Source organism: Tyto alba, unplaced genomic scaffold, assembly GCF_018691265.1.
Source record: "Tyto alba isolate M040663 unplaced genomic scaffold, T.alba_DEE_v4.0 Super-Scaffold_40, whole genome shotgun sequence".
In the NCBI taxonomy this organism is placed as follows: Eukaryota; Metazoa; Chordata; class Aves; order Strigiformes; family Tytonidae; genus Tyto; species Tyto alba.
The window spans coordinates 25,124,474-25,195,210 of NW_024881316.1; the positions used below are offsets into that span (position 1 = coordinate 25,124,474).

The window sequence follows — 70,737 nt, forward strand, 5'->3', positions numbered from 1 at the left end:
TCTACAGCAGCCTCAAAATCTATCTCAGTACAACAAATGCTCACAGGGTTTACAGCATCTGTAGCAGGGTTAGATGAAGGGTTATAATACATTACAACGGCACCCAGGCGAGCCCGGCTTACCTGCGCATTCAGACCTGGCCAATGCACAAGCAGCACCCGCCAGCATTTCACCACTGCGCCGTGACGCTTCCCAGGCAGAGCCACGTGCCCTGCAAACTTGTCCTGCAGTCCGAGAGAACAACTCACTGCCCGTGTCCCTCTCTCCTACATGCCCATCCCGTCGGGAAGGCAGGCTCCACTGAACTCCTATCAAGATCAAGTTACATTTATGACCAACTGACACCACTGCATTGGTGGGGATGTACCTCTGCGGTTACATTTTACACTTCATGCTTGCTTGCCCTTGACTGTTTTTTCTTAAGGTTGATGTTGACAAAATGCCAGATCTTAAAGGCAAACAGAGTAAGTTTAATTTAAAGAAAACATTTATTTGAAGTTCTTTTAAGTCACACAGTTTAACAGATATAAGACAACTTTCTCCCCTTCACATTTCAAGCCTTCCCCATAGACCACACACACACTGTCCCATGGACAGTAAGATTTTCCTGCAACAATTCCTTTTGGACAAGCCAGTGTCCAGGCTGATGAAGACTCACATTATAAGCAGACTGATTTATAAAATCTGTTTAAAACAAAACAAAACAAAATAAAACAAACAACAAAACTGTTATCAAATTTTTGTCACAAAGTAAAGTTGTTTAATACTCATAAGCTTGATCTCAAAACAAAACCCCAGCCATTCATAATCAAATAGAACAGACTGCCTTCAAAAAATTCCCCAGAATTTTAAAATGTTCCAAATATATACACATTTATAACTTAAGCGCTCATTAGCTACAACCTTTTATTCATGCAAGAGTTGTGAGAGGAAAAGGTGTTTCTTAGAGTGGCTTTTCCGAAAATGCAGTAAAACTCTTCACTCGTGCAAAGAACAAAGGGGTGTACATTTTGTCAATGTCGAAAGTAGTAACAGCTGTCTCACCAGTCGATCTGCAAAGAGTATTGTAAAAGTTAAATTAGACACACGTTGCTGTTTAAATCCCTCAATAATGCAATCACATTCCACAGTACATTGTGTGTACCAAACAACAGCTGGAACCTAAGCGTCTTTCACACTGCCTTGTTCTGAAAGTATCTGAATGTTGGCCAAATCACACTACACAGAATACACTTCTAATTTTATACCAAAGAAACCACTTTCCCCTTCCATTCTTATTATTAGCTTCAAGACTTGAAACAGTGCAGGATGTCACTCAAGTCACCGTATTAATACTGAAGTAAAGAATCCCCTTCCATTTGTTTCACTTAGAACTCTGAATTCAGATTACAGAGCGACAGCAAAAACTCGTATATTTAACAAAACTTTAAAAAGAAGAAACACAAGTGTTTCTGAACATCAGTGACAAAAAGTATACGTCCTCCTAGCTGTGTTTTATACTGAGAGGTACAGCAGAACCTGAGCAGTACAGAAACTTCATGCTGAAAAGAATGTCTGATATTGCCACTTCTTCATAAATTAGATATGAAAATGTTCATTTTTATAAAAGCAATTTTTCTGTTTATGGAAGGTAGCTATACTCCCAACCACCAGTAGTTTACTTCCTAGTTTTTATACTTACAGCTCAATAGCTGTAAAAACACTATAAAAACACTGAATATAGAGATTAAGACCACTGAAAGACGAGGCCTAAACCTACCCTAAATGCCAACATCAAGCATCTGGACAGCCAACTTGCCAGTAATTTAGAGCGTTGGGTGCAAGAACAGTGGCCATGGCTCTTGCCTGGTCAGTGATCAGAACAGCTGGCCACGTGTCCATATTTTGCATTGCTGGATCATATAGTTTGTAACTGTTACAGTTCTCACATGATGGGTGCAGACATTTCTAGTTTGCACATCCATAGAGGAGAAGAAATATACCTTAATTAATATGTTTTCCACACCCCTTTACTAGCACTACATGAAGTCATTCAACTCTGATTCAGTTCTGAAACCATTCAAACACTCTGCAAAAATCCTTGAAATAACTAAAATACTGCAGTTCTACTACTTAGGAAACTTCCCACACCATTATAAAAAATTACTAAAAATCTCGGGATTTCTTAAAGTTCTTTAAAATATATCAATCCAGGACCAGTTACTGTTTTCAGGACATGTAGTTAAAACATTCTTTACATCTTCTGTACTTAGTACAAATTAATGTCACCTGTGTTTCTATATGTAAGTATCCTTCTTTGATCTTATTCTCTATTTACTTACTTGTAAGTTATGTGACAAGAATGATGGATCCAGACAAGTTTGTTGAAGCTCTGGCGCCCACTGGAGCACAACTGTAGTCCTACATGAAAACTATGATCTGTTTCTTGTGCAGGAACACGGCGGAAATACCTGTATTTGTGGTAGTCAATTGGTTTCTGTACAAAGAGAAAAGAAGTTTCATGACTGACAACACACTGTGCTACTATTTAACCTGAGGCCTACCCAACTGTGAGGACAGACTGTTAAACTCTCATACTTAAAAGCAAGTACTGGTATTCCTTGCAAACACACCAATTTAGATGTTATGGACAAAATTTTCACAGAAAGGAAGACAAGTGTGAAGGACACCACCCAAACTACGCAAACTCACTGTCAGGTAATGTAACACTTCTAACTCTTCCCAAGTTTCTCTTGACAGGCACTTTGTTAATCAGAAAATTTTGCGATGTAAGTAAGTTCACCAAATTATTCAGACTTCAATTAATGAATATTGCTTATTTAGTTTTATCTAAGGCTGTGGAACATAACTGCACACAGTCAAAACTGATCTCAGAAAATGACCTCTTCTTCCTTCCCTTCTGATTGTTAACAGTGTTAAACTACCTAATAGCACCTCACATGGCAACCATGCCTAAGGGGGAGAACCACTGCTCAAATGTGAACCAGATATTTGTCTTAATAAAAAGATTATTACAGATTTGCGAAAAAAAAAAAAAAAAAAGATAAATCACCATGCTTATTTATATTTTTAAACCATTTAAAAAATGAAATTGATTTTTTAATCCCCTGATGTAATGCAAGTCTTCAGATATTAAGCCTTAAGATATACAGTCGTAGAAAAGACTCATTAAAAAGATCCCTTCTTAAATTATTTTTCTTCTATTATACTTTGCTACCTACCTCTTCCTTTTTCTTCATTATTACAGCAAATACTTTGGTTTGATTGTCTGTTTCCTGGGAAAGGCGATAATGGCCAAGCAAGATTGCATCCGTTCTGGAAAGTTAAGAGGGGGATAGTGTCAAGGACATAAGAATGTTCTCTGTCTCAAAAGGCTGATGTAGTTATAATACAAATAGCAGCAATGAAAAGAAGACTGACTGCATATAACAATCAAGGAAACTTTTTAGTTTCCATTTAGTAAAGTACCTGGCTCACTAAGGATAGGAAACAATGAAAACATTTTGAAAGGATGCTTTTAATTCTCCCAGACAGGACAGTAAAGGTAAGTTAGTCAGTTCTATCTAGCCTTCTGCTAAATATTTTCAGACTTCTGGTGAACAGCTCAAACTTGTTCTGAAGTCACAAACAATTTTCTATGTTTTTAGCAAGTTTGTACAAACATCAAAAAGAGATCAAGCAATAATTTAGTCATATCCCACCAAAATCATCACTTTCCTTCAAACAGTCAAGGACGTGTGAGAAGGCAGTCAATAACAAAATAGTATCTGTAAAAGGATTCTAAACCCACCAAGCTAATAGCATGTATTCTTCCATTCACTTCCTTTAAAAGTTTAAAACCACATAACCCACAAAGAAAATCTAATTACAATATCGGGACCTCAGAATGAAAGGTATCTTTGCTTAAAGACCAAAATTTTTTTTAGTTCTCAGAAGAGAACTATAAGCATCTATAACACAATGTAAATAACATTGTATTTTTGCTCATTTTGCTAAGCCAGGATATAGAATCTGAGACAAAAGTATATAGAAATTGCCAGGTAAAAGCAAGAGGAAAACTGTACAGCCAAATATTTTATTTCAATAACCTTGTATTTTTAGTCCGTAAGCGAGGAACTATAGATTGAGGATCTTCAGGAGTTGTTAGCATCATAACTTGACCATCTGGAAAGAATCTCAAATACCTGCAAAAATATAATTACACAATACAATCCTAGAAAACATACCCATTTTCTGTCATGTTTTGTTGTGGGTTTTTGTTTGTTTTGGTTTGTTTTTTTTTTTTTTTTTGTTTGTTTGTTTGTTTGAAGTCACAGGATGCTTCCCAGAAGGATATAGAACTTAATAGGTAACAGGATTTGAAAACACATTTCTTCACACATGACATAACAGAAAAAAGAGATCAGAAATCAAAAGAGAGTTTTGAAAATTAAAAGATCAAGTTATGAAGAGTTATGAAAGAGGGCAGAGCTTCAGAAGTTTTGTCATCTCTAGTCAAAGCAAGAAGGCCACCCTGAAACCAAAACTGACCTCAAGAAAGTCTCTCCATTCCTAGCATCGATTGAGACAAATGCAACAAAATCTTAAATACAGTATCAGTACAGAATGGGCAATGTCATATGGGCTTTTTCAGGCTCTGGGATCGGATCAATTTTTACAGTACTCGGATACTGTGCTGATGTTTGTGAGACTACGGAAATAACCATGAGATTCAATGATTTTTCTTAACAGTTTCCAATCTCAGAAGGGACAGCAGAATGGAACAATAAACGCTGGGAACAGCAAGATGAAGAACAGAAGACAAACAGGCTGAGGAAGCAACTGACAAGGTATTTACAGCAAGCTGGGAAAGCCTAGACTCTTGGATTATTTACAATTGGTTACAAATAAGTTAAAAGACAATTCTTCCATTATCACTTGTTTTTCATTTGCTGAAAACCATTATTATATCAGAAACATAAAGCAGAAGTGATTTAGGGAAAGAAATCTGTGGACAAGTACTACTACTGTTACTGTGTAAGTTTTATCCACATGAAATGGTGTAAGTGAGGATGAAATGTGTTTCTAAGCCCACCTCTCATTATCACAATAAATCCTACTTCCTAAGACCTATTCTCAAAAAAATATACATAGCTTTCCACACTGTAGTAGTTTCATTGAGTTTTACAGTATCATTAATGTTTGTGATATCAAAGGCTGGATTTAAAGAACTTAAGAGAGAAACATTTCACTCACTCATTGTACTACAGTTCTACCTGTAATATTCCACTTGGTGCCATGCTCTATAGAAACCATCAAGAGATTGTTCTCCTTGACGTATGTATTTTGTCTTGCTGATATATACACCTAGAGAAGGAAGATGTAAGTATATGAGCAAAAATTAAGTACATAAAAAGTTTAAGATGAAAAAAACGATAATCTAAAACTTCTGAGTTTACTTTTGTTACTTAAATACATGACGGCTTTTATTTTCATGCCTTGCACCCTTCCCATCTCTTAACAGTTATTCTAGATTCAAAAACCCAAACAAATTCAGATTAGGTCTAACAACGTCATAAACATCAAGCCCACCTGATTGCTTCTGTCATGGTCACGTGCAGTTAAAAAAAACAAAACTATTTCCAAAAGTACACCTTACCATCGAATCGAACGCGAGGCCTTTCCAAAAACATCTCCCTCCAAGAAGCATAGGGAACAAGTTTATTGCAGCTCCTGCCCCATATTTTCAAACAGACTTGATGCCAGATTTCAGGATCTCTAATGAAAATGAGAAAAAAGCAAACCCCATAACTTTCCTGAAAACCTTGTTTAGCTTTTATATATCAAAGCAACGCACTCCATTGTTTAGTTTGGATGCAACTGAAACAAAATTTCTTGAAAAATAGCTCATAATTTAAAATCACTGACTAATTTACTTAATCCTGGAGTGTTTGAAAGCCATTTCCACCTCCTAGTGAAATTCAAGAACACAATGCCATTTTCAGCCAAGTACAGAACAACATTGCAGCAGCCTGGCACTTCCCTCTGTGGCCATGAGGATGACAACACAACAGACATTATTTTGGAGACCTTGCAACTCTGACTTTCAAACAAGACAGAGCAAGTAAGACTTTCACCAACATTTTTTATTACCACGGAGTTATGTATCTAATATACCATTTAGTGGTGCGTTCAGAAGCTGAGCAGCACTGTGAGGAGCTTAACATGAAAGTTGCCATGGGAATAAAAAGCAGGACATAGTCCTACATGTGCGATTTAGCAGCCTAAAAGCAAAAAAAAAAAAAAAAAAAAAAAAAACTCACCTTCACAACCCTGGCAATTTTGCTCTATGGATTTATTATCCACCTCTACGTGCCGTTTACATATGCTTGAACATAAAAAAAGCTCTTTTCTTCCTTAGAGCACAGAGAAGCTTCACTTTAGATAACTTATCTACAGTACCTGGCACAAATGTAAAATCCTCGACAAACAAGAGATAATTGCTCTAATGATCTGAGGTCCAAGTCACTCGAAACCACCCAGCGGAAAATGTACATTAGTACTTCCATAGGCAACACTGCAAAGAGAAGAGAGATCCTTGTTAGATGGTAATTTGTAAATCAATAGGTTATCTGTAATTCCAGGTTTGATCATTACTGAAGTTCTGACTTTCCATAAAAAGCCCTACTTTTGTTCCCTGGTAGCCAGATACCAGGGAACAAAAAAAACCCTATCTTTAAATTAAAAAGTCACTATACATTAGAAACAAGTCACATAAGGAAAGAACAAAAATCAAGAGCTGAAATGCATTATGGTAAGATGATAGGATAAAATATAGCTTTAAACTACAAATATCCACAACTGTGAAGTGTTATAACAAAAATTCCACATATTCATTGCAAATTCACAGTGCCTGCAAAGCAGTATTTTCTTCAAACTGCCTTAGTGTGTATCATTACCTCAAAGCACACTGCTTTTGCATGACAAGCTAAATAAGCTCAGGTCTGGTTTAGTATTGGATAGGAAGTCCTAAGAACAACCTGCCCACTATGAAATTGATATGATATCACTCTATATTTTGTGGTACAGATCCAGCAATTGAAAATGGTATCACACAGAACTGTTGTGTTGAAAGACTTTTTCTAATGTAATACAAGATAAGGACAGAATTCTCATCACAGCACCACAAGATCATATGATACTTCCCCTAACATTAAAAGTTCAGCAAGAAAGTCCTGGGAAATTAAGCCAAAATTCTTTCTAATAATTTTCTGCCTCCCTAAGTTGTTTCAGTTGGGTGTAATCTTGTTTACTTATCTTATACCATCAGGAATTACATTTTATTTATTTTTAACTACTGCTGCTTTCCAGAGCCTATCGCTTGAATTGTATCATCACATTGACTTAAAACTGGATGATTTTACTCAGTATAACTGCTTTGAGATCAAATGGAGAAAACAGCTGAGCAGCACAAAGGTATATTAAACAGTAACTAGCTGTGAATACCATGGTAGAGGCCACAATTTAATAGAATTCTGTTTTTCAATGAAAAAACATGCTGCTTAAAAAAAAAACTGTGTTGCTACACTCCCATAAATCCAGCAAGGCTGGTTTTGCTATTAAATTTGATGAAACTTAAGTTTCACATTTGATAATACAACGTACATACACCTCATTGGGCACCTGTTTCTGTATTCACTGAACACATCTTGTTTCATGAATCTAACTTAACTCTATGTTTTACTGTGGAGAAATCATAAATTTGCTATATTGCCTGTATTTGCAAGCATTAAATTAATGTTCTGGTATAAACAAAAGTTGTGCAGATTACTGCTACAAGGTACAAAACAGTCTGTGGCAACTTATGAGCTCATCAGTATGTGAAGTCTTAGTGCCTTGAAGACTGGGAGATACAAAGGCTTAAAAATCTCTTACTAGTGCTAACATCTTACATTCTGATAGTCACCAGACAGCCAAAGCCTTTGATTATCCATGCTTCTAAGTTTCTAGTAAACTAGGCATTGTTAAGACACTTTGCTTTGGATACTGGGCACACCCAGTAGGAAAAATATTATAGTATCTCTGGTGAAGAATGCTATCTTGCTCCAAAGCTTTACTTGTGTAAAAAAATAAAAAAAACAACCTACTTATGAAAAATTGTTCATATACTCGAGAGAATAAATATATTCAGTGTGTCAGTTACATAACAGAGGTCTGATCGTGTCCTGTACTAAGGGTTGACCAGTATTCTAGATTATCAGTATCAATAAAATGTAAAATAGAACACAGGCAATCAACTCAGCCAAATCCGTTGCTTCACATTGTTTCAGTTTTCCTTGGGCTGCTGAGGTCTGCAACTATTGTACTACTGTGATGACCAAGAGGGATCCTTTCCAGCCTATTAACTTCCGAAGCAGTCATCATGACAGCTTTCATTCTGCTATAAAAGAGTTGGTCAACAAGATACTGTAACACAGGACTGACAGGAAGGCAGAAAATAAAACTAGAAAGAGACTAAGATCGCTGCTTAAAGGAGGTGTCTCCTGCAATCATTTTATAGTAATGTCTACAACATCTTTACTAGCAAAAAAAAGATGCTTTCCCAAGTGTATGTCACAGTTGTTAAAATAAATAACAAAAAAAAACCCCAACCCGTTTTCTTTATGTTTTAATTGAACAGCTTGCTACATCCACTTTATTTTCCTTTTTTTAGATCTCATAAGGAAGTCTCAGAATGACTGTCCTAGAACTGAAGCACTGAAAATCATTAACCTTCAAAAACCTTTCTAGCTATGTTATATAGTCTTGCTGAACCTGAAAACATATTTGTTGTAAAAATCTGATACAGAATCAGATAAAAAGATGAAATGCAAAGCTGCATATTCTTCATGGAACAATTGTCTTTTAGTCACACTTAAGAATTATAATAAATATTTGCAAATCAGAGTGAACAAACAAACAAAAAAAAACCCAACACATTTCACTTTTTCAAACATTAACTAGAAGGAAAACTGGAATACACCTACTTCGCCAAGTCTGTTCCTCAAAGTTGCTACTTTTAATTATGACTCTGATCCTGAAAAAATTCTACTTAGTACTAGTACTACTACATGGAAAAACTTGTGCGACAAAGGCAAAATCACATATGAGAAAAAGATGTGTTTAACTAGTCGATGATCTTTTTTCCTTTACATCTAACTATAAAAGTAAATAAAGATATACTGTGTACATTTCTTTAAATGTGGTTTTAGAATGAAGGAGACAAATGTTTTAATACAGTGAAACACCTCTATAAATTCTTGCCTCTGAGGTCTTACAGTGTATCTTAACTCATACCTGAGATATGGGTCTGGCTGACATCAACCTCAGGCTGACAAAGCTTGACTGAAGATTCCTGAAGAGTTAACTGCTGCTGGAAATCTGACAAGAGATCAGCCATTTTGTCATCCTCCTTGTTATCCTCAACACTAGAAAAGGAGGAATGCCAACACTGTGATATTGGACAAAACATACCAACAGATGTCCTTATCTTGGCATCAATCTGCGGTCTTACCCTCATTCAGTAGTTGTTTCCTGTATGTTTTTAAAGCAATTTCATTTCATCATATGATAAAACAACTACTGCAATCTTATCAAGTTCATTTAGATTTTGCTGAAATGCATCCAAGAGTAACTACTTTTTTTTTTTTCATTTCATTCCAACTCCAGTTTCTTTTTGGATTTGAGAGTTCACTGTGCACTGTTTTTAGTGAAGTCACTGAAGAACTGCTTAACCCCATGAAATGACAAATCTCATCTTTTACTTTGCCTAAAATAAGCTGTATGCAGGAAATAAATTATAATGTGTGTAATTTGTTTTTTCTCACCAAGAATGTATGAAACACCTACAACAGTAATTCAGAAAGCAAAAACACCACAACCAGAATCTCTTGAAAAAAAAACACACCTTTACAAATACTGCTTTTAAGCAACAATTAAGAGTACTAGCTGGTTTTCCCTCAGTGTCATGTAGTGCTGGGGACAGTGCAGCAACATTTACAAAACTGAATGAAAATTCATTGAATCATAGAATCATTCAGGTTGGAGAAGACCTTTAAGATCATGGAGCCCAACCATAAACCTCACTCTGCCAAGTCCACCACTAAACCATGTCCCTAAGTGCCACATACACACGCCTTTTAAATACCTCCCAGGAATGGTGACTCAACCACTCCCTCTGGGCAGCCTGTTCCAGTTCTTGACAACCCTTTCAGTGAAGAAATTTTACCTGATACCCAGTCTAAATCTCCTCTGGAGCAACCTGAGGCCATTTCCTCTTGCCCTTTCTCTTGCTGTTTAGGAAAAGAGATCGACACCCACCTTGCTACAACCTCCTATAAGGTCTCTCCTGAGCCTCCTTTTCTCCAGGCTAAATACCCCTCCGTTCCCTCAGCCGCTCCTCGTAAGACTTCTGCTCTAGACCCTTCACCAGCTTTCTTGTCCTTCTCTGGACACACTCCAGCACCTCAGTATCTGTCTTGCAGTGAGGGGCCCAAAACTGAACACAGTATTCAAGTTGCGGCCTCACCAGTGCCAAGTACAAGGGGGTGATGACTTCCTCCATCCTGCTGGCCATAGTATCCCTGATAGAAGTCTTCCTGGCCACCTGGGCACACTGCTGGATGTTGACTAACACCTTCAGGTCCTTTTCTGCCAGGCAGCTTTCCAGCCACTCTTCCCCAAGCCTGTAGCATTGTGTGGGGTTGTTGTGACCCAAGTGCAGGACCCAGCACTCAGTCTTGTTGAACCTCATAAAATTGGCCTCAGCCCATCGACCCAGCCTGTCCAGATCCCTCTGTAGCATCTTTCTACCCTCAAGCAGACCAACACTCCTGCCCAACTCAGTGTCAGTGAGGCTTAATGAAGGGAGTAGAGAAAATTATGCTAAAATAAGAAAATAATCTTAAGAAAAACAAGATTTTTATGTGACTGTAGTTTATCATCCAATATTTATCCTAGTGAACAAATGCACAGCAAAGATTTCATGCTAGCAATGCATTCAGAAAATAAAGTATCTGACGTAAACAAAGCAGTTTATCTTACTCTCTTTTATATTGGGTCGACTACTGCACTGAAGCTGTACTGCCCTGGGGCAACAAGACTGAGCTAGTAATACCACAAGGACATGGCTGTACTTTCCTTTTATTCTCAGTTTTAAAACTCTTGATTTCTTGTAGTTAGCAGCAGCATCTGTGGCTGCTAGCAGTAAGCAGTGAATTGGCAAGCTCTGTTTCATAAGCTTGTCTTCACTACGCTATAACAGAAGTTTTAGCCCTGACATGAATACTGTCCTCAAATAGAACACCTGAATTCAAGTTAGGCCAATCTTAAGCAACTACACATCAGGTGTGTGGAGGCTAGGGGTATTCTGGTGTTTGTAAAGATGAAAGACTGGACTACTCAGATTATGTAATATATAAATGTATTGCTCTACTTATTGGAAATATTCCCATGTGGCTCTGTCAGTCAGCACAAGAACAGTAGTATATTCCCTTGCTTAGTTATGATGCTTATTCCATGGTACAAAACTTTTACTAATTGATCTTCTTGCCATCTACAATTTTGAAGATGATCCTAAATATGTAACTCATAAATGTGAAAATCGGAAAGCAAAAGTAATAAAGTGACTGATGCTTTCTTCTTAAGCAACAACTTAACTATTTGTAATCCTTCCACTTGAATTTAACTAGCTCCAAATAAGCCCGTTGCCTTCTTTGAACTACAGTATAGAAAAGTCCCCCTTGGACTAATGCAGCTGTAAACTTTCAATGAAGCAGTCTATTCAGATGAAAGTAGACAAGTTTTCCAAATGTTAAGAGACTTAACAACTGGATATCACAGTAGAGCGTTCATATGCCTTAATAACAAAATTTCAGGTTTCAGTACTTATATGCACTTAATCAGTAAATTTTCATACTTACCACCTCTTTCCAACTCCATCACCATCTGGGGACCGTGTGTAGGTGATCTTAAACTCTATGTCAGGTACAAGCTGCATGGCTAGACGATAAAACTTGATGGCTGAAAATAAAGGTTTAATGTTGAAACATGTCTGATGCCTATACCGAGCAAATTTTTTTCAGAGATGGCTTTAGGTAAAAGCACTAAAAAGGCATGAAAGGCCTTTGTGTAGTAAATCTTATTTAGTCTAAACTGATTAGGTTTAAATTCAATACAGGAGAGGCACATTAAGCACCTGTTTTCAAAACTAAAAACTTCATGTCCTCTTTCAGAATAAAGAACTCTCTCGGATGTGTTTCAGCTTTTACAGATTTATCTTAACTACCACAAATTAAAATATGGAGTACAAATTTTACATTAAAACTTTACAAAGTCTTGGTTTCATTTGTTGCCCAGCACTTACAAAGCTATCTCAGTAATCCATAAAGATTTTAGGCATTATATTCACAACTACGAGGAATATGAAAGAGAATTTGGAATATGATGCAGGTACCTTAAATTCCTGGTATAGTACAGACAGCCATTCAGACATACACAACATTACATAGGCGAAAAAGACCAACAAAATATTGTTGCAATTATAACACTTCAACAACAGACACAAAACAAGTAAATTTTACTGTGGCAAAACACTGGAAACTACAGAAGGGACAGAAGCAAGCCAGTCAAAACACTGAGTGTGAGGAACCTAACTGGAGGAAAGCAGCCTTTTCAAAAAGCTGTGTAGCAAGCACAAGACTGGGGCATGAAGGAAAAACCAACAGATTTGGTTTCTTCTAGCATGCGGAGACACACCAAAAATGCTACAAACACTGAGTAGAGAAATAGGCCCAGGAAAATCACCCTGCGGGAACAAACTGTTATTTAAGCTGCAGAACATCTTTCTTCTGAATTAAATTAAAAAGGACCCACAGAGTTAAGTGTATTCATTGTATATACATTGTCTGTTTTAATACCAGTATTAAGCTCAGGTATGTATTTATATGTCTCTTTGTATGCACACTGTGTGATACCAAGATCAGAAGGCAATTCTCCCTCAGTTTGGACCCTTCAACACAAAACCCAAACTAAAACATCGAGTGTGGAGCTCAGAATCTGACACACTAACGAGTCTGGGAAGCCTGAGTTTGGGGCAAGTAAGTGTTCCTATTTCCTGGTGCTCATGTCAGGGCTGGTGACTGACAAGTACTATCCTTTGGCTGGTGAGAATGAGGAATACCAGCAGCCAGCTAAACAGAGATCAGTCCCAACTTTAGCATTTAATCTTGTAGCAAGGCCTGTACTGTACTTAACATGAACAAGCTGCTGCATGTAACTGTCTCACAAATGTCAAGTATCAGCAGATTTCAGAAGCAGGCTGAAATGCCACTTGGATTCTGATGACCTGGGCCAGGTCAGCGGATATAACCGTGGTCTGAAAATAGATGTCCCAGCCTGTGCTCAGTAATATCTGTGTCTGGAGTAGAACCTTGTCTCTAAGATCTCATATAGATGTATGTGCAGAAACAGTTCAGTTTTGCTTCTTTAAAGTCTCAAATCAAATTCAACTGAAAAAGAATGGATTCATACTCACACAATCCAGATACCTAAAACACCTTTGTGCACGCAACTGATAGATGTTACTACTTCTTTGCTGCTATGTTTAACACACGAGGAGTGCACTCAAGCAGATGAAGCTATAGCTTTCATTTTATATACACAATGCTTAAATATACTGCTTGCCTTGCACATTTCTTTAATTTACTTGGAAACTGTTGGTATGAAAGAACCTTCACCATCTACTGCATCATTTCCTAAATGGTAGATTACGTATCAGAATTAGTTCTGATGTCCTTTTTTTACTGCACACTTAATTCTACATCAAACACACAAAATACTTTAGCCTAAAGTAATTTTGCCCTGTAAAAACATGTAATAAATTAGAAACTGAACCAACTAATTTTATTACCTACTGGGGACTCATATTTCTCTCCGCTCATTTGAGATCTGGAACAACAGCCAAAAATCTGTTGCAAGGGAAGGAAAACTCCCGTGGTGGAGAGAAAATTTTTTATTCAGCAGGTGGCTGAGTTCAGGAGCTTCCACAGTACTCTGAGTTTTGCATATCTTAACATATTTTACACCTGCATTTTAACCAAGGTGGCCAAAACTTCTAGTGGAATAGCAGGACAGCACGTACGTTCTGAGTTCCTTTTTTTTTCATGCAAGTAATAGAAAAATGATATCTCCATTATTGACCTACAGGACTTGAAGTTAGGACAGGCTTCTTACTCTACATATTCTGAAAACTAAATATGAGGAAGAAAACTTTGAATTTCCAATTTTACTAGTGCTGGTAGCAAGATGGCAAGCTAAGCATCTTAATTTATTTATGACCAACCTCATAAAATAAGACTACCAGATTTAAATATTCAGCTTCTTTAAGAATTCCTGAAGTATCTTAGCATGCTGTATAAACTAAAAAAACAAACAAACAAACAAACAAACAAAGCCCAACCAACCAACAAAACATTCCATGGGTTCGGTACTTCTGTTCAAAGTGGAATGAAGAAAAGTGGACACATGAAATCTAGTATATTGCCTTAATTAATTACTATGCTTACTTCCTGTTACAGAAGCCATATAAAGAACCATGCTGTATGAAGAAATAATCCAGCACTTCATTAAATTGCTAGATTTCAAAATACTGTCATTTTGTCTGAAAGCCAGAAATTCTTTCCTTGATCTCACTTTAGCTTCACCTCAACATTAGAACTGTGGTATGATGGTTCCCTTAATAGTAAGTTTGTTTGCTTATCTGAATAATCAAGCTCTTGAAGCTCTTAGCCTGCAGTTTAAGTTCACTGGCATCATGTAGTCTTGCACATAAACCAGAGCGTTAGATTCCTCTGCATTAATGGTGTTCATTGTAGACTTCCATATTACCTTCATAAAGGGCCCCATTTTGTTCTTCTTCCACTGCCTTCAGGAAAAGTTCTTTTGCCTGCACAATAAATTACACAGAACACTTCTTAAGTCCTTACAAATAAAAGTGCATTGTCATTTGACTTAGAATTATTTTTCATCTTACCTACTGTACTATATGAAAGTGATGAATAAAATAATTCCATGAGTAGAGTAAAAAGACATATTTATATGCTACAAGCCATAACTGAAATTCCCAATCAACAAACTACCCACGTTCCTACTGCTTGCCCTTTATCTACAGTCTTTCAGAAAGCAGACTGAGAAGGTGACACAAAGCCAAGCATAAAAACTAGAAAAATCAGTGTAGAATTATGGAAAGACACTAGTATGGAGACAACTTGTTAATCACAACTGCTGTTTCTCTAGATTTAATTCAGCATTAGCTTTTAGGATAGTTATACTGCAATATTAACACACACAATAAAAAGCCCGAATTATCCATCTTTTTTCTTGTACCTTTTCCTCTTTTGCTATCTCCTGCTTCACTCTGGCATCTACAGACTTTACTCCAGGTCCTCTTGAAGATGCTCTGCATGGCAGAGGTTCCAACCCACTAGAACTCATACCTGGGGCGAGCTCAAACATCCACTGAGCTCTGAACATCTGAAGCTCTGCCTAAAAAGTCCAATTAATTCTGATTTAGCATCACATATTCAGAGAGTACATCTTCCTAGGATAAATTATAAAGTACAAACACAAAAAAGAATTTCAAAAATTCTGCTTTACACTTCGAAGTCTTCAATGGTCTCAGTGAGTTTAGATAAAGTTAGCAACTGTTTTATAGTAACTATTTTTTAAAAGTGCACAAGTGCTCATTCAACAACATAAGTGCTTTTATCTGGACTGTTCAGCTCAGAAGAAAAACTGATGTTTCAAGAAGAGTTTGTTAGTACTATGATTATAACCTAAGACTCTATAGAAAAGTATTCTCTCTATGCAGAATTACCTTAAGCAAGAAGACCACTAGCTTTTGAAATTAAAATTTAGAAAACATAATTTTTTGTACACAAGCATACTAAGCTTTATAATAATCAAGTCTGTCATTTGTGTATTATATAAAAAAGACCTTACACTACTTTTCCTTTTAAAAAGAAAGGACTGTGCTCTATGAAACGAGACAAGCTATAATTCTTGCCATGCATTTTTTTCAGGATCTTTGAAGTTACACTTTGCACGCCTCTTGTAATCATCACAACTTCTGGGGAGCAACTACACAGAAATCTAGTATTGTAAGAAAGCACACTTTTCTATTAAGACTGCTTTTATCAACTTTCTGCTCCAAAAGAGAGTGACAACTTAAACTGGAAATTGATCCATACAGAAACTGCTGTCCATTTTCTATAGCTCTTCAAAGAAATTCCAAATTTGCCACAAACCTTCTTTTCATCTACTCAGATAACCAAAGACTGAATTTGACGCTTGGGAACACAATGCAAAATTAATCTATTTCACTTTTGGAAAGGCAGACAGATTAAGCATTTGTCAGATCGACAAATGTGTGGTAACTAAATGAGCACAAGTAATGCAGCTTAAATCACAGCAGTATTATGTTTGTAAAAAAATGCTAGCATGAGAGACATACCTGAAGATTTGCTTCACCAGATCTTTCATTGTCATCGGTTCTTACCAAATCAGAATGACAATCTTCTTCAGCTTCTGCCTAGTAGAGAGCAGTCAGATGTGATTATAGAGTCTGCATAAGTCCCTAAGCACATTCACGAAGCACAACTGTCATGGACACACATTCAAAGAAATGTAAGTGTATTCCTCTTTTCCCCATCCTACCCACCTACCCCAGAGATCAATCTTAATTAATGATAAAAATTAATCTTACAATTATTGGATTGTTGCACTTCCCTATTAACCCAGTGAAGTTTGGTTTAGCATTTCAGTCACATCAATCCAACACAGATTAGTTCCATATCCCTTGAAGGCTTACGCGCATCAGTACACTGCCATAATACCTGAATAAATACACTCAGTGTCCAAGTCAAAGCACAGAACCAAAGATTCAGTATTAAACAGTAGTGTGCTTCATACAAGAAATTAAAATTTAATCACTATCTTCTCATCTTAAAGATAACCAGTAGTTTTGATTTGCTTAATATTTACAAAAGCACAAAAGACTCGTGCTTTGCCTAACAATAGATACTTTATGAAAATTATAGGACAATATGGGCAATCTCAAAAACTACATGTGAAACTAAACAAGAAATGTATTGTAAAAGAAATAAAAAGCTAGCATGAGAGCTTGACAGCTGGTTTTATTTACAGTACTACTGTGAGGCAGATTAAACAAATAAGACCTTAAATAAAAACTCTAACTAAACTTAAGAGTGCTCTACATAGGAATTAGACAGTTAGTTTAAGAGCAAAACTTAAAAAAAGACACAAATGAATTCTCATTGTGAAATATACTGAGATTTCTGGAATCTATACTAAAACAAAGGAAAACTAATCCTGAGCATCAGTGACGAACCACTAAAATAACAACAGCAGCAAGATGCCCATCAGGGAAAAAAAACCTTAACAAAGACTAAGCCATTTGTTTACAGTTCTTCCTGCAGCTAAATCATCCCAGTTTTCCTACCATTCTGTGCTGAAATTCACATCTATAGTTCTGCAAGTACATAATGCAAAGTCAGATTATAAAAAGGTAAACCTGGCATTAAGATTACGACAGCTACTTACAGAAGTTTTGTTTCCCAATCCTTCCTATTGTAGATAGTGCTCAAGGACTTCAAGTGACATTCTGTCAGTGAGATTCTTCCAAGTTCTTGTAAAGAAATTTCTATCTCCGGCACAATCAAAGTGCAGAAATCAAAGCATTCTTGTATTCAGAAAATTTATAAAATTTTCATAGCATCTGGAAGTTCATGATCAAACTACAGAACACTGGCAAACCTGTTGGGAAGGCAACGTTTAATCTCTTTGTCTTGATGACAAGCACCTCCCAGAGTTCAGCTGCAGCACTCTGGTTCTCCAGATGACCACAAAGTTACTGGCTCGTCATCCGTAAATGTGTTTTCACTGCTGTCTCAGTCAATTTATGTTTTACAATCGATAATGCAGATAGTGTTGGTTGGTTAAAGCAAACAGATACTGTATCTGTTTCTACCCTCTGATTTTAAGGCTGTACATTTTTAATTTCTTGGTGAAGAAAACAGGTAAACCAAACGCTCCAAAGCGCCAGCAACAATAAATCTGAGCAAGAAATAAATTAGTTAGAACTTTCATGGGTTTTGATTCCAGAATTTGATTGCAGGCAGTTAATGTCCTAGCAGTTACAGTCCTACCATTTTATTTTAGCATCTAGGGATTATGTCTATGCTGGCCAAACAGAGATAGCCCAGGAGCAAGCCAGCACTGAAATGGATGTCTTTAAGTGCATTATTATGGCACTGGGCTGACACAAATAAGGCCTACCTCTGCCTGCACAGAGTTCAAGGCATTTGGCTTGTAGCTCACTTATGTCCAGCCAGCTCTCAGTCTGGGCAGAACAAGCCTGGTTTTATCTGCAAACTGCAGAAACTAGTAATTTATAAACTAAATCAACACCCTATCTTCTTGTGCATAAAGGCACGCCCATTTAACTTGTGAAGTCTGTAAATAAATTAAGAGTTAAAATTATTTAGAAGGCTATGAAGCTGGCTGAAGTTTACCTTCTGCTCAAAAACTCTGTGTTTTGGTAATCTGTTCAAGGGTCTTGATTTTCCTCCCCTCACCTCTGTGCTCTATTTCTCCTTCATTTCTGAGTCACAGTTAGTCATGGTTCTGGACCAACTGCTTCCTAAATGTCATTCAATGCTCTTTAAATCTTAAATATGCTCTCGATTCAAACAAAAAATACACCATACCATACTATGAAGACCTAGTCCACAGCCTAAAAGCTGTCAAAAAACATCATGAAGCTGTTTACAACCAAAGTTTTGAGTTCTGACATTACCTCCTCTATACTGAATGCATGTGTGATCTGAAGTCTCTCATATCAAAGGTTTGTCTTCTGGCAGCAGGGTCAGCGTAAGTGACCATCTCTCTACATTTACCAGTAAAACAATTCATTCACATTGCTACTGTACGGCTAACTCGACTGGAAAATTGATCTCTATTTACAACTTTTCTGCTATTTATTTGATCTGATGAAACCCTACGGTTTTCCTAGAACAAATGACTAAACACAGGTACGGCTGAAGCAAGGATTTTCACTAGCAGACAATTCACCAGACCACACCAGGTTGTAACTTGCATAAACTGGCTCCTTGCCACCACTCTGACAATACTTAAATTGTAGCTATAGTTTCTAAAGTTCACAGAACATTATACTGTAACCACTACTTAGTGGATAAATCTAGCCTGTTCATCTTTATGCCATTGCCCTTCCTCCTGCTACAAGCCAGCTGTCACATGGAACAGTGACTATCCTGCTTGAAACTGAGACATCCGTAGTGTGTACTGATCAGCTCAAATAATCAGCTCATGAGAAAAGTGGTAGCCAGTCAAGTCACCAAAAGGTCAATATGTCAAAGGTAAACATCTGAATTAGACTGCAACCTGTAAAAAGAAGTCAGCAGAATAATCTGATTCTGATTTGTTTGCAAAGCTTTAGAAATCATCTGCCACATGGAAAACTAGTTTATTTGCACAGCTTAGTTTTAGTTGTTTTGCAATCAACAGTCGCACGCTGATTTCCTCAGAGCACAACAATCACTTACTAAACTGTAATGTCAAGTCCTTTAACAGTTCAGATCTTTGTTTCAGCAAAACAATGTCAAGATCAGAAACAGTTCAAAGTTGACTGTCACCAGTTGAACGGGGCTACATGTGAACTGTACAGAACTAAGGGAGAAGCAAGCACGACACAGCAAAACGGTGACTGACAGCTAACATTCTTCTTGGCTTTATAAGAAAATAAGGAAGTCACTCCGTATTTCTGCCAGTGTGGTAGAAGCAACACTGTGTTCAAAAATAACAGTTTTAAACACAGCGGTAAAGCGTTTTAAGAGCTCTTGAATAATATAAATGGGTTAACTTCAAATCACCAAGTTCTCATCATGGATACTTCAATCCATATCGAGGTGCAGTCAGAAAGGCAATACTGAACCAAACAACATTTCTGATACCTTAAATCACAAACTCAAGTAAGTTTACGTTTACGTTACCAAGTGACTTTATGCCATCTGCTTTCTTGAGGAAAGCCAGGGAAAGGTAGGGCACGCTAATCTGTGATGACACAGGGATTTGTCCGGGTGTCTCTAGGGACAGCTACATCGGTCCTGAAGCAAGCAGCCCCACTCGCCAGCCCAAAACCCTCTGCGGAAGACGGTCGATGCCTCCTTGCGGAGCAGCGACCCCGGGGCAGGATGAGGGCCGGGACGGCGGCACACTTCCCGGTGGCACCGCCGGCGGCACGGCGAGGGGGCCGCTCCTCCCGCCCCTCCCAAGCCCCCCGGCGGCGGCGGGGCGGGGACGGGCCGCCCTCCGTCTGCACCTGCCGCGGCTGCCGAGCCCCCCCCCCCCCCCCCCCCCCCGCCACCGCCTCCCCCCGGCCCAGGCCGCGGCGGGGAGCAGGGCCCGGCCGTCCCGCTCACCATGCTGCCGGCGCTCAGGCGGCGCTGTCCCGTCCCGGGGGTCTGGGCCCCCCCCCTCCCCGCTCGGTCCGTGTTTCCTCCCCGCGGAGGGGGGGAAAATTAGCAGAGTTCTCGGTCGGAGAAGCGCACCACGCAGCGGGAGTAACTGCGGGCCCTGCGTACGGCAGCCATCTTCCCGGCGAGTGAGGGGCAGGCGGGCCGGGAGCAGCGGAGACACGCGACCAGACAAACCCGCAAGGTCGGAGCGCCGCCCGACGCACGGGCCGCTCGCAGGCGCGGGCGCTGGCAGCGCGGACTACCCGCCCCAGCGTGCACCGCGGCCCCGCGGCGGCTCTCCCGCTTGCCGCGGTGCGGCGCGCTGCCTGCTGGGAAGCGTAGTCCCCGGCCGACACTCCCGTGGGCTGCGGCCGCGCCGGCTGCGCCCCCCGGGCCCGTCCTGCCCGGCGGCGGAGCGGAGGCTGCCGGGAAGTGTAGTCCCCCACCCCCCCCCGGGCGGCCCGCCCAGCAGATGGCCTCGCCGCCCCGCAGGGTTTGCCGTTGCGTCCGGCCTCCGCTGCCGCGCTTGAAGCCCGGCCCGGCTCTCCGCTGCCGGTTCGGGTGCGGGAGCCGGGGAAAGGCGGCCATGTCCGGGCCCCCGGGACGGCCTCCCGCCCCCTCGGTGCGGCCCCTCGGCCCGGTGTCAGCAGGAGCGGGGCTCGGTGTGGGAGCCGCCATTTCCGCTGCGACCGTGGTCAGACCGGGGCCTCGTTGCAGACAGATTCAAAACCGGGTAACAAAGGAGCGGTTAGTACCGCAGCTGTATAGATAATAATGTAGTTGAGATCATGTGAATCTCGTGGTCCCTTGTACTGTGCCTCCTCAGCTCCGTGAACAGTCATTATATGACTCTCTGTATGTATACTGTCTGTATACCTCATAAAGTAGGACTAAAACCATTTTTTACAACTGTATTACAGTCTGTTTTCCAGAAGAAAACCACGCATATGGGTGACCTGTGAACCCTTACCCATATCTACCGCCCGGAATGTTTTTTAGGAGCGAAAGGAGGTACGTGTCTGTTCTGGAGAAGGGCTGAGGCTCGGGCAGCAGGAGCAGCCCGTGGGGAAGGCGGCTGTGGCCGGAGGGGATGCAGGGGCTGCGGGAACTGGCACCAGTGGTGGGTTTCAAATCCCGATGGCTGTAGGGCCGCTCTGTGGAGCGGGGAGCGTGGAGCGTGGGCGGCGAGGGGGCTGTCTGACGGATGGGGTGCCGCTCCCTGGCTGGGCGGTGGGGGTGGGAGGGCTGGGGGAAGCCTCCGGGTGCCGGCGTGGCGCACTGGTGGGCCCTGTGTGAATAGCTGAGGTAACAGCAGTGCCGCCGAGGTTTTGAGATGTTTATCATGGATACCTCTGGTTATTTTTAATGCTACTGCTTGTTTGGGGTTGGAGTCAAAGCTGCCACGCTTTTCTCCTGCCTGCGTGTGTGTCTCTTCTGGAGGCAATGAAGCCCTGCCTGTAGCAACAGAAAACCAGAGTACTACAGCTGTCACTGGGCTGCGTACTAATAAGTGTTTATGCATGTGAGATAGAATAGGGATGGCTTAAAGCATCAGTCTCTTCTGACTAAGTGTGCGCTGCTCCCTCTGGCTTCACTGAGAGTCATGCATGTCCCGAGGAGGGAATTTAATTCTCTTATTATTCTTTTTTTAAGAAATGTAAATGTTCCAAAGACCAGCCTCCTTAGATATGGGGGGGTTGAGGCATCCAGGGATTTTTGGAGTTCCTTCACACCTCTTTTAACGAATTAATGTCTTGTCAAATAAGTGTATTTCACTGTAGAATTCACTGACATAACATCCCCTGAGGCTTGCAAGCATCAGGAAGTAACTCAGTGCTTTACTTCTAAAACCTAAATGAAGAAGTATAATAATAAGCTAGGATTTGTCGAATCATTATTGCAGTTGGATCTGATGATCAACTGCTTGAGCCCAATTTTTTTGTTCCTCATTTCCCAGTTCCTGCACACCCTGTGTGTCATAACCTGACCCCGCTAGAGCTGGGGAGAGCTTCTGGTGCTCAAGTGAGGAAGGCTCAGTCCCTCTGGGCTGCAGTTAAAACGTCGATATTCTTGCTGGGCATTCACCACTGGGTATTTCTGCATTCCAGTTTTGTTATTTAAACCAGTTTTGTTATTTAAACTCTTCTCAGGGATGCGAGAGAGGCCATTTATTGAGGAGTTTTTATTATTTTTAATTACGTTACAGCCCAGCTCAGCCACAGTCCCTTCTCTGGCAGCAGCGGTGCTGTGCTGCCCGGCTGTCCCCTTGCCTCTTCCCCCTGACAGCCGCCCGCTTTTGGGGGGAAACCCTTAAACCCTGCCCGGAGGACCGGGTCCCCCGCCGGGGGACCGGCCGGCCGGAGGGGAGGGGAGCGGGGCCCCGGCCTAGCGGCCCGCTCGGTCGCTGTCGTGGGGCGTTATCCCCCTGCGGGGAGCCCGCCCGGGGCCGGGGGCGCGGCCCGGGGCCGCAGCTCGTCCGGGGCGGCGGCGGCTGCGCCGAGGGGCCGCGGTGGCGGCCGCCGGGGGCGGCTCGGCCGCAGCGCCGCCATTAGCGGCCTCTGGCGCGGCGGCCGCCGGAGGGAAAAGCCGAAGGCCGTGAGTACCGCTGGGCGCGGTGATGGCCGCCCCGGGAGCCGCTCCCGCCCGCCCACGCCGCGGGGAGCCCTGGGCCGGGGGGTGGGAGCAGTGTTTTAGCGCGACGAGTGAGGGGAGCGGGGTTCCTCGCGTGTGCCGGCGCCGCGGCTGGAACCGCTCACCGCCTGGGCGTGAAGGCCGGGAGGGCGCCGCGACCCCGCGTGTCGTGGCGGGCAGGCGCGCGCGGTGGGTCGCCGCCCCGGGCCCTCCCGATGCTCCTGCCTTGGGTTGCAGGTCGCGGCGCGCCCCCGGAGCCTTTGCTAACGAGCATAAAGAGCAGCTGCTGGGGCAGCATCGATTGAAACCCGCGGCGTTAAACCACGCCTTTCTCTGTGCATCCCACTAGTAACACCTTCAGGTTACTACCAAAGCACAGAACAAATTTTAAAAGGCGCTTGCTGATTGTCTGCTGCTTGCGTTTCTCAGCTTTGGCAGAGAGTGAGCCAGTTTCACTTTCAGTTCTCAGTGCTGCAGCCCTTCGAACGGGAGCAGGTACTTACCTTAAAGCGTACATAAGCAAAATAGTAAGTATGAGTTACACTTAGAGTCAGAAGATAGTCTTGATCCATTACATTAGGCTTGCTTGTAAAGGGGCTTTGCTGGTTGATATCTGGAAAAAAAAATACAAGTGAGGTAGAATCGAAACATGGTGATACAATATGATGAAAATAAGGCCTTTACTTTTTTCTATTTAGAATCAACACATTCTTTTACTCAAAGACAGTTTTTCAGTTTCTGTTTACATCCTCTAATGATGTAAATTTGCCTAGATTGTAGTTCTAGACTAGAATCTAGACTAGATCGGACATGTAGCTCTGCAAACTGCTTGTCAGAGACACGTGCTCTTTTCACTGATTTCAGTGGGGATACTTAGGTGAAACAGTTTGCAGGCTAAGGTTTAGTGTATTCCCACAGTTGAAGGTGAGAGATAGCAGAAGATGATAAGGACAGAACACAAATCTTGCAAAGTAATAGTGAAGTTGTTCTTTAAAATCTGTTTTAAATTCATCAAGAAATTGTACTGTTTTAATTAACCAAAGACTTTATTTTGGTTTTGCTTAGTGGCTTTTTGTACAGGTGTATTTGTGCTCCCATAGGAGCCATGTTAACTTCTGTTCATCCTGATACGTTTTTTAACATGCATTCCATACTGAAATCTGTATTTTCTGACTTATTTCCTTACTAGGTTCTTTGCCTCCCCTTTATGCCTCAAAAATATTTCAGTTAACTTGTCTGTTTTGGTTCAACAGCAGATCTGGAATCACAAAGATAATTTCTTACAAGTTTTGTGAAAATTGATGTCTGTGGAAAGGAGAGGGGCTTAAATTAGTATCCCCAGTAAGGAATAAGCAGTTACGTTTGCCACTTCATCTATTCAAGAGACATCAGACAAGCGATCTAGTTATGAGAGCCATTGCTGATTATAAGTAGCAGTGTCATGTGCTAGCAGTTATGCATCTTATGGTTTGCTGTGGTTATTAAACATGATGCAGAAATGCTCCTCCACTCTGCAGTCACAGTTCCCTGGGAAGGGATATGTGAATGATAAACTAGGGGCAGCATAATGGTCTGTGAATTGTAGGCTATTGCATCTGTTGTGATTACAATTTCAGAACTCTGTCATTAGGGGAATATGTACTAAAAAATCCACAAATCCCATCTGTTTTGAATTTAAGTTATCGTATAAAATTCTTTGTTTGGATACTAATAAATACTACGTTTTTGGACTAGGAGACCATGCAAGGCTTTGTTGTTGTTTGAAATTTTTACCGAGGATCTAGATAAAGGCCTGGGAGCTGAGGCTTCTGAGTTGCCATCCAGTTGTTGACCAGCTGGAGTAACCAAAGCTTTTTAACTTGGGTGCAGAATGTTGCCCTAACATGGCTTTATGCTATGCAGGTGCACAGCCTGAAGAAAAAACAAAACCAAAACCAAAAAGAAACTGGTGCTCCAAAGTGCCATTCTTATGGACAGGCTCCGTGCTCCTTGGCAAGCAGTACAAAAAGTGGGATTAGGTCTTCACTTTAATGTGCTCAGTCATGGTTCTGTGTAGTAGTGTGTGGAGAGAAACAGGTACTGCTAGGGGACAATTCTTCCTGCCTGTTTGAGACAGTACCCAGTGTCTAAGATAGTGTTAGAGATGTGCTGTTTCTTTTTCATACATGGTGTATAAAATCGTCAAAAGGTGTATTAACATCATATTTCCTCATTTTTATTTGTTTCTGCATCCATCTTTGTGGAACTAATAGGCTTAGAAGACTGAAAACCAGAGGACCTTCACAGCATCTTGCATCTACACGATTGTGGCTCTGCACTGATGTCAGTTCAGAGTTCAAGCAACATAATCCCATTACTTTTAAAATCATAATTTGGCTTTGTGAAATAAGGCAAGATGGAGATGTAAGATTTAAGGCTGCTACAAAAAAAAAAAAAAAAAGAATTGTGGAAATGTAGTTTAATGCAGGTTATAGAAGGCAAAAGTCACCAGCTATTTTTTATACCAGAATATTACTGTCCTCTTAGAGCTGGAGAAAAAGAGAATGCAGGGATCAAACCCTCAATGCAGGTTAATTTATGTAGAATAGATCACATTTGTTCTAAACTGAAGTCTAGCAACAGTTAGATTAAATGAGGGAATAATAACTTTTTTGTTTTTTTATCTAGCACCCTGTTGTTTGTGCAGTGTCAGGACAAAAGGTCGGATAGATGAACTGATGTACCTGCTACTTCTAGAGACTGATTCATGCATACTGTAGTGAAATACATTTGATCTTATCTGACATTAATATAGTATTCTTCTTCTGAAGACTGTTTAAGGGAATACACTTGGCTATATCTTTAGCATATCTCTGGCATAGGACCTTACGGAAAGTCAGGAAATTGGTTTAACTGATGGCAGTATGACTTGAGAGATTGTGACTTACATGTCTGATAATTTGACTAGAACAGATTCCATCCTATCTTACTGTAGTGCTTCATTTTTCTGAGAGCAATCTATTTTCTCCAAGCTATGAGACTTTTACCCTCTGCTTTTAGTAATTCTTTCTCCTATTAGGGCTGCCTGCAAGCCTGCTCTAAAGTACCTCTAGCTTTAGCGTAAGAGTGGATTTGGGGAACATACCCAGTTAGGTCCAGATACAGGCTGGCCCTTTCTGGTGAGAGACCAAGACAAGTGTTTATGTATAGCTCACAAGGAATATCTCTGGGAGGAGAGTAGATTCTTCAAACAATCAATCTCAGAAGGGTACAGAAATCAAACAAATTATGTTCTGTGCTTTCAGACCAAAGGCTAAGTCTTGAAAACATGATTCCTGCAACTGTTCACACTGTCCTGAGTGCTCTATATTTATGCTGCCACAGAAAGAACTGGTTACACTCGGAGAAGAAACACAAGAAACACTAAGGACTGAAATGCGCTTGCAGCTAAAGTATCCTCATCATGAATAGGTACACAACAATCAGACAGCTTGGTGATGGGACCTACGGCTCTGTTCTCCTAGGGAGAAGCATTGAATCTGGAGAGCTAATAGCCATTAAAAAGTAAGTATTTTCACTTGTTACTTAACAATGGATGGTCCAGGTTTTTCCATTCTATGGTCTGCGTCACCCAGCCATGCTGGTTTGAGTGCTTCATGTTCTACGCGACATTTGTATTTGGAGTTGTATTGGGGCAGTTCAAGTTCCTTGTATCCTCCAGAGCCCCAGCAGAAGATAAAGAGGGTGAGATATGTAGGCTTATTCTAACAGTGCTCTGCTACTACGTGCACTCAAACGTGTATTATGTCTGTTATTTAGGGTATTCTGCAATGCTGCTTTGGAATCTGCAGCCCCTTCCCTGCTGATTACAAGGCACATACACCTTATGGTCTGATTTCAAGCAAAATATAAATACCGCCATGATAGTTAACACAATGGATCTCTTTGTCCATTATCTATATCTTTATGTGCTATTACATATCGGTCTTTTCAGCTTAAGAGTTTCTGAAAATTCCTTGAGAAATCTGCTTGATTTTCTCTGCCACTTCATCAGTGACCTCAGTTTGTAAATGGCTTCCTAGTCCTAGTTGTGGTGAGAGACAGCTGTAAAGCATTGCAGGCACCTTCCTGAAATACTGACCATGACCCAGGGACATACTTGTCAAAAGAACTTTCAGTACAATGCTGTTTTGTATGAACAGTCAATAGCTGGCTTTAGCAACTTTCTAAATCCTCTGTGCTAAGGGTATTTTTCTTGTATCAAACCTTGTCAGAGGCAGCTTTGATTTTTCATTTTGCAACATGTTAGACACTCAAAAATTTCAGAACAAACCAAAAGATGGTACTTTCTTAGCTTACACATTAATGCCAGTCAGTTATTAAGAATAGAAATGGCTTGATGGCTGACCACAACTGCAAAACCACTGCTTAAACAAAAAAAATAATCCAGACCCCTTCATAAAATGAAGGGCTTGTAGTTTTTAAACTATTATAAGAGTTAATTTCAAACTGGAAACTTAGTACAATAATAAGTAATACTGAATTATTATTAAAGTCTGACAAAGAACTCAGATCTTCAAAGGGTGCCTAACTTCCCTCTGAAATCCAGACTCCAAGCAGTTGGGTATTTTTTGTAGATTTAATCTGTGCTCTTTGTGTGTGTGTATGTGTACATGTGAACCTTCATCCTGTTGGTCCTAAAGCACAGGGTTATGTGTGAAAGAACTGCATCATAACCAAATTGCATATGAACAAATAGGGCCATAGTTACACACAAATACTGTGTTCAGTGTTATATTCTGGCTTGGGAAAAAACATCTGCCATGAAGTTTTATTCTGTTAGAGCAGAGTTGTTTATAAACTTCAAAGGAAAGCAGTTTGCATGATAGATGCAACTTGCAAGGGAGAAACATGGGGAGCAGTAGACACTGGAAAATTAAGAAACGCAATGTAGAGGGGAAGGGTATTGAAATTACAGAGAAATCAAAATATAGGGAAGAGTAGCAAGAGGAATATGATAAAATTGGAGACCCAGTGAAGTGATTTAGTTTGGTCTTCATTAGATTTGTTTCAAAACTTAGTCTGAGTTGTTCATAACTGTCATAACCCTTGTTCTTTTTACAGTTGGACTCTACTCCACCACACTGTATACTGGAAAGAAAAATAGAATGCTCTGACTTGAAGGCTCTGAAATTTTTGCAGCAAGATATATATATAGATACATATATATATAAAAAGAGGAAATCCTGTGTAATAGTAATGCTTCTAAATGCTATTAGAGTTTACCTTGTCTAGAGATGTAAAGTTTTTTGACAAAGGAGATAACACCTTATATTTGGATGGAAGAACTGAATTGTTCAGATATAATGACACTTACGGATCTAAGAGCAGCTGATGTTGACCACGTATTAATCGTTTTTTTCCCCTCTACTATTGTAGAATGAAGAGAAAGTTTTATTCCTGGGAGGAATGCATGAACCTTCGAGAGGTTAAGGTACTTGTTTCATTCAATGGTTGACTTCAGATTAGACGATCCCTGTTGGACTTCGGAGTAACATTAAATTCTTTCCATCCTTTTTATCAAAAACTCCCCCCAACATGAGCTGCGACATATGGCATTACAGTTCTGTTTCCTGGCTCTGCATTTGAATGGGGTGTCTGTAGTCTCACAAAAATTCTTGTTAAGGTTCTGTAGTCATACAAAAAATCATTTGGTTGTAGAGAGCTGCTTCCTCCTCGCTGTGAGTGGTGTCTGAGTGAGAGAGCTTTCCTATCACCAAAACCTGGAATTGATGGGTGTTTGTTTTTCAGAGCTTGAGAACACATGCCTTTTGCACAGCAGTAACCTTTGTACAGGCAGTTGTTTCTGGATAGTTGGTCTGGGGGCAGACATTTAGCATGAAATTCTGACATCAACAAAGCTTTAGGGGTATGTTCTAACGACCTCCCTTAATTTCTAGTCCTTGCTATCACTGTAACAAACATACAGAAAACGTAGGTCACTTTTGAATGAATGTAAAGTACACTGAAAATCTAAAAAGGGAGAAGTAGGACCCCAGTATGCTGATTTTTGTCTGGGATAGAGTTAATTTTCTTCACAGCTACTTGTATGGGTCAATGTTTTAGATTTGTGACCAAAACAGTTTTGATAACCCAGAGTGTTTTAGTTATTGCTGAGCAGTGCTTGCACAGCCTCAAGCCGCCTCTGTTTTTCACACTTCCCTGCCAGTGAGTAGGCTGAGGCTGGGCCAGAGGCTGGGAGGGGACACAGCCAGGACAGCTGACCCCAACTGACCAAAGGGAAGTCCCATATGACATTGTGCTCAGCAATAAAAGCTGGAGAAGAAGGAGGAAGGGGGGGACATTCAGAATTACAGCATTTGTTTTCCCAAGTAACTGTTAGGTGTGATGAATCCCTGCTTTCCTGGAGATGGCTGAACACCTGCCTGGTGATGGGAAGCAGTGAACGAATTCCTTATTTGACTTTGCTTGCCTGTGCAGCTTTTGCTTTAGCTTTAACCTGTTTTTGTCTCAACCCATGAGTTTTCTCACTTTCTGCCCTTCTGATTCTCTCCTGTATCCCACTGGAGGGGGTGAACGAGCTCAGCTGCCCACCAGGGTTAATCCACAATACCAGGGAAGAGTTCCCAGGGTTACATTTAGTCCTGAGTCTAGCCTGACTATTGCCAGTGCAAGTACAAGAAAGAGTGTGAATTCTGCCAGTAGGAAGTTACTCAAGGAGAAAATGAGATTGTTTTGGTGCTTACTGTGATGCCAGATAGCTGGCTTTTGAATGACTGGTGCATTAAATTGATACATATGCTGTATATAGATCTGGTAATACCTGGAGATATCTGGTCTTCATTCTTAGAGCTGTCTGATTATTTAAAATATTTAAGAGTTTTTGAAGCCAAGTCTTCTGCATCAGTGAATAGTTTTTTTTTATTTTTCGTTGGAGTAAGATCCTTGTAAAATCCTGTTTGTGTTTTCTGTTTCTAGTCTTTGAAGAAATTGAACCATGCAAATATAGTAAAGCTGAAAGAAGTTATCAGGGAAAATGATCATCTGTATTTCGTGTTTGAATACATGAAGGAAAATCTCTATCAGTTAATGAAAGAAAGGTATGTAACAGCATCACCCGTTCCTGATATAAATTAATTACTTGCATAATGTACTTTTAACACCCCTGTTACTTTTCAAAGGACTTTGGATCATTTGTTTAGGCTTAGATCACTATGGCTTAAAGCTGTGTGCTGCAGTAGGAGCTGTGGCTGTCACCTCTGAGCATATCCCAGGCAGTTTAGTGGGAGTTTCCAGTGTCTTTTTGCAGATTAGCCTGGCAGATTAGGGCACTCTCTTGAGAGTTAGGAACTGTGGACTTTTAACAGCCTTCACGCTGAGGAGTCATTGAACCTAGAACTTTAGATTTCTAGGTAAGTACTGCAACCAGCAATGCTTTTTCTATTAGGGAGTGGTATCACCAGCTCTTCTGTTATGGCTTCCTCAGATAAATGAATAAATAACAAGTGGTCGAAATGGTAGTCATGAGGGATCAGATTCTGGATTGCTTCTAGGAACTTTTTTTTCCTTGCAATTTGAACTGACAAGTCCAAAGACTGCCTGTTTTATTTGTCAGTATTCTCAATACAATCTAGCTTTTTGATATTTGCTGGAGCATGAGTGAACTCTTATTTTTATCCCTTGGGCCATGATAGCATCCTTCAGAGGATAATTTGGAGCAAAATAGCTCCCTGTTTTGAATTGCTCTCCGAGGAGGCCATTTTCTCTCTATGGACCATAAAATCAGCCTGGGAGATGACAGTAATCTTACTTGATTTAACAAAGTAAGGTTATTGTTATAACAGATCTCTGTGAATACTGCATAAAATACCTTCTTAAGCAAAAAAATACTTATGCATGCACAGGCATAGAACAACTTTAAATTGGGCACATATATATGGATGCTGATTTTTAATTATATGAAATGATGAATTTTGAGAAAATGGTTCAAGTGCATAACATACAAACCAATTATCTTTATGAATTTCTTAGAAATGCTTGATATATCCTACCTCCTTACAAAAACAATAAGGGCAGATGTCCGTAAAAGTGTGCTGCACATCATATTCTCTATGGTTTAGCTAGGCCTTGGACTGATTAGATACTGTATAAATCAAACTTTTAAGAATGTGATTTATTTACTTAAGTCTTAGTCTTACTGGAAGGGATTGTAGAGGCAATATGACTCTCTTTCTGCTGTAATTAAAAGAATAAGCAAGTATGGAAAGCTGACTCCAATAGCTTTTCTGAAATAGGTGTTGGTCAGTTTTTTTGAGAGGAATCAGGTTCAGGAAGTTGAATAAGGCCCAAGCCATCTTCTTCATTCACCGTTCAGCTTTTTTTGAATAAAATTGTCACTGATTTCCACCCCAACTGTGTTTTGGCGTTCTCAGAGGCAGTTGGTGCAGAGCTGTTTGATCAGAATCCTCTCTTGGTAAGGGGGCTATCATTAAAATTCCTGCCATGGCTGATGTTGCCTGAATATTATAAGAAGAGCCTCTTGTTTTCAGTGGTAGCAAATGAGACTGTTTTTTCAGATATCAGAAGAGAAAGAAGTAGCACATCAGTTGTTAAATAATAAGGGAAGGTCAAGAATATGCCTTGTATATGCTCTAGAAGAGAGGCCAGAAGAAACTGTTCATGAAAAGCACTAAATTAATGTGAACCCTTGCTGTCTTGGGGATCGTACCTCATGACTTGTACATGTTAAGGTTTGTTCAGTTTCACCAATTCTCTTTTTCTTTTATTTTTTTCACCTTTTGTAATTCACTGTCCCACATAATCTTAACATGATGCCACATAATCTTAGTATCATGTGATATGGCAGCTCTGCAAATACTGTGTAAAGTTTTTTGAAGAAAAAACCTACATGACAGTGCTTAAAATATATCTAGCAGTTTTATTGTCATTGTTACCTTTTGTCTTTGGTTCATTAGATAGCATAAGCTAATGTGTGAGCTTAATAATATTTGTATCTTCCCTTTTATCCCACAGGAACAGACTGTTCCCTGAGTCGACAGTTAGGAATATTATGTATCAGATCCTGCAAGGGCTTGCGTTTATCCATAAGCATGGTAAGTTATGTTTTAGCAGGAAACATTTTGAATTAGAGCAAGATAGTGTCTATGTAAGATTTTCAAAGAGTACACTAACAACTACATTACTAAAGTTAGTGAAGTGACTATCAAAAGAATGGCACTACGTGAGAGATTCAGATTACTGAAAATATCCATATTTTATAGTTACCTGGTATTTTAGTCTGGAGGTTTCCTCAGTTCCTTTTCTGTAGATTTCTACTTTCTCAAACTGGCAGCTGACCACTTTCTAAAACTCATCTGATGTTAATGGGCCCATTTCTTGGTAGATTTAGAGGTCCCCTGAGATTGAGAATAAAGCAAAAGTTACTCTTCTCTCAAGGTACACACAGATACCTGAATAAAATGCACCTTCCCTGTAAGATACACTTAAAGTAATAAAGTCTGAGTGACAAACAGCTTTCATTGCAAGGGCTTTCAACTAATCTTTACAATAATGATAAAAGCTAAAGCTGGTGTGCCAGCCAGTAGTAACAAGAACCACTTAAATCATAAAAAAAGTTACTTATTTTAATGATAACTTCCTCACCATGTTTTGCTGCCCTCTGCAATTCTGCCTGCTAAATACACTGTGGTGTATGTTGTTGATCAGGTCTCAGGGTTATCAGAAGAGAACTAACGTCAGCGGCCAAAGTCCTAGGACTGAAAGGCTTGCAGGACCCACCATTTCAGTTCATTTGAAGAACACATTTAACTTTGTTTTGCAAAGCATTTTCAAGATAATGGCTTTATTCTTTATTCTGATGGGGCTTGAATACTCGTCTGAAACCAAACTAGAAATTCCAGTCTGTTCCAGTGAGACACAGAATATTTAAAACTAGAAAAATAACAGGATTTATTTCCAAAAATCTAAGCCACCTTTTTAAAAGAAATTGTCAAGTGAATCACAACCTTTCATAATACCTTTAATTGTTATTTAACTTACTATGGCTATAAAGAATGAAGAATTTTGTGTCAAAACTGTCTTGTTCATTGACCTGCTACACACTAGACTGAATCTTCTGCCAAGATGTTGCAAGTCTGTGGTTACAAAGATCTGGAAATTCATGGCAAGCCTGACAGGATGGTCTTGATAGTCTTGTGTCTCACAGTGTAAGACTGGGTGTCCCAAAATTCTTTCTGCAACAGATTTGGAAAAATCACGTTAATGTTTTTTCCCTCTCTTCTATTTCTCTATTCTAGTCCTGTATAGCATAGGAACACTTGCCAAGTAAACCTTTTATGTTCTCTGTCCATCCAAACTCTAAGCATCTTTTTATGTTTGAATACACAATCAATTGCTCTTTTTATAAATTTGCCATGAAATAAATTGCCTCAGAAGCATTCTGTGGGTGCATCGCACATCTGTGCAGCAAAATACGGAAGTGATTGTACTAAATGCTGAAAAGAACTTTGATTGCTCTGTCTGGTACCCTCTATAAAGAGACAGAAGTTCAAGCTGGCACCAAAATACCTACTTAATATCTCTAGGAAGGATGTAATCTGGTTGGTAGAAATTTACAGTACTGTGTCTTCAATGCTGTTACACATTAATCTAACAAACAAAAGTTAATATAATTATACTGGACAATGTAGACACGTTCTATGTGAATGTTTATTCTGTTCTCTGTGAGACCATATTCAAGGACATGGAAAAAAATAAGCGTGTTGGAATGTCTCTGAAAAGGAGGTCATAGAGCTCTAGTAAGGTAGAGGGCCCTCTATACAGAGGGAGCTGTATATAGAAATCAGGGGTCTCGGATGCCTGCAAGAAAGAAGCAGAAGGACGAGTTTTCCAAACTAGAGGTGGAAGTAAATTTCAGAGGCAGTAGTCGGTAATATTAGCCCTCTTCTCTCATTTGTATTGAAAGAACTCTTGCCAAATGCTCATTTGTGATAAAGTTTTGCTGAATGCAGAGAGCACTAGAAAAATATGCTGAGATCCTCTGTCTGACAGGGCAATGGGTAACTGAGTTCTTGCAGATTATTTTGTTCTCAGATTTAAAAAAGACGTTTTAAAGTGCATAAAAATTACCTCATGTTTTAATTTGTATTATGTTTAGAAGAACTTCTGAAGTAACGCCTTTCATGTCTTCGTTGCACAGTTTCCAATACAATTGGTATGAAACTAACACTGAAATGATGTCAATATTTTTATGTTAAAGAAGTGTCACTTGAAAGGGAGCTATCTGACTGAATGCTCTGAATTGTCACAGTCTGACTGAACAACCATTGTACTGACTAGCTCAGTTGATCACGTAAGACTTTGAACTCTGCATTGTGCTATTCAGGCTTCAGCAGTAAGAACTGAGGCAAAACTATCCAGGTGGAAAATAAAGGCTGCAGTTGGAGGTGGCATTGCAATGCACATCAATATTTCATTTGAATTTTAGGGTTCTTTCACAGAGACTTGAAACCTGAAAACCTGCTTTGCATGGGACCAGAACTTGTGAAAATAGCAGACTTTGGCTTAGCCCGAGAAATCCGATCTAGACCTCCTTACACTGATTATGTATCCACAAGATGGTAAGTGCTAGTATTCGCCTACGTTGTGTGAATCAAGCCTTTAAAGAAGTATTAAATTTGTGCTGAATGTGACACCACTTTTGATACCTCCTTTTTATGAAACTTTTATTTAAGCTTGGAATAATTTGAAAAGCTTCAGTTGGTGCAAGATGGCAGCAAGACAGGAAAAAAGGGAGAGGCTGATAAAGCAGGTGGGACTTGATGCGATTGTTGCATGTCAGGAAGACATAAGGGAGCTTACAAGAGCTTATGTACGTTTTCATTCTTCATTCTAGAAAAAAAATGAAGTCTTATGTGTAGGATAGGAGAGGATAGGAGCTTTTTAAGGGATGTTTGCTCTTAACAGCAAAGAATGAAGAACTGAATGGTTTCATGTATGCCTGTTCGAATTGTGTTGATTGGTGGGATTTTTTGTTTTGTTTTGTTTTCTTACAGGTACAGGGCTCCTGAAGTCCTTCTGAGATCTACCAGCTATAGTTCTCCCATAGATATTTGGGCTGTTGGTTGTATAATGGCAGAAGTTTATACACTGAGGCCTCTCTTCCCAGGTGCCAGTGAAATTGATACTATATTCAAAATTTGCCAAGTCTTGGGGACGCCAAAGAAGGTAAAGTGACATTCCACACTGCAGTAATACTAGAGATGTTCTACAATACAGAATGGCACAATAGCAGTAAGCATAAAAATAATCAATTTTCACACTTGCTACTATTGTATGGTGTTGATCTTGGATCTAGTAAGCTAAATGAAAACTTCCTTTCTGTGAAATAAGCATTATGTAATTATGCTATAAAACCTGACATTTAGAAGAGGAGAAATAGACCCCCGAACAGCAAGCAAGGTCATTAGACTGTAATTTAATTAGGCAGAAGTTGCATTTTCTCTTGCTTATTGTGTATAAACTGATGGTTTAAGAGGCTAGAAATTAGAATCATGGTAAGGCTCCTGTCTTCTGATTCCATCTGTGCCTTTGATGTGGTTGGATGTAAAACAAGACTTACCTCTCACCAGAGGTTTGAGGTGAAAATTTCTAGTGCAATCTTTAATATAGTCTAGAGTAAGCTGGATGCAGTCAGTCTGTTACTGATAGGAGGATATATGCTAGTGTACTTTGGCACTATGATATTTTACAGCTGAACTTTCTTTGATTGGAAATCTCATTCTTTCAGAACGACTGGCCTGAAGGTTACCAACTTTCAGCCTCCATGAATTTTCGGTGGCCTCAGTGTATACCTAACAACTTAAAAACCCTCATACCTAATGCTAGCAGTGAAGCGGTGCAGCTCATGAGAGACATGCTGCAATGGGACCCCAAAAAGCGGCCAACGGCTAGTCAGGTTTGGTTTTGTATTCTTTTTCTCACATCTGATAATGACTCTTCCTTGCACTGCAAGCCACCTTGTATAAACAGTCATTTCAGGGGTGCAGTTCTTAGAAGGGAGAAGAACAGAAGCCAAGATCACTTTTCAAAACAAAGGGGGGGGGGGTGATTAAAAGGGAGTAATCAGTCTTTTGCATGCAACATGAGCTGCATGGGGGGTGTGCTCAGTGATCTAGTGTGTGACTGCAGTGTGTGGAGGTACACCTGGATTAACTATGATCCAGTCACTGTGAGTATCAGCAGGGTGAAGGTAGGATGTATGGCTGAAGGCTGTGATGCCATTCTTTCATTGCTGCTGATGTGTGCCACAGAATCACGGAATGGTTGAGGTTGGGAGGGACCTCTGGAGGTCATCTGGTCCAACCCTCCTGCCTTAGGCAACATGTGCCAGTGCTCAGTCACCCTCACAGTAAAAAAGTTTCCTGATGTTTGGAGGAAACCTCCTGTGTTTCAGTCTGTGCCTATTGCCTTTGGCCTTTTCACTGGGCACCACTGAAGAGAGCCTTGCTCCATCTTCTTTACACCTTCCCTTCGGGTATTCACATACTTTGATAAAATCCCCCTGAACATTATCTCTTCCAGGCTGAACAGTCCCAGCTCTCTTGTCTTCCCTCATATGTGAGATGTTCTGGTCCTTTAATCAACTTCATAGCCTTTTGCTGGACTCTCTCCATTATACCCATCTCTCTTCTGCCAGGAGCCCAAAACTGGAGACAGTGCTCCAGGTGTGGCCTCACCAGTGCTGAGCAGAGGGGAAAGATCACCACCCTTGACCTGCTGACAACACTCCTGCTCATACAGCCCAGGATACCATTAACCTTATTTGCAGCAAGGGCATACTGGTAGCTCATGTTCAGCTTGGTGTCTATGAGGTCCTTTTCTGCAAAGCTGATTTCCAGCTGAGTGGCCTTCAGCATGTACTGATGCATGGAGTTGTTCTCCCAAGATGTAGAACTTTTCACTTTTCCTTGTTGAGCTTCATGAAGTTCCTGTCAGCCCGTTTCTTCACCCGGTTGAGGTCCCTCTGGATGGCAGCACAACCTTCTGGTGTGTCAGCCACTCCTTCCAGTTTTGTGTCACCAGCAAACTTGCTGAGGGTGCACTCTGCACCACCATAGATGTCATTAATGGAGATGTTGAACAGTATTTGTCCCAGTATTGACCTCTGAGATGCACCGATACCTGCTGGCCTCCAACCAGACTTTGTTCCACTGATCACCACCCTCTGGGCCTGGCCATTCAGCCAGCGTTCAGTTCCCCTCACTGTCTGGTCATCCAGCCCAGCGTTGCCTGGATAAAGCTATCTTATACAAGGCAGTTTGCAGGGCAGTCTCAGCACTCTTAAGATTAAGAACTCTCAAAGGTAATGAAAAGGAAAAAATACTGACTACAACTTGGTATTAAGAGCCATGAACAAATGTTTTACAGTAAGGTACAAATATGGTGAGGAATCCAAGCTTTTAGAAGCATTTTGCAGTGAGAGGTCTTTGGGAAGGGAAGATGAGTATACCTGAAACAGGAGGATGGGCAGAGATGAATTGCCTTTACTGACAACACTCCTTAATAACTTGTAAGGCAGGAGAAAGATATTTTTACCAATGCGTCTTCCAAAAAAGAGAGAGGCTAATTTTCAAAAGATTTCTTTCACTTGATTCAGTGTTGGAACTAGAGAGTGGAAGGGATGGGATGTCTCTGAGGTCATTCACGTCTTGATGGCTGAATCTGTGATGACAGTTGTGCATGTGTTTGCACGTGCACTTGCACACACACACAGGACGAGACAGCACATAATGAAACATGCTGTATCCCTGGTTAAGTATCTTACTTTTGCAGATTCTTTTCTTTTTGTCCAAGCCCACAGAAGATTTGATAACTTGGTATCTCTTGAAACTTTTCTACCATTGCAGCATTATTCTGAAGTGGGTTGTGCTCACTAGAATCTAGTGTTGAGAGATGGGTCTTCTGTTTCCCACCCCAGAAAGAAGGAAATTAAATAGGGCTAGGGTACGTTAAAAACTTTGGTCTCCTGAGTTGGATCCTAACATCTTCATTATGTTTTAGGCACTTCGATATCCGTACTTCCACGTTGGGCATACCCTGGCTGTTCAGGAACTGGGGAGACAAAAGGAACTGCATAATAAATCGTCTCTGCATATGAAGCCTGTCCCTCCAGCACAACCCCCTCCGAAACCTCACACCCGCATTTCGTCAAGGCCTTTTCAACAAAGCCAGTCTTCTCAGCACTTGGTGTACCCATATAAGACAGACAACTCTGGGGCTGAGCACAGTAACTACTTACAGGAGGACAAGTCTAACCAGGTTCTTCTGCCTGCAATTCACAATAAGGTTCCTCAGCAGGTAAAGGTCCATCTAGCATAAGATACACTTCCTGATATACTGCCTGGTTTTTCCTTAATTGTGTTTCTTTTTCTTGTTCTTTTTCAAGGTTCTTATACTTTATTAAAAGGACAGGAAATGGGAATAAAGAGTAGTTACAACTTTCTGCTAAAAACTGCGAGTTACTGTTGAAATCTAAATGCAATTGCTGTAAAACAAGCAACTTGATTTCTCATTTCAAAGACATTTTATTATTCACTTTATTGTAAAGCACCACTTAAAGGATGGCACTGTGATTTCATACAAATAAAAAGGATGTATGGTGATCAGAATATTAATGGGATTGATGCCAGAGATAAAAGTATTAAGCTAAATAGTACTGAAATGAGGGGTAGTGGGACTATTGCCTATCTGTTTAAGGCATCCAATTTGTGTGACTGGGAATAATAATCCCTTTGGGCTTCTATACTGGCCACAGAAAACAACAGATTCTTCTTTCAGCATAAGAACTTACCATTTCTGTTGGTTATATAAGGAGACTGGATTCGTAAGATAGATGATGAGAGCAGACAGTGTGAATGCTGCTGCAAAGAGATTGATTAGTCTTAAGTAGGGTCTGTACTGGCCCTGTACAGAGTTGCACAAGGTTTAAATGTACTGATGAGCTTAAATGGCTGAAGAGTCACAAATTTGTACCTATGCTGTCCTCCAAGAAAAATGGATTTTTAAATGTCTAGGCACAGGCTTATGGAAACATAAACATGCGTGCAGTTTTGTACTCCCAAGATAGGCCAAGAAATAAAAATGGAGCGGGAGCTAATTGTTTGAGAGGTGTGTAGTGAAATATAAATAGAATTGGAATTGAGACCTTAGAAATGTACTCTTCTGTCAGTGCAAGATACTTTATTACAATGAAATGCAGAAGATAGGTATTAATGTCTACAGGCTACAGGTTGTGTTCTCAGCACATTTAATGAAAGATTAGAATTCTGTTGTTGCAGCTCTGCTACCACTATTACTTTTTGAGACAGGAAAAAAAAAAGTCCTCTTTGTTCCTTTCACCAGGTTTATGGTGTAAATGTGTGGGGTTGTTTCTTTTCAATCTTTATAACAGAAAACATCTGGAACTGAAAATATAAATGGTGAACTTAAACCAAAAACTAGGCGAAGATGGGGACATCTTGCTAGAACAGTGAAGAGTTCTGAAGATTGGGATGACTTGGAAGACCTTGATTTTGTATCTTCTGTCACAAGGATGGACTTGAAAACCAAGAAGAGGCAGAGTGATGAAACTCTTTGTAGGTAAGTTGGTTTCTTTTATGTCCATGTACTATTTAAAGGTCTTATTTCTGTAGGCTTCCCCTCTTTTTTCATAACGTTGCTCTTCAGGATTTCTGTGGATCTAAAAACATATATCCAGGCTGGTGAGGGACATGCAGCTTGTCTCTCTCCTGCTTTGCCTTGGCTGCATGTTGAATGCTGACTTTTGAACTGCAACACGTTTTTTGATGGACAGTGCACCCTTCTCTACAATTGTTAATTTTTCCCTACTGAAAATGATACTTTGCTTAAGTCTTTCCAAGTTAATCTTTGAATACATACTTTATATTTCATATATGAACCATTTTGACATATTTCACATACATAAACTGGTTTGGGTGACTCTAAGCTGCAGTTTCCATGGATCATACACAGTAGAGAAAAACCGCCCGAGCGATTTATACAAACTTTAAAAGCAATATGTAAGGGAACTAGAAGTGCAAATCTGATTTTTCGGGGGCACTTGTATGTTTTCAGGCTGAAAATATTCCCTGTTGTCTGTGTGTTTATGCTGTAGCAAACATAGTATGAGGAGATGATTCCTGGAGATGGGATGGAGATGAGAAGGCCAACTGTGGATAAACATATGCTGTAAGAATTGGACTAAGTGTAGCAATTCTTGGGTTATAGATTTGAAAGCATTTTGGACCTGAAGCCTTCGGATGCTGTAGGCTCTGGCAGCAGTGCACCTTCCCATGTGACCTTTCCACGGCAGGACACTCCCACATTGCGGGTTTCTGCAGCAAAGCAACACTACTTGAGGCATTCTAGGTATCTACCTGGTTAGTAAAAAATACTTATTTCCTTTTCTTCCCGTAATTCCAACAGCAGTGTGAAATAGTCATTGGTTCATTAGGCTTTATCCTTTCAGCCTGTGGAGGGGGGCTACTGCTTAAAGAAAATGGGGAGAGCAAGAGCTTTGCTAATATAGACAGTCATGATAGAAACTGCGTTCTAGCAGCTGAGATAAATCCTGCTTACAATAAGGGGACAGGATTGTTGATGGCACTTCCTCCTGCTGGATACTCTTTTATACTTCAGAGTATGATAGAAAGTGTTAATGTGCCAAGCTATTCCCTCTTCCCCTGAGAGGAATAAGACTGGTCTTCTAGGCTGGAAAAGAAAGTGCCCTATGTTTACCTCAGGTAACTCAGATCAGTAAATCAGACAGAATGAATACTACGAACAACAGAAGCTAACTGATAGTGGGAATATGCTTTGGTGTAGCGTGTTAAGAGGGAAAAGCTTTTGGTTAAGTTTACTGAACTGGGCATCCGCTCAGAGGTTGTGCATCAGATAGAATGAGTGCAAGCCTGTGTAACAGCAGAGATTTCAGTGTGGTCATTTTTCCATTTTTCAATAGGAGTATGCACAAGGCATAGCGTAGTCTCCGCTTCGAACAAAGAGTCTGTTCCGTCTAATCCCTGGCCCAGTTCCAGTTTGCCTGGGAAAGCTTCTGCTTTGGGAGGAAGTATTAACAAGATGAATTCAGGTAAGAAGCTGTGCTTAACACTCAGAAAAGACAGTAGGTGATGTCTCTGTCATTCCAGACAGCTGTATTTTGGGGTCACTCATTTCTAATACATTGTCAACTCCAAAGATATTTGTTACTGTGTCTGTTCTTCCTGTCAAAATCAGTTATGAGCACTGTTCCTTGGAACTGTAGACTACTTTAAACTGAAACACAGTAATTTCTTCTTATGAATCCCCAGAAGTCCAGTTTGAAGTACCACGTGTGTAGCAGGTTGGACAGCTTAGGTCTGTTCGACCTGAAATGCTTCATCTTGCCTTCAGTTTCCCTCATCAGTTTTTTGTAAGTCATATTTTCAGATTTCCAAATTATTTTAGCTCAGCTGGTGCATAAATGACTCACAGAGGAGGAAGCTGGTCTAAATTGAACTAGCCTTACACACCACTCTTGTTATGTGAATAAAGCAAATAACATCTGTCATCTATCATCATGTCTTTTAATTGATACAGTTTAAAATAGTTAAATGATTGTAACTTTAAAAAAATCAGGCAAAAAGCAAATCTCTTTCATTTTCCTTCTTCAGGTTTTGGGGGTATTTCAGGTATTTAATCCCTATTATTTGATCTGAAGTAATTAATTTATAGATTTTTTTTACATTAGATTTTACCAGATATACTTAAACATGTTGATGTTTCTAGATTGTATCTATGTATTTCCTCTCTAAATCTTTCTTGGCTTCAGGTTTTCATGTGATGTTACAATTCTGCAGTGCAGTACTTGTTTTGCATGTGTTGTTATGAAAATGTTTCTTGAGAAAATGTCTGTTGAATCTGGTCCCAAAGAAACATTTTGGGCCTCCAGAAACTCCGTTTTAAAAAATAAAAAATATAAAATTTTGGAAATAATTTAATCAGAAAATTGTTCTTTAAAGGTTCGAGATGGGAGGATGCTGTGAATATCTAAACTACATGAGAATCTTTATATATGTAGCACATGTCTCCTTCCTGGCTCTTCTACAGGTGTTTTGCTTCTTTTGTAGCTGCATAGGATATCATTAGATTTTTCCCTTTTTCCCTTATTACCGTCACTTCCCACAATATGCTTTGCCGCTGTGTTACTGCTTTAGTACGTTATAGGCATATTTGTGATGGATCTGATCTGTGCATGCTAACTCATTTAGTGTCCCTCTGCTCTATGGCTTTAAACTGTCTTATTTATATCTATTTTTGTTTCAATATCTATGGCTTATCCTACAGGTCAGTCAGATCTGTTCTTGCTCATCTTAGGGACAAGTTTTGTGGCTGAGTTTCCAGATTTGGAACATGAATCTGTCCCAATTTATTAAGTTGTTACTGTTAAGTTCTTATTGAAGCCAGTAGGAGCTTTGTGTAGCATCAGAGCCCCAGACTCACTGCATGGAATCAAGAATGAGTGTATTCATAGGATCCAGTTGCTGAAAGTCAAACAGAATAATTCCAACTGAAATACTATGTTTTGAAAGCTTTGAGAAACCTTGAAAAAGCTGAGATGCCGGGGAGAAGAAGAAATTGCCCTTCTAAGAGTATGATTTGTATCTGTTTTCCATTCATCTTTAGTGCAGTCTGATCCCGACAGTCTCCTGAATGCAGGTATATATAGGATCTGTGGATTTCTAGTGTCTTCAGTTAAGTTCTGGTTTTCATCAGCCCGTGACTAGGCTTGATCTTGAATATGACCCATCAGGGCTCACCTTTGTCATCTGTTGATAGTATGGGCGATCCACTGTGGTGAGCTCAAACGTTCCTTGCCATTTCTTTCAGGGCCTCTAGGATCAAACGGTCTAACCAGTGGTTATATCCCTTCGTTTCTGAAGAAGGAAGTAGGCTCTGCTGGGCAGAGGGTTCAGTTAGCACCAGTCGGGGATCCATCTTCTAGTAAGTATAGTACCCAAGTTGTCTTGGTGCCTTGCTCATTGCACTGGTAATGCTGTATATATGCAGCACTGAACTACTTACCTTTGCTTTACTTTATTGGTAAATACTTGACTGACTGGAACTACAGTTTATAACCTTGCAGAACTTCATATGGAGAAGGATTTGGTTTATTTTTGCTTTGTTTATGAAATAACGTGGTTTTATCCACAGCATACTTCAGTGGGTCCTAGAGGTTGGTGTGAGAGCTGGCACAGAATTCACACTTGTCAAATCAGTTATATAAATACTCCTTGTCTGATAAGGTTTTAGGGATTGGATTTACCATTGTTTTACATCAGCAAATTCTATTAAAAAAGGAGGCTTGTTTCCTGAAGAAATAAGGATCTGGACCTGCATCCAGTTTCTGTTTAGTGCAGACAGCTACTCACTGAACCTCTGTCTCATGGCATTTTCTTTTGTCCCTCAGATTATGCTTCTCTGAAGTCAGTAAGACCCCATCTTGGGCAGCCACCGTTCAATTCACCTACAAAAAGCACACCAAGGTTAATGCCTCTCCCACCACCGGCTCAGCCGATCCACGGGCGTGTTGACTGGTCTGCAAAGTACGGCGCTCACCGGTGACATGTGGAAATGCTCTCTGAACCAGTGCGTATTTCCCGTGAAACCATGGCTAACATGAGACAATTTGATACTGTTTTCTATACCTGTAAATTTAAAAGAAACAGATCTTCTATGAATGAGACATTTTGAAGTTGTTTTTTTTTTTTACTTTTATTTGTATTAATTTGAATGCAATCTTGTACCTTTTTGTATAAAATTGTTTTGTTATAAAATTGGGTCCAGTTATTTTCATAAACCTGATACATTTTGTATATATGGCTTAGGAAGTTTGGCATTTTTATATGATAAATTTTTATAATAGACTTTTTAAAAATTTAACTTTCCCTTTATTAGATTCAACTTTTTTATAGAAGTGGGTTAAAAAAACAAAGTGGTGCAATATTGCAGTGGAAGAGAAGTACTGAAAAAGGGGCATTCATTAGACGTTTTCTGAAGTTTATGTGCCAAATGAGGCTGTATAATTTCAGTGATACCACATCTTGATGCCACGCTCCTGTTGACCTACACTCCTCTGCTTTCTACTGACATCAAAGGAGTGAGTGACTGACAGTCTGAACTCTCCTTTGCAGTCACTGAGAGACTGCTGAAAGTCAGTAGGAGGCTTTTTTTTTTTTTTTTAACTTATTTTTGCCTTTAAAAGGTTTTCGTTGGACTGCTGTCCAGCTTTCCAGCTCCATTCTTTTGCTTTTACCAAATCTGGGGAATCGTCTTGTTTGATGAAGGGTGAATACTGTTCTGCAGATCTGTTTTCTGACAGCGCTGTTTGTCCTGCTTCAAAGCTGCTTCTTGGAGTTGTTCACTATGAAATAGAATGTGGACCTACCTCTGTTAAATTTATTTAAATGTTCTAATGATTTCTAGGGAGAAGAATCAAATTCTGTTTCTTTTTTTGTTGTTGGGAAAATAAGATCTGAAGACATCTTTAGGACAGTATTAACAATTACAAAGCTGGTTTCAGAGAAACAAAGTATTAATGATATGCCAGCAGAGTTTAAGGAAACAATATCTATGCAGCTGACTTAATTTTCACAGCTGTTTTAAATCACTTTTGGAAAAAAAAAAATCCAGAAGAAATGACTCCGTTTGAGCTTATTTCAGTTCTTCTTCGCTTCAATACATCTTCACTTACAATGTGAAGAATATGTCAGCTCCTGTAAATTAGGCCCCCAGTCTCTACTGGGAAAAATGGGACTTTACCTGGTCTTGTTAAAAAAAACATTCTAAAATTTTGGTTGATTTCACAGAAACAGATACAACTCTTTGAAAAGCAGTTTAACTCAGTTTATAAGAGAAAATAGTTATCAGGTAATAGAGAAGAGAAAATAGCCCCACAGTGTGGTTTAATTCTGCACTGGAAAGGAGTGGCCAGAGTCCAGCCACCAGCAAAAGATTCATTTAGATCCCAGTCAGCATTCGGCTGTTCCTGCACACAGAAGGAAGATAAAACAGTCCAGTGCTGTGGGAGAACATCTCTGGTAGTTGCGTTTTGGAACAGCACCAGCAAAGCTGAAGTGTGCTGTGAAGATGCATCTTCCTGCAGAAGTGTACAGAAATGCTCGCCTTTCTGAGCTCAGTTTATGAACAGATCGGGCAAGTAGTGTATTTATGACACTTAAATCCAGTCTGGAGGGATCAGAGCAGGTATGGCTCTTGGCATCTGGCTGTTTCGAAGGAGCTGCGTGGCTAGCGTGTCGCTGAGATCCTCTGTGGGATGTGCTGGTACTCCAGAAGGCGCACCCGTTAGAGACTGGAGACTGGTAACGCATGCTGGCCTTCCCAGTATGTCCCGTGGAGAACGTGTGGGACTCTGAGGAGAGACTGTACCCTAGAGTAGGCTGCTGGCTCAGTGCTGCAGGGGGAACCGTGAGGAGCACTGGTCACTCTTTGCTTTTATGGACTCAGTCCACAGTGAAACAGTACAAGACAAAAAGGGAGCCAAAGGGTCTATGCATTAAAAAAAAAGTATGCATGTAAGACTTACACCTGCCAAGGAGATGCTATGTGTCCAGCTACTCTTATGTGTTCATAGCAATTACTAACTCCAAACCTTACTTAACTGCTTCCAAAGCAGCGATGCCAGTGCACAGCAGTAAACTAAAGCGGCCATTTGATTTCTGAAGCACACACTGATGGTGTCTTTGGGTAAGTGGAAAGGGAAGTGTGTATATTTGTGTTAGAACTGGAAAGATAGTTGTTTCTCTTGGTGGAAATAAATATCTGTATTTATGTCTAGATATCATTTAATTTATTTTATCACTGAGTAATCGGTCTCGAGGGAACACCCTGAACCTAAGTAGACAATTTGACTGGTCTGTTCCATATGCTTAATTCCTACTAGTGGAAGCAGGAGACAAACAAGTCACAAGACGAGGCTGCTGGGGCTTGGATTCATCCTACCTAATCTCAGGCACATAAGCACGAGCTCCTTTGCTGCAAGCTGACTCTAAACCAGTGGTGAGTGAGAATCATCTCAAGAGAAATTTGGCTCACCTGAGAACTTAGTAGCCCTCTGGAGACACCTGGGTCCCTCCACTAAGGATGGGGACTACTTGACATGTTCAGTAGAGGATGAATCTGAACCTGGCCTGCAATCTCAGAGCCTTTATCAGCCCTGCAGTAGTTTTCTTGACTATAGCTTTCAGGATTTGGTCAGTCTAGCAAAAAGATTAGAGAAGGAAGTAGTATCTTTTTTGACGTATCTCCTCCTTCCCCAGATTTAAATCTTCTATTTTGGAAAAAAAGCTAATAATCTTGATACTCAGAATCACTTCTGCTAAATTTAACTTAGTGGAACGGAAAATGAGCTAAGTATAATGGTGGCACTTGTAGCCATTACTTAAGCAAGTTCCTACTGAAGTTGGGAAAGTTCTTTCTGAGTAAGGACTGAGTTGACTGAGCTATATATTTTTCCTGTGCTGTCTCAGTGTGCAATACAGATATGGAAAAGATGTAGGTCTTTATTATACTGAAATCTGGCCAAGCAGCATATCTGAGAATTTATTATACATAACCTACTACTATGTGTTTTAATATTTAGCAGCATCTTTATGCAAAATGTTTTTAGAATTCTACTGTTTACATTTTCTCAGGCTTATGTATAACTTGTAATAACGACCGTTGGAAATAAAGGAGCCTAGTAGTGGACTCATTCACCTCTGAAATCCAAATTTTTGTTAAAGTGTTGGGTAAGTGCCATGAGGTTAGCAAAAACCTACTTCCCTGGTATTTCTGTAGCTAATAAGGCTGTTGGTATGAGTAAGATGTTCCATAATGTGAGGAAGAAAGCGTGTATTGAAAGAACATTTTTGAACTTACATGGAAGGAGAGGGTGGAACTGTCAGAGCGAGTAAAGAAATAACGGTTCTTGTTTATTCAGTGCTTTTGTTCAAAAACGTTACAAATGTTTGTTTGTTTCATTCCTTCAGTGTCAAGTCTCCTGCCCAGAATAAAGTTAGTCTTGAAGAAATATTGACTGAATTGAGTCTGGATCTTTTATTCAGTTTTATTTTAATAAAAGCACTTTAGTTTGGCTTTTGTTTGTGTACTTGTGGATTTTGTTGTTTGTATGTTTGGTTGTTTTTTTTTTTTTTAAATAAACCTTACATTTGGTGCCTTCTCAGAGGGGTACTACCTCTTGGCAGCTGTGCTCTTTCTGCAAGTTCATTTGCCACATGATTTGAGTCTAAGCATGTAATTTCTGCAATAGGCCTTGAGCTTTGTGTAGAGTTAATACTTCAGTCCTTGGATGTCAACTCCTCTGAAAGTAACTGCAACACTGAATTAAAACAGCAGTTGCGTAACACCTCGGAAGAAGGACAGGCACTTGGACTAGATGATCATTGCAGGCCCCTTCCAACTGAGCTATTTTATTCTAAGTGTTCTTGGTGTCTCGTGTCACCTCTCAGCCTTGTCGTCCTGCTTTCAAGGCAGTAGAAGCTGAAGACAGTTGGTAACTTACGGACACTGCCCTTTAGCTAGCTGTTCCAGTGGGCTTAAAACAAGTGGGTGAGGAACTAGGTGAAAAATACATTTGCAGGTGTGAAGGCTCTAGATTGTAACTGGGGTGTGTGTAAGGTGTCCTAGATGCTCAAGGATTTGTAGGTGACTGGGGGGTGGCAGCAGGAAAAGTAATAAATATGGAAAAGTAATAAATAAAATGGGAAGTAAAAATGGAAAATAATAATGGAAAAAATTGAAAAATGGAAGTAAGCGTTGAACCACCCCGGTGCAAAGAAAGGAAGGTGCGGGAGGGAGGCACAAAACAATGGCAGACTGCCCCATGCAGTGCCTCACTTGGATGTGTCTGCAGTCTTGGAAGCTTGACTACCCTACGTTCTCCTACAAATGGACCTTGAGCTTGTTTGGAGGTTCTAGCAGGGGAGCGCAGCTACCGTATACCCTTGACCGATGAACGGTACGCCTCTATCGGGGAAGGTCGTCCTCTTCGACCGAGCGCGCAGCTTCGGGAGGGACGCACATGGAGCGGTGAGGGAGGAAGGGGACACCCGCCTAGCCAGCCAGATCAGCCGAATCAACCCTGGCGATCAATGGGGTGACAGATGTCGCAGCCAGATCGCCCTCACATCCGAAACAACCAGCCGTCCGCGGCGGTATATAAGGCTCCATAATTCCAGTCCTCTTCACCTCACGGTGATGCCGCCGCTGCTAGAAACTCGGGGATATACGCCACAGAAACACTTCTCGCTGCAGACAAAACGTTTATGGCTAAAATAGTTCGAAATTTTTTAGCGGCTTTAGGTTTTTTTTAATTAAGTGAGTCTCCCAGAAGCCTTCGCGAAAATATGCAAAGTAGACTCTTCCTATTGGCTGCTGTCCTGCTTGTCACCGCCTCGTAGCGCCGCGACTGGGAGCGGGGCGGGGCGGTGGCCGCCGCTGCTGGTGGGGCAGGTGGGTGCGCGGCGGCCTTCGGCTGGGCCCGGCCCGGCTCGGCTCGGCTCGGCTCGGCTCGGCTCGTTGTTTCCTCACGGGGTGGTGGCTGAGTGTGGGCGAGTGGTGCCCGCGGCCTGCGGGGGCCTGTGGCGGGAAGCACTGCTGCCTCGCTAGTTAAAAGTTGCGTAGGTGTGCTTGGGGGTTTTGTGTCCGGCCGGGAGGTGGCCTCACTAGTCACGGGCTGCTCGCCCTGGGCTCCACGGGCGCCCGTACAAGCAGGGCGCACCCCAGCGTTTCTCATCCCTTACGCGAGAGCTTGCTCTGTTCTGCTCTTTGCCTCCAAGTCCTCCCCCCCACCGCCAACTACCAGCACGGTGGCTCCCCCCATTTAACAGCATCAAACACCCTTCATCTCTTGTCTACAAGGCGCTTGTTGCGAGTGGAAGAGGTTGGAGTTGATGGCCCAGGACGCGCTGAGTAGGGGACTTTCCCCCCGGGTTGGTGCCAGGTGATGGTGGGTAGAAAAGAGCGGCTGCTGTTGGGCTGAGGGCTGCTGAAAGCAAACAGTGCAAATCTCACCCTGGAGTCCTGGATCTGCCGGATACGCCAGGCCCAGCTGGTCTCCTGGCCCTCTTCACCAATGTTCTTCTGGTCTGTGTGGCTAGCGTGGGAGCGGTGACTTCTTGCACAGGTATTTCCCCGTGCTAGCCCAGATGGCCATCATAAATCACAGGAAAGGAGTAAATTCAGATCCTTTTTTCCCAGTGTCCCATCTGCTGTTGAGATATCAGGCTGGAGGGAATGGCCAGCAGCCTAGCTGCGATCATGGCTCCTGGCTGCAAATTGCCGTTTTCCCTCCTGGTGAGAAGAGCAGGGATGGAGAGCACATCCCCAGGGTGCTCGCTTTTCATCAGATTTCAGTTGCTAAGTTGGACTTTCTCTTCCGATATTGCCCGGCAGGCTCAGTTTTAGGAACCAGAACGCTACAACTTGCCTCAAAGCTTGTTCATCCCCCTATATTTACAAGACAGGTATCCACCATGTCTTTACCTTTCGTTTACCTTTGCTGCTTTGATGTGCTCTTGTCGACAGTGGCTTATCTCCTGTGACGTGTCAGCTGGCCTGCTAGGAGCACGTCTTAGGAACGTGCGCTGAAGAAAAGTGGCTCTTCTGTTTTCTTTTTTTTTTTTTTTTTTTAAACTTAAGGTTAAATTCACCTTTTGCTTTTTTAATTCTTCTGTGAATTTAGCTGTATTACAAGCAGCTCTTGTTTCATTCTGTTCTTTCACGTAATTCACACTGATACTTTAGTCTTTTTTTCACTTTCTCATGCACTGTTATATTTACTAGCAGTGCAGATACTACTTTGCAACATTTTAGTTCCCAGTGACTTACCTAAGAAGAAATGGAGGCCACTAAGCAGACGTGAAGGGCCAAATAGCCTGTCTTATTTGAATTCCTGTGGTCAGATGCAGTCTCCTATTTTGTGGTCTGGTTTTGTGCTTGCTGGCTAACAAGCGGATTGCTTGCCTTGTGTGTGCTCAAGGTCTTTCAAAGGTCGCTTTTTCCCTCCGCTTATGAAGGAGCTCTTGCAACTTGGGCAACTGGAGGTTACTGTTTGCAGGCCAACAGCCTCTTTTCCAGGATTGCTTGACTGGAGTGACAAGAAATCTCTGTACACAGGGAAATCAGCTTTCAGTTTCAGCAAGGAGTTCTGCATATGAAATGCTAGTATGATGAAGTTTGATACTTCCTTGGCTTACGGCTTTACAGTGGAATCCAATTCCTGCTGAGACCTAGACACTAGTGTTTTCAAAAATAACAGTTAATAGCCTTGTTTATGAATCCATTCGAGAACTAAAATGCTGCTTACAAAAACATGGTGTATCTGATTAACTGAAAAATCTATAAAGTTTTGCTTAGCAACAGGGTTTATTAATAGAAAGAAATGTGACCAGGAGAAGGATAAATAGTGCAACAATCTGAATTTTTTTATTTCAGTCTGGTTTATTACAGAAGAAACTGGTCATTCTTTTGAAGTTTCTACTGATTCTGTATCACATCCTTACCCTGGATCACCACAGCTAGAAAGAGAAGTGAGAGGCTTTGAAAACATGTTCCCATAGTCACCTAAGTATGAGTAGAACTAATGTTTAGAGACTTCTGGCATTCTTTGATACAATGACTGCGAGATTTGAAAAACCTGTCTACTGCCTCTTCTCCCCTTTGATCAAAACTTGGCTTTCAGTGGTGATTGAGTAGCTCTAGTGCTAAAACTTACATTTTCTACAAATTTTAAGGATTTCCTTATAAATGACTTTATTTATTTCTCTTATCTCCTACTTAGCAACTTGATACTTACTTTTCCTGAATTTTAGGGGAATGAAAAGACAATGGAATACTGTGACTTGACTGTGCAGCAGTAAAACCAAATCAGTTTAGACTGAAACTTTGATGAAATGTTTTGTCAAAAATTAACTTAAATGTGAATGACTTGTGAACCATTATTCCAGCTTCCATCAGATTTTTGTATTATTATTAACTTATTATCTTTTATAACTATTTTAGGTAATGAGAAGTTTTAAGTCATGGCTGGGAAACCAAAGCTTTACTACTTTGACGGAAGAGGCAAGATGGAGTCAATTCGCTGGTTGTTAGCTGCAGCTGGGGTCGAGGTTTGTTTTTTGTGGTTTTAACTTTAAGCTGCACCTTGGTAAGCTTGGCTTTGAGGGAGAACACAGGTTATTAACCAAAAAAGAAACGACATCCCAAGACGTAGCAGTAAATGAGCATTAGCTATTCAGTATAAATAAACGCTCTTACTTGAGGCACACAAATTACAGCTTCAAGTTACATGTCTTCTGAGCCATGACACTGTAAACCAGTTTCTTGCTTAATACAAGAATGCATAATGCTTAATTAAGCATTCAATTACTGACCCAGAGCTGTTGAGCTGAATGATAGATGTGTTCCTGGCATAATAAGAATTATCTGCACCAAATAAAACAGCAACCAAGTTAGTTTCTTTAGTCCTTCTGTTTTCAGTTAGATGCTCACACACAGATTTTTATTTTATTTTTCACTCCACCGGCTGCATCCTCCACAATAAGCTATAGCACGAAATATATTTTGTTTTACTTGCATCATTTAGATGAGGCCTAACGGTGAAGTGAGCAAACTGACCCACATGTGTAGGGAAATTAGAAATCTCAGAGCAGGAAGAAAAATATTTGGGTAAACCAGAGAAGGAAGATATCACTTTAAAGTATTTTTTTGATGAGATATATTTACTTATTTGATATTTATCTTGATGATAAACTGATAATTCAGTTTGAGGACAGAAAGGACTAGTAGTTGCTCCAAGTGTCCTCTTTTATATAATAGGCTATTATACTTCACATGGTTACTCCTGTACTGAGCTGAGGGACACAAGTTTTTCAAAAAGACCACCAGTCTTTATTTGAAGGCCTTACAGAAAACGCAACTGGCTGCTTCTCTGCATTGTTTGTTCTTATGTTTTAATTCTTTCTCTCTTTTTTTTTTTTATTAAAAAAAACCACTCTTGACAGGTACCAATCATTACATTTTTGCTGAGATGTTCTTTTATCAGCTTTTCATCAGCAGAAACTTGGGTTCTCAATTTTAGACTCTGATCACACTTACTATGGTTGAACACTGGCACTGTATTTGTATGCCTAATCTTCTGGGGCTTCCCTAGTATAGCAGGTCTTAATTATTAACTTAAGTTGCACAGATGTTCTGAGAGAGGTTGACTGAGGAAGGATCCTTGGGAGTCCATAGCTAGGCACCTAGGGATTGATAAACTCAATCATTTTCTGGTCTCTACAGTCTACATTAGCTATAGACATGTATGGCACATGCAAACATATACATGTAGACAACTACATTTGGTGTCTTAATCTTGAACTGAATTCCTCTGCAAGTAGCACTAATTGGACCAGCCATCCTCAACCATATTGAATATAACTACTTCATTCTGATCACAGGCAATTATGTATCTTTTTCTTTCTCATCTAGTGAATAATTTATATTTAGGTGTCCTAAACGTGCTTCTGTACTAAACTTCTTACGGGGCATAGTACTTTTACGTTATTTTCTAAAAGCTTTGTTTTAAATTTCTAAGAATTTGTTCCTGTCTAGCTCCCAAATCAAAATATCCCACAGCAGAGCCTTTTTTTCCACATACCAGAAAGCATTTTAAGGTCAGCCTAGCCTGAATTGTTGACTATCTCACAGTAAATTGCCTGTTCAATGCCAAACAGTCCTCACTCCAGTTCTAACTGTTTTTCTGCTAGGGTTGCCTTTAGCAGTATTTGCCAGATGTGACTGCCCACGAGCTTTTGCCAGTGCTTCTGCCCTTGATATTTCTCCCTTTGAGCCATATAGACACAGTGGAAGGAACCACGACATATATTCTCTTCCTTTTATGATATTTATAAAGTTTATCTGTTCTAGAAATGCAAAAAGATGCAAGACACTTATTTCCTCCTCTTCTTCATTCTCTTTTGCCAGTTTGAAGAAGAGTTTTTAGAAACCCGAGAGCAGTATGAGAAGCTCCTGCAAGGTGAGTCCACATGAAACCTCAAGAAAAGTGTGACCAAACTTAGTCTCAGAGAAGACGTGTGAAGACAAGACTTTGAAGACTGTGGAACTTTCTTTCCACACAGCAGAGAGGGGAGTAAAACTGAGAGCTGAGAACAGCTGCAGAGGCCAGTTTTTTTCCCCGTATGTGGACAGATGAAATTGAAAATTACACGTGTCTTCAACCTGGAGAGTTTCCCAGGCCTCTGGGTTGTCCTGTTCTCTGTCTGTCTACGTGTCCCACGCGGTCTTACCCTGGGCTTCAGTAACTTGAAAAAACATATCCTAAAACTTCATCCAATGTCCTGATTTAGCCTAAGATACTGATTATAACAGAGAAATCTGGGAATCTGACATTTGCTTCAACTGTGTTTTAAATAATGGAACAGATTTTTTTTTTAATGTATTTAGAATTAGACACTTTTTACTCAGTTGATATGTTTAGTTGGATTGTCTCCAGTGTATTTCAATTTCAGCATAAAAGCTGCTGTACACAGTCCTGACTACAACTTCAGTGAAATTTTTTTCAAGCAAGGATGTTAATCCCCAATAATTGTGTTCTGCAGTTTAATTTGTCTGCACCATTGTAATTTTTGGTTTGCATAGGCGAACTCGAGTTTAATGTAATGACTATCCACAGCAAGCTCACCATATAAGTAATGATCTTCTGAAGACAGCAAGAAATCTGATGCGGAGTTACTAGATCCAGCAGAATAACGTGTGGCTTTCCCTTTAGGTGGATCCCTGCTGTTCCAGCAAGTGCCCATGGTGGAGATGGATGGGATGAAGATGGTGCAGACCAGAGCCATCCTCAGCTACATAGCAGCGAAGTACAACCTCTATGGGAAGGACCTGAAGGAGAGAGCCCTGTACTGTAACAGTACCACTCTTCTTAAATTTATTATAGTAGCTTAGATACATTTAGAATTAATTGCATACTTGCACACCCAGAGAATCACCTGTGTGCCTCAGTGACACACAGCTTGCAGTGAGTCTGACAGGCCACAGTTAGATGCAAGCCAACTGATTTGTTCTAATTAGATTATTTTTATCATATATGATATAAATATGATATCATATAAATATCCTATCACAATATTTATATAATTTATATTTTTTACATAAAAATATTTGAGGCAGGGTTTTATTGTGCTCTAGTAAAAGATTAACATAGCTTGACACAGGTATTCAAGAGGTGACTGGCATGTAAATGTTGAACTACTTTTATAATCAGAAAATGTTTTGCAAATCAATGCTTAGTTTTTAACTCTTAGCTGCAAAATAAGATCTGTCATTGACGTTATCTGTGATTGCATGATGTTTCACAGCACTGTAAAAACTGCATGGTTTAGGTCTTTGGGAGCTGGGGACAGAACAGCTAAATATTGTTGAAAAACTTCTGGTTTCATGTGAAATTAAATCCAGGTCTTGATGTGTCTGTGTGAAGGGAAAAAAAATGTGAATGGGCTATCTCAATGTGTAGCCTTAAGGAGGAAAACTAAGGGTCAAATAGAAAGATTCTAACTTTAATAGATACTTTACAATAAACTGCCATTAAATGGTGCAAATGGTTGGAAGAATTGGCTGCAGGAGGTTGGAAGAATTTAAGTCTTGCAGAAATATCTGATAGTTTTTTATTGCACATAACATGTCTAATCTTTACAGAGGTTTTTTCGAGAAGCTGTTGCGTGACAACAAAAGCTGCAATTAGTCTTATTACGCAGCAGAAACTTAAATCTCTTATGACATGGGATGGTTAGAAGACTTTGTTAGACTATTTCACTAGATATTTTATTCATATTCATGAGGACTTAATTTAAATTATAGTCTTGTCTGCAGTACAAGACCTGCTGTCAGAGCTCTGGAAGAATGGATAAAAGGGACAATCTGAAGAATTGTTGTACTAATAATTTAGCTAGATGCAGAACCTCGTACACTTCAAGTTTCCAGCCCCATTATTAATCTATTTGGCACCGCTTGGACTTTGACTGAAACCCTGAAGGGGGGATACATCCAGACAACAGCTGGGGATGACTTCTTGTGGTGCTGTGCGTTTCTTCGCTGATTCTGAAGTGATCTCTAACACTAAAACTAAACTTTTTTAACCTCTGTACGACCCTGTTTAATCATTCATAATGAAGCAAGGAAAGAGCCAGCAACACTACAAATATGAGTGAGACTCATTGTGACATATTTTTTTTTAACTGCAAAAATAATTTTCATAAAAGGGAGTGGGAAATTCGACTTTTGCTATCACAACACAAATCTAAGAAAACTCTGCTTATGAAGGTGCCTTCTTATTTAAGGTTTTTCTTTGCTTTGGTTTTAAGGATTGATATGTATGTTGGAGGAACTGATGACCTCATGGGCTTCATTTTGATGTTCCCGTTCTTATCAGCTGAGGATAAAGAGAAACAACGTGCTGTTATAGTTCAAAAGGCAACAAGCAGGTATTTCCCAGCATATGAAAAGGTATGTAGGAGGATCATTTCCTAACATTGTTCTAGAAGGATAACATCCCCCTGCACCACTGAGGGGGAGGAGATAGAGAAAATCGGTAGTGAAGTTGAGCCTGGGGAGAAGGGAGGGGGGTGGAAGGGATGTGTTTTAGAAATTAGCTTTTATTTCTCATTATCCTACTCTGATCTGATTGGTAATAAACTAATTTCCCCAAGTTAAGTCTGTTTTGCTCATGACCAGTAATTGATGAATGGTCTCTCCCTGCCCTTGTTGTCACCCACGAGCCTTTTGTTATATTTTCTGTCCCTTGTCCACCTGAGGAGGGGAATGATACAGCAACATTGATGGGTACCAGTTGTCCAGCCAGTGTCAACCCACCACAGTATCTTGCATTGCAAAGGCAATGCCATTTTAGAATAGCTAATTGTCAGCTTTGTTTAACATTTCAAATACATTTATATGTTGGTTTTTTTTTTTAATCACAGTAATGCACAGCTATTACTGCTGTCTTCTGGTCTGAGTGGTCTGCTGCTTAAGCCATGCTGGAATTTTTTTTTTCTAACTGATCCTTTGAGAGATAGGACCCAAGAGGTGTTCAAAATGGAAATTTATACACAGAAAAGATGATCTGGAATAAATAGCAGCTCTTCTGTTTTAAAGACTAAAGGGAAGACAGTTTCCCACTTAAATACCAGCTTTCCTATAGATGGCTGCCAGGGTTGATCCTGCCCTGGATTCTGCTTGTTGCATCCTAGTCCCAATGCTTCAGGCTGATCACCTCTCTTACATTCTTTATTCTCCCATTGAAGCTGTAACTACATACAGAAAAATTCAACATTTATTAGGCTGGAAAGGAGTGAATACCAAGGAGGTATCTAGCCCCGTAGTCCAGTACATGGGGTTACCTAGAGCTATAGGAAGAAAGGATGGTTAAGAGAAACCATGGGATTCTGGACTGCCGCAGTGAGGACCGCTCATAGATATGCCGTAAAATGATCGGTGACTGCAGGCACAAGGCCCACATCCCTCCAACTTTGTAGTACCCCTAGTTGCAAGGGAGAGAAAGGTGAAAAGGAGGCAGTAAATATTGTCAAAGAAGGGGTGCATGTGCATTTTGAAAACTTCAACCCCAGCTGGCTGTCCACAACTGAATGTTTTCATTTATGACGCTTCTAGGTTTTGAAAGACCATGGGCAGGATTTTCTTGTTGGCAACAATTTTAGCTGGGCAGATGTTCATCTTCTTGAAGCAATTTTAATGGTAGAAGAGAAGAAGTCAGACGTGCTCTCAGGCTTTCCTCAGTTACAGGTACCTTACACTAACAATACACTCATATGTCTGGAGATGATATTTCAAAGTCTGTTGTCACAAAACAAGAGCATTTGTCACTCCTTTTTCATTGTAGTCTTGCTCTTCTTGCTTTAGGAAGAACCTCATAATATGTTTCATCTAGGGAATCTTATTATTTTCTGAAGTAATCCCTGTACAGATTTGAAGAAATCCACCATCCCTTTTTTTTCCTCTCCCCTCACCAGTTCTGTGATATCTGTAAGCCTAAGATATTTTCTGGATCACACGAAGTGATTTGAGTATCTGAAACCACAGATAACTGTTTCTACTTCATCCCAAATCAATACAAGACATAAAGCTGTTTTATTACTGTTAAAATAACAAGGTTGGAGTGAGGGGGAGTAAAATTCATCTGTGGCTGAAACTATATTTCCTGTCTTGCCTCCACATATGATTTGTTAAAGGATGTTACACAAATCAGTAAAATTGTTTCTTCTTGTGGTACTTTGCATTCCTTAAATACCATGTGCTTACTGTTTTCCTTTTAGGCATTTAAAGCAAGGGTAAGCAGTATTCCCACAATCAAGAAATTTCTAGAACCGGGAAGCCAGAGAAAACCTGTTCCTGATGATAACTATGTGGAGACTGTGAGGAGAGTTCTCTGCATGTATTATGACATAAAAGCAAATTAGTGTGCCTGGCTAAAACAACAGCTGTGCTTGGTTTGCGAGAGTATCAGATTGCACATGTGCAGTTATACTGCAGAGGGAAGGTGAAGAGGTGTTTGAAATGAGTTTCACTGGGTACTATCTCATGTTCTCTCATACAAAACACAGTAGGCTGGTATCTTTTATAACATTTTACTACTAGCCTATTTTTTTTTTCTACATTCTTCTTGAGATTTTTCTGGTAATTTTATCAAGTGAAATGGCAGCAAGCATGCTGTCTGCCTGGAGACTTTTTGTAAGAAAGAAATGTGAGTTGCTGACTGACAGCTTCAGCATGTTCTGCTTCTTCTAAGGACTTTCTTCTGAGATCCAGATCAGATTTTTGAGTGATGATGGCTTCCAATTCAGGCCTTTATTGTTTTTAATATCACTGTAGGCAGATGAAACACGTGTTTTTTGAAGAAAGTAGGAGGGAGGTGTTTCTGTTGCCACTTCTATTGGACATAAGCGACTTGTCTGAAATGTCAACATTGTGACTTATACCTAAGCTGCACTTCTATTACTGAATTAGGAAACAATTTGACTGCCAAATCGCATTTTTGGTGTAACTGCTGTATCTAGAAGATCTGTTCTAATCAAATAAACTTTTTATTTCTATGTGGTCATGTTGTGTCATGAATGAAAGTTGGGGCTTGCAAACTTCATTTTTACTTTTCTTGGAGGATAAATTCTTTGTACTTGATATGAGGGGGATCCTTGTTAACCCGTATGACTCATGCAAAGGCATTTAATTTACATTTATAATCCAGAGAAGGGAAATGTGAATCAGAGATAGTAAACCATCCCTCAAACCTGATGTAGTTCCTGTCTAATGTCTAATACCTGCCAAACTCAAAGTGTTATTTCTTTTCCTCTATCTTTTTTTTTTTTTTTTAATCTATGATTTCATCAGATGACTTGACAAAGGAATTTCAAATGTTTTTAATCACTTTGATAAATGGCACTTACTATTTGAAAAGCTGCTCTGTAGGATGTTATCTTGGGGTTTCATATCTGTTATTTACAGTTTTATATTAATGATACAGATTACAAGAAAGACTTGTGCTCAATCCCTAATGACATTGTTTAATTCCTGCATTAGCTATGGGTTGAGAAATAAGATGCTGTTTAACCTTGGAATGCAGTGAGTACACTCATCTGATGTTTGATGAATCAGGTGCCCAGTTGAGAGCTCATCAATCTCTCCAGCTTCAGTACTACCAGTTCCCACACAACAAAACAAAGGTGTAACAGGAGTGTGTGTATCTTAACCCTAATTAAACAAACACACTAGTTATTTTTCTAATGCCATGGTACTTTCTTGTTAATAGTAACAGGTGCTAATATGAAGTAGGGCAGGGTTGAGGCTGAAGAACATACATCTCCAGGACCCAGGGATCATTTTTACCCTACAAAAGGGACAGAATAAGACTTCAGTATTTGGATAGTGTCCTGGTTTTCCTTGAAGCAAGAAGGATGCCTCTTTAAGTCAGAATACTGAAGACAAGTGTACAGGTTTGGGCCCCAAAGACTGATCTGTCTTTTCAGCTCATTCCTATGTAGAATATTAGGTATCTCCTCATTCAGGAGAGAAACATAGCCCCATTAATACTTTCCTAACATTTTTTATTTGTAGTTTTTATGGAAATGTAGCCACTGTTGTACATGTGCAATTTATAAAATGGTCCCTGGATGCAGAAAGAAACCTGAAATGTAGGTTTAGGTCATGCATATCTCCATCAACTCTGTACTGGAGCAAAACTGAGAAAAGTCATTAGTTTTTTAACTCCTGTAAACCTTTCGTGTCTGTCAAACTTCTGTGGATATTCCCAGGCAGGTTTGTCAGTTTCTGGCACTTCTGTGCTATCAATGAAAATAAAAATATCAATATAAATGACTGAGGTTATCAGTGGTAGAAGAGGAAGTGCCCTCCTTTCTCTCCAAGTTTCCCTTTCTGCAGGTAACTAAATCAAATAGTGATACTCCTGTATTCGTTCAAAGTTTTGAGGAAGACAAGTTAAAATGCTTGGCAGTTTTTTGCACTCTTGCAGAATGCAGAAGTAATCAAGTGAGGATGAGGAAATACAGCCAACAAAAGTGAAATACAAATAATAGAAAATGAAAAAGCAGAGCTGAGAAATGCATGTGAGAAGTGAAGTGCAGTCAGATTTATCTAAAAAAAATATTAGATAAATTACTTTTTATGCATGTGGTCCCAGTAAGAAAGACAGAGAAGGACTTTCACTTCCCCTGTCTTATAATAGATGGGAAATAAGACACTCAATTAAATTAAAAGCATCAAAATACAGGCAATGAAAGGCAACATTTTCACACTAAGATGGTGGAAACTATTGTTAGAGGATGTCATTGAGGCCAGGAATTTAAAAGGATGAAAGTGATATCAAGGATATAATAGCAAACGCTGTGAAATCTTTAAAGATACAGAACATTCAGGGGTCAAGCAGCTCCCTAGTGCTGAAAGATTAACTTGTGAAAGGCAGATTATCCCACTAATGATCATTGCCTAGTTTTATACCTTGCCTTGTAGACTTGTACCACCTGGCTTGCACCTACTTTTCTCTGAGGTTGTACTATCTACTCCTAGGAAACTTCCTCCTCCCTCATTATCAGCCCTGAGCCACCAACTAATGAAGGTGATTTCACAGGTTTGTGTTGGCTTGTCATTAGATCTTTTCCCACCCCTATTCTTAGAAGTTGTGTTGTTTTCAATTTTAGACTTTTAAAGCAAGAGTAAGCAACCTGGCCATAAATAAGAAGTTCCTCCAGACTGGCAGGCAATGAAAGCCGTCACCAGATGAAGAAGCTGTAGCATTAAAAAACAGATTTTTTTACCAGGAAATGAAGCCAGTCTCTATCTGCTGTCATTTTTCAACCCCTTCTCCTACTTAAACCTCCATTTTGTTCTTCTAGATTTGTACAATCTTATACATGCAACATGAACAAATGAATCTCATGCTGAAAACATAATTGGAGAGCAATCCAAGTTACATTTCACAAACTGTTATATGTTATCTGCAAGAAAGGTAAATGTAGAGTTAGAATGTTAGTCATAAATGTCACTAAACTTCACACGTTTTGTAATTTTGAAAATGCTACCAAACAGTGAATAAAGAGTATCTTAAAAGTGGAATAGCTCTAGATTGTATAAATAATGTGTCACTATTCTTGTTTCATTTAATCTTTTTATGCTGACAGATCTGTGTTAGAAGGTTTAAGAGAAAGAGAGAATATTTGCCTTTGAAGATAAATTGATCCTGAAATCCATATTAGGGTTACAGGGTCTTATGAAAATTCTGATGAACTACAGGGAAACATGAAATTCAGTGAAAACAAGTGTTTTCTAAGGGAAGAAATGTACTTGTGGTCAATAAAACCTATTTCTCCTTGTCTGAGATATATAAATAAATCTGGTTTTATTTAAAAAAGGACCAAAACAAATGAAAAACGTTTTACAGGATGAGAGATGATTTTATTTTTTTTCAAGTGATCACTTTTTATCTTTCTTTTACTGCAAAAAAAACCTTTTTTATTGGTAAAGAAAAACCCAAATTGTTGTCCAGCTTTATAATTAGTTAACATCAGACAAAAATAGGATTGAAATTTCTGCTTCTTTTCAACCTCCTTTGAAAATAAAAAGAGTCTTTAAACCTATGCTTAGATTATTATTACTTTTAGTTGTAATAATGCACGTAAACTGAGTCCTAGAAAGTTTCACAGCACACATCAGAAACTGAATAGAGGAAACATAGACTTACGCAAGTTTCTATCAAAATGTGACGTCATTATAGTATATGAATTATTTAAGATAAATATTTCACAATTAAACATGTACTACTAAGGTTATTTTCTAGTGGTGGTTGAAGCCTTGATCTTGCCTATCTTGTGGCTATATAAATCAGCCATTTGACCATCCTGAGACACGTAAATCAATGAAGACTAAACGATCCAAATAATAACTTTCTGTAAACGGGTTCCCCATTTAAGATCTCCTTGCCAGCAGCACAATGGGTGTAAATCAAAGTTAGGATTACTGTTTTCAGACTCTTCTATGCCAGTGGTCCAGGTAAATGCCAAACAGCTTATAAAAATGTGTGTGAGGGTGAATACAGGGTTGGTTAACCTTGTCCTCGGGCAGTTAGTAAAGCTTCTGGGACAGAACCAGAGCAGTTGCTGAAGGTTTGCAGCAAGTCTAGCCTTGAGTGACACGACTTGTTCTAACTATTCATGTGGACTCTAATTTTTTATCACAGTGATGGTGTGCTTCAGTTTAGGAGCTCAGTAAGCAGCACAGGGAGAATCCTCCCAACCCCCTCTTGTGCCTAGTGCCAGGTAGCTATATACCCTGTCCCCACCTCCGAGAGGACACTGATGGAAGCTGGAATCAGGCATGGTCCCTCAAGCCAGATGCTTACTGGATTGTGAGGATTTCAGGCAGGTACGTTTCGAGAAGCCTTTGGTCTTGTCTAACATACAGCACAATGAAGTGTGTCCACAGAACACAGTGGGAACTTGACATACCAGGGTATGGTATATGCACTATTTAAAATTTGCCTATGCGCAACACAAGATCACTTAATTGGTATCTGGGCTCCATGACAGCTGCCTAAATACTCATGTACGTGGCTTAACAAATTATTTGTAAGAGCAACTTATTTGCTTTTCTACTCTAAAGCTTTACAGAACTTTTATCCAAGTTATAGATAACAGTAACCTTATTGATACAATATCTTTAGATGTCAAAGGAGCTTTATAATTACATTATGACAGGCTGTGCTGGAAGTAAAATGAAAAAAGAACAAGAGGGAAAGTCCTTCTGGCAAACAGGAATGTGTGGAAGGGGAAAAACAGTCAAAGTTGGATGCGGCCATGTTCAGCAAATCCAAAAAGCATCAGAACACTTTGCTTGACCACTCATCCCTGAGCCTCATAACAGAGACCTCTTCCTCCCCTTCTTCTTTGCCATCAAGCCTATTGCTGCCATTGGAAATTTGAGACTACAGAAAGGACACAGAGATAATAGTTACTTGTGTGTTCTTCTGTCATCACTGTTCCTGAACTGACTTGCACTCAGGTACCTGCTGATATCAAAGACCTCAAAAGCAGGAATAGATTGATTTTGACTCAGTGCCACCATCAAAAAAAGGTATGAAACAATGTTCCTTTCTTACTCAACTATCCCTTCCTGCATGTGCCACAATTCTACTGTGGCCACGTCTACATTAGTGATGCAGGCATACAGGGACCATTGGCTGGCACTTCTGCCAGCTAGCGTGGTACAGCATGTATTTACACCATGCTCCTAACTTCCAAAATAGGGTGCCATACCCATGCTGCCTGCTGGGAACAGTTCTGGGCCTGTGCTGGACTTGTAACCCATACTTGGGAATTTTCGGGGGGGGGGGGTGGTAACTGGGTTTGACATAGAAACACTATAAAAGCATATATTTAATGCTGGGCTTTATTCACTAAATGAACCTGAGAGTTATAATTAGGCAAAGTGTAAAGAAGCATCATACAGTTGTTTTTTGCTGATACCACTAACGTTTAAAACACATAAATTACAAATTTACAAGAAGCCTCTAGTGGAAGTGTGTCCTCCAGGAGAGACTGCCAGTGATTTCCAGGCAGAGAAACTATAACAAAACCTCAACTGTGAGGAAAATCTAAGGTAGCAGTTTGGGGATGATTTCCCCAATATAGTTACCTAGAGATTTTTATCCTGAGATTCTCCATCTTTTGATAACAGTGTGGGTTCTGCGAACAGATCTTCAGATTAGCTGTACTGACATCTGCTACAGGGGTGTAAAGTGATGACCAGTATCACACATGGGTCTACGCTAGAGGTGAGAACCTGATCTTTGGCATCCAAATTCTATTTCCCATCTGCTATGCCATCCTTGTGTCTGTTCACATCCACTTTAAGTTTTAGCATTTTCACCTCAAATGATTTGGATAGCAATTTTCAGAGACATATGTCTTTAAACTAGGTAGTGCCAGCTTAATAGCAATGGGAGGTTTTACCTCTAATTGGGTACGGCTGGAAACTCCCCCAGCTCTGAAGTTTAAACACCTCTGGGAAGTGCTTGTGCTGGGAGAGGAGGCTGAGTTAAAGTCTGAAGGTAAGGACTAACTTACACATTTTTTTCTTAAAGTGTTTGAGCTACTTTGAAATTTATTAGGGTACTTGTTGGGGTAATGTAAATTCTCTGCTATCTTTAGTTAGTGTGCTAGGTAGACTAAGCATGATTCAAAAGTTACTCACCAGCTGGAAGCTGCAGGACAGAGAAAGCAAGAGAAAGATGTTTTTTAACCAGTAAATGAATCCTGCAGTGCAGTTCAGAGCTGAGCAAGGCAGCCATTAAGCTGCTGAGGGGACAAAGTGTGGGAAGGCAAAGGTGAGTGGGAGAACAAAGTGCAAGCCTCTAGCACTGTGGAGGTTTCTGCTGGGTTTGAGCAGAAAAGTTGGCCCATTTGGTATGCTGGACTTTGCTCCCAGCGGTAGAGCTAAAGGGTGCTTCACAGTAAATGCAGATAATGCTGTTTCTGAGAGGCCATCCCATCTTAAAAGGTTCTTGCATTGTTGAGAAGCATCCTCGGAGAAATTCAGGACAGGTGTGCCATTAAGGCTTCACTAGGAAATAGAATGGAAATAATGGAGTTCAGACAAAAGCAGTAAAAACATTTGTACATAGACAAATTTTGTGTTGAGGTTTTTGCTAAATGTTAATAGAGGCTAAAGGTAGTACGTGCAAGATGTGGTTACTTATTTGGCTGCAGCATAAATTCTTGTCATGAACCAATTCTTCAGCAGTGTCTGGGCTAGTGTAGCATTTGGTGATGCATTTTTGCTATGGGAATCAGGAATTGCTTAGGTAAAATTAATGTTTTCCATATATATAATATAGATATAATAAATAATAAAGGTTTTCCATATCTGCTCTCCCTAGGCCATAGGAGTCTTTGGTCACTTGTACCTTTTGCAAGAATCAATTTCTTCAGCAGGAGCAGTCAAACATATCCTTTTAGAAGCAAGCAATAACAAGTCAGACTATGAGACTGCTTGCAAGCCGAGTGGTTCATATGACTATCATGCTGTGTCTTTAGCAGCAATATCTGTTAAGATTATTTTTTGCCCTTCCACTGGTATGGGCTGGCTGAGGCATGATAGCAAGTTTCTCTGGCAATTGTACAGCTTTTAACAGGTCAGTAATTTGTGGAGCATTTGATGTTTTACTTCCACAAGAATTTATAAACCCATATAGCTTCCATAACTGCCCAGTAGCATGACATACTCCAAATGCATTTTGAGAATCAGCATAAATATTTACAGTCTTTTCTTTGGCCAGCTGATAGACCTTTGTTAATGGAATTAATTCAGCTGCTTGTGCATTCAGCTGCAGACTGAGTGGTGAAGCCTTCACTACTCCATTCATAGTAGTTGTTCAATACCCCATTAACCTGGCTGCTACTCAGACAATACGAGGACCTGCCAACAAATAGTTCCAGATTAGGATTTAGAAATGGCACATCTGTTAAACAGTCTTGAGTCTTTTCACCTTCATGGGTGGTTACTACACAGTCATGATGTGGAGCTCCTTCCCCAGATGAAGGGAGTAGAGTAGCAGAGTTCAGTGTGTTAGTTACCATCCCAGAGGCTATTCCTTGCTCTTCTTGTACAGACAAGGTAAATGGTTTACCATAGTCTGGCAGTTCCAGGGCAGGTGCAGCTTGTTTCAGAAGTTTGAATGTCTTTACCTTGTTTGTTTTCCAGTGAATGGGTTCTCCAGCATCTTGAGCAATAGTCAGGATCAGGGGGTTTGCCATTTCCTCAAAAGCAGCTATCCAGGGGTGGCAGAATCCTACAGCTCCTAAAAAGTCCTGCATTTGTTTTCAGTAACTGGTCAGGGAAGATTTTTTGAATGGTTTAATATGGTTTTTAAATAAACACTGCTTCTCTTGTTGGAGAATGTAACCCAGATATTCTACATCTCTCTTACAAAAATTGTAATTTATGTGGAGACACCCAGTGGCCCTTTTCAGCTACAGCAAACAGTAAGGAATGGGTGTCAGCTATACAAGATTCTTTGGCTACTAATAAATCATCAACCTATTGTATCAAAATTGGATTTTTTTTTTTTTTTTTTTTTTAAACACAGGACCCTGCAAATCTTTTACAAAAATTTTAGAAAAATAATGGTGGACTGAGCGAAGTCCTGAGGGAGCCTTGCCTATGTTAGTTGTACCTTTCCCCAAATAAATTCAAAAAGACATTGAATAGGTATACTGATTTAAGGTAGAAAAAGTTGTTCTGTCTCCAGTAAATTGAGGGTTATATCTGCCCAAGTTTAGGGAATCTCAAGTGTCAATAGACACATTGGAATGGGCAACTAAACTGAGCCCTCAGGGCAAGACTTGGGTCCAGATCCAGGCATGTGTGTGAGCTACATGTGTCGGGTCCCTGTATAGTCAGTGGAGATACATTCAGGGGATCTAAAGATTGAGGAGACTTTACCAAAAACCAAGAGGTTTTTTCTGTGTCAGAAGATTAAGACAATTAAAATCCACTTACAGCTGATGGAGTAGTTCTTAATCAAAAAAAAAATGAAGCTGAAGACAGGTTTTTATTCTCCATTTGTCATTGTTTGTCCCACATAATTTAATGCATATAGAATTTCTTGTTCATGTAAAATGATATCTAGGGATTTTTACTCCCTCTGCTTTTGTTCTGCAAACAATAGATAAATTTTCCAAGAGGATTAAGTTTCATATTCTTGGTATTGTGGTCTTTGGCTTTTTCAGTTAAAGGAAAATTCCTATTTACTGTAAATTTCTGCACAGTACAAATCGGATTCATGTGTGTTGAAATGATACAGATGCAATGTATCTGAGAAGCATGATAATGAAAGAGGCACTAATTAGCTGTTATAAACTACACAGATAAGCTGCACTGCCATACAGTGAAATCTAGTCACACAACCTGCAGAAACTAATAAAACCACTGTCTTAGAGACAAGTGTAGTTAGCAAGATCTATTTACACTTTAAGCCTGGAGGTGATAAACTTTTCCTTCATGTGTATTTGGATTATATTGTCTAAATTATGCCAAATATCCCTATTTATTGTAGTAACATGACTTAGTTCTTACCAGAATTTCTCAAGGGAGAACTCTCAATCTGATTGCGCTTTAAAATCAAGTTTTGGCAAAATATGTTCCAAACATACTTTAAGTACACTTACAAATAGCTGTGACTTGAAGAAAACACATCACTAGAGTGTACTGAAGCTGATTTGAATAGGAAATGTCATGTGGCTGCAAAGTGTGACAGATGTGATGTTGAAGCTTTGGCTTTTATCTCTGACAAAACTGGGGTTGTCTGTAAAATTATTTTTTAAATTGAGCACTCTAGTTTCTGAGTCATTAAGACATAATTAGGATACATATTTTTAAGCTTTTATTCTTCCAATCTGTAGCGTGTGATACTAACATATTTGTGAAGGGGGAATGCTAGTCCCATTTATTTTAGTAATTAGAGCAACAAAGCACAAAGAAATTAAGGCCTGGATTTGAAACACTTATACCCAAGTGCCAGCACAAATAGTTCAGGTGGTTGTCCCTACCTATGAAACAGCTCAATACAGACGTGCAGTCTCTGCCACACGCTATTGCTCATGGTGCAGGGAGAGGTGCTGTTACAGCAAGATGCTGCAGCATCCGAGGTGCCGGTCCCCTGGGCAAAAAGGTCCCTGGCGCTCTGGGGGATGCTTTGGGGGCCACTTGAAACCAATGAAGCCAGGTTCCAGATCTGGCTTTGAGGGACACCTCAAGCATGCTGTAAAGCAGCAAGGAAACAGTCAGTAGCCATTCAATAGGACCGCCAAGGAAGCTCAGCCTGTTTCATGGAATAAATGGAAAATTAACAATTAATTTGCCCCTACCCGAGGAAGGAATTGGATGGCAGGTGAAGCTGCAAAATGTGCTCCAACATCTACAGAAATTTCAGCCTACCAGTAAAATACATTTCCCTTTTCTAAATTTCATCTTCTCAGTGAGGATTATGGCAACAAGGTTAAGTGAGTAACTTCCCTGAGGATGTAGTAGGATTTTCAGTGGCTTTGTATGATTGTCTTAAAATGCAGTAAGATTCCTCCTGTAGCCTGGGACTCATACTACTTGTTTAAACATGTCTGTGTTTGCTTATAATCATAACAAACGTCTCTAGTAGCACTGGGGAAGGCTTAACAGATCTGCACATTTTTCCTAGCACAGTCTGTGTGGTATCACTTCTCCGTCACTCATTTTATGTTTTAAAACCAGATGATGTTTAAACTTCAACAGGCATAGTGAGACTAAAAGGCACTCTCGCCCCTCAAATTAATGGTACTTACACCAGTTTTATGAGACGCTGTTTTCTGCTTAATATTTTTCAGGGAACCAGGAGCTCAGAAGCATGTCAGGGAAGCCCAGGCTTACCTACTGTAATGGAAGGGGGCGAATGGAGCCCATACGGTGGTTGTTGGCAGCAGCTGGTGTGGAGGTCAGTTGACACTTGGTACAGTGTTCCAGACTGGTGTTTTCAGCTGGCCTCAGTAAGGAACAGTTTAACATGTGTGTGGAGGATAAACGCTTTGGAGGAGGGTGGCTAAATGAATTTGGCCACTGGCACTGCATGATTGTAACTACCTTGTTCAGTGGTTAATATTTGGGATGCAAACTCAGTGGAGCTTGGAATTTTTTAGAGTTAGTATGAGTTCCCTGAAGTAATTAATCATAATAGGTGAAAATGGGGATTTATTTAAAGGCCCCTAATTAACCTGAGTTTTCCATCTGTGCAAAAGCACCTTAACTCAGTCTTATTTAATTTGCAGTTACAACATGTATAAACAAGTGTTTCTGACTTACATGCCCTGGGGTGAAGTTAGAAATAGTTGATTTAACTTGCACTTCACTTGGCACTAGCTGCAACCTGTCTTTCTGCTGTAAATGTCTGTACTGTTTCCACCCACACTTAGGTTATTTCTGAATCAGTGCCTTGAGGTGGCCAGGCCCTCCTGCTCCTCCCCAGCTGTGAGGATGGTGGGGAATCCTCAGGATATCTGCAGTCACACAGTGCAGTTGAAGATCCGGCCCATTATCTTTTGCTTGGTTTGGCCATTCTGCATGTGGTTATGTGCAGTCACTTACAGAATAATGTTCGAATACAGCAATGTAACACTATTCTCTGCCCTTTTTCCAGTTTGAAGAAAGTTTTTTGGAAACAAAAGAGCAGTATGAAAAGTTAATAAAAGGTAAGAATCCCAACACCTGAGGCTTAGTCCCTCAAACAATTGCTCCAATTTAGCTAAGTTTATGGTTGAAAATTAGTTTATTTAAACCAGTGCAAACTTCTAGAATACTGAAATAGTAATTTTGAGTAACCTGTTCTTTCCAGTGCCAAACATCTCCTATAAGCTAAAAGCCATAACTTCTGTGACTGTGTTTATTGTAGTACATTAAACAAAGGTAGGAAACATTCCTATTTAATGCAACTTAATTATATATGCTGTTGAACTGTTAGCATGGTTCCTGGTACATTTTTGGTCCAGGGCACAAAGCATTCCCCGAATAAATTTCTAGGCATCATTTGGGAGTTGTCCCAGGCCAAGGGTCATTTCTGACGTATCATTTAGATGTGACCCCCATGCTCTATAGGCAGAGGGAGCTGAATAAAGTGAATGTGGCCTGTCTGTGCCAGCTGGTCTGAACTACTCTTGAGTTGACTAGTGTAGGGGTACCTGTATGCTGGTTCTGAACCCCAGTGAGATAAACCTCTAAATGAAAGGCTGACATGGCACCAAAATCCCCAGGAAAGCCAGTTTTTCTTCATGCTACGCTCTGAACACACTAGTGACAGTCCTAAGCAGGATAAGCCTGAGCCATAAAGCTTCCCCCAGTGAAAAAGCAGGGAGCCAGTAGGGAGACCTGTGGAAAGTCTGGCATGATCAAAGCAGCAGGTCACGAAGGCTTCATGTCAACCTTGTGAGTGAGACCAGTTCCCAGCCACTGCCCTTAGTATTTGGCCGGATGAAATCCAGCAGTGAACCCCTCTGCAGCCACTCTGGAAGGAGAAGACCTTGCTGCCGGAGTGGGGAAAGAGCTGGGACTGTGAGGAGCACTACAGTGTGCACCTGCCCTGCAGTTTACCTGCTGTGCAAGACATATGAGAGAAACCTCACAGCAGGCTGAACTTGCCAAGACATGCTAGGAGACTTGGAAGAGGACTCGGCTGATTCTGGCTGCTTGCTCAGAAAGGAAAAGCTGTCTTTAAAGAAATTCTGACAGGAGAACTAAAATGAAAAAAAAAAAAAAAAAAAATGGTAGCAAGAAAATTAGAATTAAGTTTTCAGGTCCAGACAGCTGGGAACCTGACAACATGGGAGAGTAGTGCAGTGTAAAGACACCAGTTATAGCTCTAAACATGATAGCTCAGGTACTGAAAGCCCAAATCTGAATTTTTTTCACAGGACTAATTAATCCAGACAGAGTGGTACAATCCTGGACACAGTGTCCAAACTTATCCACATCCAGAGAAAATAATTAAATGGTGATAAAAGGGTAGGGAAGTTTTATAAAGAAGGTCAAGGGCTTTTATGTGTATATATTGAGCTGAAGAGGGTGAGAACACAAAGAAAAAAGTGAGATTTAATAGGATGGGTTGGAGAAAGACCAATCAGTTAGCCATCCTGATAAAGGGACCTCTGGAATGCTGATAGTCATGCAGGCAGGACTGAACACGAATAACCCCACATTACCTATCCCTCTAACTTTTTTTTTTTCTCTCCCTACGGACATGTTTTTTGCCAGGGTATCCCGCATTTAGACTCTACCACATTTCTAGAATGGTCAA

At 40.1% G+C, this 70,737-nt stretch overlaps 4 protein-coding genes across 15 annotated transcripts in view; 3 read left to right on the forward strand and 1 right to left on the reverse strand.

The window, feature by feature from the left end:
* Nucleotides 1–469: 469 nt before the first annotated feature.
* FBXO9 (F-box protein 9) lies at nt 470–20,874 on the reverse strand. Of its 3 annotated transcripts, none has more exons than XM_033009923.2 (13): nt 20,535–20,874; nt 16,529–16,606; nt 15,403–15,561; nt 14,905–14,962; nt 11,940–12,039; nt 9,316–9,446; nt 6,442–6,556; nt 5,639–5,757; nt 5,256–5,346; nt 4,089–4,184; nt 3,222–3,315; nt 2,322–2,476; nt 470–1,052 (listed from the first exon to the last, which is right to left on the reverse strand). In XM_033009923.2, the coding sequence occupies exons 1-13, from the start codon at nt 20,535–20,537 to the stop codon at nt 944–946; spliced, it is 1,308 nt and encodes a 435-aa protein (XP_032865814.1). In that variant the 5' UTR covers nt 20,538–20,874; the 3' UTR covers nt 470–943. The 3 variants fall into 3 exon arrangements, with proteins under 3 accessions (XP_032865814.1, XP_032865816.1, XP_032865815.1); XM_033009925.2 differs by having other exon boundaries at nt 16,529–16,602; nt 20,535–20,784; XM_033009924.2 differs by lacking the exon at nt 15,403–15,561 and having other exon boundaries at nt 20,535–20,649.
* A 168-nt stretch (nt 20,875–21,042) lies between these two features.
* CILK1 (ciliogenesis associated kinase 1) lies at nt 21,043–47,349 on the forward strand. 8 transcript variants are annotated; one of them, XM_033009953.2, is made up of 15 exons: nt 21,043–21,317; nt 21,491–21,581; nt 26,486–26,744; nt 28,620–28,674; nt 30,180–30,301; nt 32,235–32,314; nt 34,708–34,840; nt 35,276–35,447; nt 36,010–36,177; nt 38,283–38,579; nt 39,673–39,860; nt 40,509–40,660; nt 41,242–41,370; nt 43,149–43,262; nt 43,729–47,349. In XM_033009953.2, exons 3-15 carry the CDS (start codon nt 26,644–26,646, stop codon nt 43,881–43,883), a joined length of 1,866 nt encoding a protein of 621 aa, XP_032865844.2. In that variant the 5' UTR covers nt 21,043–21,317; nt 21,491–21,581; nt 26,486–26,643; the 3' UTR covers nt 43,884–47,349. The 8 variants fall into 8 exon arrangements, with proteins under 8 accessions (XP_032865844.2, XP_032865846.2, XP_032865843.2 ...); XM_033009955.2 differs by having other exon boundaries at nt 26,565–26,744; XM_033009952.2 differs by having other exon boundaries at nt 21,043–21,303.
* A 1,380-nt stretch (nt 47,350–48,729) lies between these two features.
* Nucleotides 48,730–58,450, forward strand: LOC104361414 (glutathione S-transferase 3). Of its 3 annotated transcripts, none has more exons than XM_042803608.1 (7): nt 48,730–48,791; nt 51,342–51,448; nt 53,307–53,358; nt 54,112–54,244; nt 55,706–55,847; nt 57,012–57,143; nt 57,674–58,450. In XM_042803608.1, the coding sequence occupies exons 2-7, from the start codon at nt 51,362–51,364 to the stop codon at nt 57,815–57,817; spliced, it is 690 nt and encodes a 229-aa protein (XP_042659542.1). In that variant the 5' UTR covers nt 48,730–48,791; nt 51,342–51,361; the 3' UTR covers nt 57,818–58,450. The 3 variants fall into 3 exon arrangements, with proteins under 3 accessions (XP_042659542.1, XP_009965845.1, XP_032865864.1); XM_009967543.3 differs by lacking the exon at nt 48,730–48,791 and adding an exon at nt 49,097–49,464; XM_033009973.2 differs by lacking the exon at nt 48,730–48,791 and adding an exon at nt 49,784–49,804.
* Nucleotides 58,451–63,903: 5,453 nt separating this feature from the next.
* The window catches only part of LOC104361415 (glutathione S-transferase), a 13,049-nt gene continuing 6,215 nt past the window's right edge, over nt 63,904–70,737 (forward strand). The window contains exons 1-3 of the mRNA XM_009967544.3: nt 63,904–63,972; nt 68,282–68,388; nt 69,088–69,139. Of these exons, the coding sequence (XP_009965846.2) occupies nt 68,302–68,388; nt 69,088–69,139 (139 nt within the window). The 5' untranslated portion in view covers nt 63,904–63,972; nt 68,282–68,301. The remainder of the gene's footprint in view (nt 63,973–68,281; nt 68,389–69,087; nt 69,140–70,737) is intronic.

Coding starts and splice junctions, on each gene's coding strand:
- FBXO9 (XM_033009923.2), bottom strand. Junction 5,758..6,441: donor GGATTTTACATTTGTGCCAG/GTACTGTAGATA, acceptor CATTTTCATTAG/AGATCCTGAAATCTGGCATC. Junction 3,316..4,088: donor TTACGGACTAAAAATACAAG/GTTATTGAAATA, acceptor TTAACTTTCCAG/AACGGATGCAATCTTGCTTG.
- LOC104361414 (XM_042803608.1), top strand. CDS start 51,362: ATGGCTGGGAAACCAAAGCTTTACTACTTTGACGGAAGAGGCAAGATG. Junction 53,359..54,111: donor GTATGAGAAGCTCCTGCAAG/GTGAGTCCACAT, acceptor CTTTCCCTTTAG/GTGGATCCCTGCTGTTCCAG. Junction 54,245..55,705: donor GACCTGAAGGAGAGAGCCCT/GTACTGTAACAG, acceptor TTTGGTTTTAAG/GATTGATATGTATGTTGGAG.
- CILK1 (XM_033009953.2), top strand. CDS start 26,644: ATGAATAGGTACACAACAATCAGACAGCTTGGTGATGGGACCTACGGC. Junction 38,580..39,672: donor ACAATAAGGTTCCTCAGCAG/GTAAAGGTCCAT, acceptor TCTTTATAACAG/AAAACATCTGGAACTGAAAA. Junction 43,263..43,728: donor AGTCGGGGATCCATCTTCTA/GTAAGTATAGTA, acceptor TTTGTCCCTCAG/ATTATGCTTCTCTGAAGTCA.